The sequence below is a fragment of the Leuresthes tenuis genome, unplaced genomic scaffold (genome assembly GCF_036924035.1).
Source record: "Leuresthes tenuis unplaced genomic scaffold, fLeuTen1.0.hap1 SCAF_21, whole genome shotgun sequence".
NCBI classification, from domain to species: domain Eukaryota; kingdom Metazoa; phylum Chordata; class Actinopteri; order Atheriniformes; family Atherinopsidae; genus Leuresthes; species Leuresthes tenuis.
Genome location: NW_027325375.1, coordinates 12,445,634 through 12,517,722, shown reverse-complemented (window position 1 = coordinate 12,517,722; position 72,089 = coordinate 12,445,634). Strand labels below are relative to the sequence as shown.

General features: G+C 42.7%; 4 non-coding genes and 2 pseudogenes across 4 annotated transcripts; 3 read left to right on the top strand and 3 right to left on the bottom strand.

Moving 5' to 3' along the window:
- Positions 1-24,570: 24,570 nt before the first annotated feature.
- Positions 24,571-24,681, bottom strand: LOC140280780 (U5 spliceosomal RNA). The gene has a single exon (XR_011909705.1). It is a non-coding gene; the product is annotated as a U5 spliceosomal RNA (small nuclear RNA).
- A 2,268-nt stretch (positions 24,682-26,949) lies between these two features.
- LOC140280451 (U2 spliceosomal RNA) lies at positions 26,950-27,133 on the bottom strand. The gene has a single exon (XR_011909418.1). It is a non-coding gene; the product is annotated as a U2 spliceosomal RNA (small nuclear RNA).
- A 308-nt stretch (positions 27,134-27,441) lies between these two features.
- On the bottom strand, positions 27,442-27,555 carry LOC140280670 (U5 spliceosomal RNA). The gene has a single exon (XR_011909605.1). It is a non-coding gene; the product is annotated as a U5 spliceosomal RNA (small nuclear RNA).
- Positions 27,556-49,636: 22,081 nt separating this feature from the next.
- On the top strand, positions 49,637-49,750 carry LOC140280614 (U5 spliceosomal RNA). Its single transcript, XR_011909554.1, has one exon. It is a non-coding gene; the product is annotated as a U5 spliceosomal RNA (small nuclear RNA).
- Positions 49,751-50,058: 308 nt separating this feature from the next.
- Positions 50,059-50,238, top strand: LOC140280544 (U2 spliceosomal RNA; annotated as a pseudogene).
- A 21,505-nt stretch (positions 50,239-71,743) lies between these two features.
- On the top strand, positions 71,744-71,832 carry LOC140280784 (U5 spliceosomal RNA; annotated as a pseudogene).
- Positions 71,833-72,089: the final 257 nt, after the last annotated feature.

The window sequence follows — 72,089 nt, the reverse complement described above, 5'->3', positions numbered from 1 at the left end:
TCAATAGCGGGAGCGGAGTTGTTCGGCTACTAAAAGGTGTGAAAGTCCGACCCTGGTTTGTAAAAAGCGGGTAAGAAAAGGTTCGAATGCCCGAACATACACCATCAAAAGAGGGAGCGGAGGTGTTCCGCTGTAAGACGGTGTGAATGTCCGATCATAGTTGGTAAAAAGCGGGTAAGAAAAGCTTAAAATACCCGACTGTACACAATCAAAAGAGGGAGCGGAGTTGTTCAGCTAAGAGAAGGTGTGAAAGTCCGACCATGGTTTGTAAAAAGCGGGTAAGAAAAGGTTCGTATGCCCGAATATACACTATCAAAACCGGAAGTGTAGGTGTTCGGCTGCAAGAAGGTGTGAACGTTCGACCAAAGTTTGTAAAAAAGAAGTTAAGAAAAGGTTCGAATATCCAACCAAACATAATCAAAAGCAGGAGCAGAGCTGTTCGACTGGAAGTAGGTGTGAATGTCAGATCATAATTTGCAAAAAGCTGATGAGAAAGGGTGAGAATGCCCGACTATACACCATCAAATGCGGTAGGCTAGTTGTTCGGCTGTGAGTAGGTGTGAATCTCCAACCATAATTGCTGAAAAATGTGTTAGAAAAGGTAAAAATGCCGGTCCATACATCATCAAAATCGGGAGAGGTGTTGTTCAGCTGCAAGAAGGTCTAAATGTCCATCAATAATTGCTAGAAAACATGAAAGAAAATTTTCGAAAATCAAACCACACATGATCATAAGAGGGAGAGGAGGTGTTCAGCTGCAAGAAGGTGTGAATGTCCACCCATAATACCTGAAAAATGGGTAAAAAAAAGGTGCGAATTCCCAACCATACATCATCAAAAGCAGGAGTGCATGTGTTCGGCTACAAGAAGGTGTGAACGTCCAACCAAAGTTTGTAAAAAGCAGTTAAGAAAAGGTTCGAATATCCAACCAAACATAATCAAAAGCAGGAGCAGAGCTGTTCGACTGCAAGTAGGTGTGAATGTCAGATCATAATTTGCAAAAAGCTGATGAGAAAGGGTGAGAATGCCCGACTATACACCATCAAATGCGGGAGCGGAGTTGTTCGGCTGTGAGTAGGTGTGAATCTCCGACCATAATTGCTGAAAAATGTGTTAGAAAAGGTAAAAATGCCGGTCCATACATCATCAAAATCGGGAGAGGTGGTGTTCAGCTGCAAGAAGGTCTAAATGTCCATCAATAATTGCTAGAAAACATGAAAGAAAATTTTCGAAAATCAAACCACACATGATCATAAGTGGGAGAGGAGGTGTTCAGCTGCAAGAAGGTGTGAATGTCCACCCATAATACCTGAAAAATGGGTAAAAAAAAGGTGCGAATGCCCAACCATACATCATCAAAAGCAGGAGTGCATGTGTTCGGCTACAAGAAGGTGTGAACGTCCAACCAAAGTTTGTAAAAAGCAGTTAAGAAAAGGTTCGAATATCCAACCAAACATAATCAAAAGCAGGAGCAGAGCTGTTCGACTGCAAGTAGGTGTGAATGTCAGATCATAATTTGCAAAAAGCTGATGAGAAAGGGTGAGAATGCCCGACTATACACCATCAAATGCGGGAGCGGAGTTGTTCGGCTGTGAGTAGGTGTGAATCTCCGACCATAATTGCTGAAAAATGTGTTAGAAAAGGTAAGAATGCCGGTCCATACATCATCAAAAGCGAGAGAGGTTGTGTTCGGCTGCAAGTAGGTGTGACTGTTCGACTAAAGTTTGTAAAAAGTGGGTAAGACAAGGTGCGAATGCCTGACAATGTATGATCAAAAGCGGGAGCGGAGGTGTTCAGCTGCAAGAAGGTCTACATGTCCATCAATAATTGCTAGAAAACATGAAAGAAACTTTTCGAAAATCAAACCGCACATGATCATAAGTGGGATAGGAGGTGTTCAGCTGCAAGGTGTGAATGTCCACCCATAATTCCTGAAAAATGGGCAAAAAAAAGGTGTGAATGCCCAACCATACATCATCAAAAGCAGGAGTGGAAGTGTTCGGCTACAAGAAGGTGTGAACGTCCAACGAAAATATGTAAAAAGCAGTTAAGAAAAGGTTCGAATATCCAACCAAACATAATCAAAAGCGGGAGCAGAGCTTTTCGACTGCAAGTAGGTGTGAATGTCAGATCATAATTTGCAAAAAGCTGATGAGAAAGGGTGAGAATGCCCGACTATACATCATCAAATGCGGGAGCGGAGTTGTTCGGCTGTCAGTAGGTGTGAATCTCCGACCATAATTGCTGAAAAATGTGTTAGAAAAGGTAAAAATGCCGGTCCATACATCATCAAAAGCGAGAGGGGTTGTGTTCGGCTGCAAGTAGGTGTGAATGTCCAGCCATAATTACTCACAAACGGGTAAGAAAAGGTAGTATTGACAGACCATATATGATCAAAACAGGGAGCGGAGGTGGTTCAGCTGCAAGAAGGTTTGAATGTCCGACTAAAGTTCAAATATATTAAAGAAAGCGGGAGGAGAGGTCTTCGGATGAGAGTGGTTGAAAATTTCCGACCATAATGTATAAAATGCGGTGAAAAAAAGGTGTGATAGAACACTAAAAGGTGGAGCGGAAGTGTTCGGCTGCAAGAAGGTGTGAATGTCCGACTATATTTGGTGAAAAGCAGGTGAAGCAAGGTCTGAATGCCAAACCTTACATCATCAAATGCGAGATCAGAGGTGTTTGGCTGCAAGAAGGCCATAGTTTGCCAAAAGCGGGTAAGGTGTGAATGTCCGACTAAATATCAAAAAAATTTGGGGCAGTGGTCTTCGGATGCAAGTGGGTGTGAATATCCAACCATACAAGTATGGTGGAGAGGAAGCTGTGAATAGCCGACCATAGTTTGGAAAAAGCGGGTAAGAAAAGGTTTGAATACCCGAACATACACCATCAAAAGAGGGAGCGGAGGTGTTCCGCTGTACGAAGATGTGAATGTCCGACCATAGTTGGTAAAAAGCGGGTAAGAAAAGGTTAAAATACCCGACTGTACACAATCAATAGCGGGAGCGGATGTGTTCGGCTACAAGAAGGTGTGAAAGTCCAACCATGGTTTGTAAAAAGCGGGTAAGAAAAGGTGCGAATGTCCGACAATGTATGATCAAAAGAGAGAGCGGAGGTTTTCGGATACAAGAAGGTTTGAATGTCCCACCATAGTTTGTAAAAAGCGGGTAAGAAAAGGTTCGAATGCCCGACTATACACCATCAAAAGTGGGAGCAGAGGTGTTCCGCTGTAAGACGGTGTGAATGTCCGACCATAGTTGGTAAAAAGCAGGTAAGAAAAGGTTAAAATACCCGACTGTACACAATCAATAGCAGGAGCGGAGTTGTTCGGCTACAAGAAGGTGTGAAAGTCCGACCATGGTTTGTAAAAACCGGGAAGAAAAGGCTCGAAAGCCCGAATATACACCATCAAAAAGAAGGTTTGAATGTCCATCAATAATTGCTTTAAAACAAGAAAGTAAATTTTCGAATATCAAACCGTACATGATCATAAGCGGGAGAGGAGGTGTTCCGCTGTAAGACGGTGTGAATGTCCGACCATAGTTGGTAAAAAGCGGGTAAGAAAAGGTTAAAATACCCGACTGTACACAATCAATAGCGGGAGCGGAGTTGTTCGGCTACTAAAAGGTGTGAAAGTCCGACCCTGGTTTGTAAAAAGCGGGTAAGAAAATGTTCGAATGCCCGAACATACACCATCAAAAGAGGGAGCGGAGGTGTTCCGCTGTAAGACCGTGTGAATGTCCGATCATAGTTGGTAAAAAGCGGGTAAGAAAAGGTTAAAATACCCGACTGTACACAATCAAAAGAGGGAGCGGAGTTGTTCAGCTAAGAGAAGGTGTGAAAGTCCGACCATGGTTTGTAAAAAGCGGGTAAAAAAAGGTTCGTATGCCCGAATATACACTATCAAAACCGGAAGTGTAGGTGTTCGGCTGCAAGAAGGTGTGAACGTCCGACCAAAGTTTGTAAAAAAGCAGTTAAGAAAAGGTTCGAATATCTAACCAAACATAATCAAAAGCGGGAGCAGAGCTGTTCGACTGCAATTAGGTGTGAATGTCAGATCATAATTTGCAAAAAGCTGATGAGAAAGGGTGAGAAATCCCGACTATACACCATCAAATGCGGTAGCGGAGTTGTTCGGCTGTGAGTAGGTGTGATTCTCCAACCATAATTGCTGAAAAATGTGTTAGAAAAGGTAAGAATGCCGGTCCATACATCATCAAAAGCGGGAGAGGTGGTGTTCGGCTGCAAGTAGGTGTGAATGTCCATTAATAATTGCTTTAAAACATGAAAGAAAATTTTCGAATATCAAACCTTACATGATCATTAGCGGGAGAGGAGGTGTTCAGCTGCAAGAAGATGTGAATATCCACCTATAATTACTGAAAAATGGGTAGGAAAAGATTCGAATGTCCAACGATAAATCATCAAAAGCAGGAGTGGAGTTGTTCAGCTACAAGAAGGTATGAAAGTCCAACCATGGTTTGTAAAAAGCGGGTAAGAGAAGGTTCGAATACCCGAATATATACCATCAAAAGCGGGAGCAGAGCTGTTCGACTGCAAGTAGGTGTGAATGTCAGATCATAATTGCTGAAAAATGTGATAGAAAAGACTAGAATGCCGGACAATACATCATCAAAAGCGGGAGAGGTGGTTTTTCGGCTGCAAGTAGGTGTGAATGTCCAGCCATAATTACTCACAAACGGGGGAAGAAAAGGTAGTATTTCCAGACCACACATGATCAAAACAGGGAATGGAGGTGGTTCAGCTGCAAGGTGTGAATGTCTGACTAAAGTTTGTAAAAACCGTGTAAGACAAGGTGCGAATGCCAATGTATGATCAAAAGAGGGAGCGGAGGTTTTCGGCTGCAAGGTCTGAATGTCCAACCATAATTTGTAAAAATCGGGGAAGAAAAGGCTCGAAAGCCCGACTATACACCATCAAAAGCGGGAGCAGAGGTGTTCAGGTGCAAGAAGGTCTGAATGTCCGACCAATAATTACTGAAAAATGGGTAAGAAAAGGTGCGAATGCCAAATCATACATCATCAAAAGCAGGAGCGGATGTGTTCGGCTACAAGAAGGTTTGAATGTCCAACCATAGTAAGTAATAGGTGGGTAAGAAAAGGCTCGAATGCCCGACTATACACCATCAAAAGCGGAAGCGGAGGTGTTCGGCTGCAAGACGGTGTGAACGTCCGACCAAAGTTTGTAAAAAGCATTAAGAAAAGGTTCGAATATCCAACCAAACATAATCAAAAGCGGGAGCATCAATAATTGCTAGAAAACATGAAAGAAAATTTTCAAAAATCAAACCACACATGATCATAAGTGGGAGAGGAGGTGTTCAGCTGCAAGAAGGTGTGAATGTCCACCCATAATACCTGAAAAATGGGTAAAAAAAAGGTGCGAATGCCCAACCATACATCATCAAAAGCAGGAGTGCATGTGTTCGGCTACAAGAAGGTGTGAACGTCCAACCAAAGTTAGTAAAAAGCAGTTAAGAAAAGGTTCGAATATCCAACCAAACATAATCAAAAGCAGGAGCAGAGCTGTTCGACTGCAAGTAGGTGTGAATGTCAGATCATAATTTGCAAAAAGCTGATGAGAAAGGGTGAAAATGCCCGACTATACACCATCAAATGCGGGAGCGGAGTTGTTCGGCTGTGAGTAGGTGTGAATCTCCGACCATAATTGCTGAAAAATGTGTTAGAAAAGGTAAGAATGCCGGTCCATACATCATCAAAAGCGAGAGAGGTTGTGTTCGGCTGCAAGTAGGTGTGACTGTTCGACTAAAGTTTGTAAAAAGTGGGTAAGACAAGGTGCGAATGCCTGACAATTTATGATCAAAAGCGGGAGCGGAGGTGTTCAGCTGCAAGAAGGTCTACATGTCCATCAATAATTGCTAGAAAACATGAAAGAAACTTTTCGAAAATCAAACCGCACATGATCATAAGTGGGATAGGAGGTGTTCAGCTGCAAGGTGTGAATGTCCACCCATAATTCCTGAAAAATGGGCAAAAAAAAGGTGTGAATGCCCAACCATACATCATCAAAAGCAGGAGTGGAAGTGTTCGGCTACAAGAAGGTGTGAACGTCCAACCAAAATATGTAAAAAGCAGTTAAGAAAAGGTTCGAATATCCAACCAAACATAATCAAAAGCGGGAGCAGAGCTTTTCGACTGCAAGTAGGTGTGAATGTCAGATCATAATTTGCAAAAAGCTGATGAGAAAGGGTGAGAATGCCCGACTATACATCATCAAATGCGGGAGCGGAGTTGTTCGGCTGTCAGTAGGTGTGAATCTCCGACCATAATTGCTGAAAAATGTGTTAGAAAAGGTAAAAATGCCGGTCCATACATCATCGAAAGCGAGAGGGGTTGTGTTCGGCTGCAAGTAGGTGTGAATGTCCAGCCATAATTACTCACAAACGGGTAAGAAAAGGTAGTATTGACAGACCATTTATGATCAAAACAGGGAGCGGAGGTGGTTCAGCTGCAAGAAGGTTTGAATGTCCGACTAAAGTTCAAATATATTAAAGAAAGCGGGAGGAGAGGTCTTCGGATGAGAGTGGTTGAAAATTTCCGACCATAATGTATAAAATGCGGTGAAAAAAAGGTGTGATAGAACACTAAAAGGTGGAGCGGAAGTGTTCGGCTGCAAGAAGGTGTGAATGTCCGACTATATTTGGTGAAAAGCAGGTGAAGCAAGGTCTGAATGCCAAACCTTACATCATCAAATGCGAGATCAGAGGTGTTTGGCTGCAAGAAGGCCATAGTTTGCCAAAAGCGGGTAAGGTGCGAATGTCCGACTAAATATCAAAAAAATTTGGGGCAGTGGTCTTCGGATGCAAGTGGGTGTGAATATCCAACCATACAAGTATGGTGGAGAGGAAGCTGTGAATAGCCGACCATAGTTTGGAAAAAGCGGGTAAGAAAAGGTTTGAATACCCGAACATACACCATCAAAAGAGGGAGCGGAGGTGTTCCGCTGTACGAAGATGTGAATGTCCGACCATAGTTGGTAAAAAGCGGGTAAGAAAAGGTTAAAATACCCGACTGTACACAATCAATAGCGGGAGCGGATGTGTTCGGCTACAAGAAGGTGTGAAAGTCCAACCATGGTTTGTAAAAAGCGGGTAAGAAAAGGTGCGAATGTCCGACAATGTATGATCAAAAGAGAGAGCGGAGGTTTTCGGATACAAGAAGGTTTGAATGTCCCACCATAGTTTGTAAAAAGCGGGTAAGAAAAGGTTCGAATGCCCGACTATACACCATCAAAAGTGGGAGCAGAGGTGTTCCGCTGTAAGACGGTGTGAATGTCCGACCATAGTTGGTAAAAAGCAGGTAAGAAAAGGTTAAAATACCCGACTGTACACAATCAATAGCAGGAGCGGAGTTGTTCGGCTACAAGAAGGTGTGAAAGTCCGACCATGGTTTGTAAAAACCGGGAAGAAAAGGCTCGAAAGCCCGAATATACACCATCAAAAAGAAGGTTTGAATGTCCATCAATAATTGCTTTAAAACAAGAAAGTAAATTTTCGAATATCAAACCGTACATGATCATAAGCGGGAGAGGAGGTGTTCCGCTGTAAGACGGTGTGAATGTCCGACCATAGTTGGTAAAAAGCGGGTAAGAAAAGGTTAAAATACCCGACTGTACACAATCAATAGCGGGAGCGGAGTTGTTCGGCTACTAAAAGGTGTGAAAGTCCGACCCTGGTTTGTAAAAAGCGGGTAAGAAAAGGTTCGAATGCCCGAACATACACCATCAAAAGAGGGAGCGGAGGTGTTCCGCTGTAAGACGGTGTGAATGTCCGATCATAGTTGGTAAAAAGCGGGTAAGAAAAGGTTAAAATACCCGACTGTACACAATCAAAAGAGGGAGCGGAGTTGTTCAGCTAAGAGAAGGTGTGAAAGTCCGACCATGGTTTGTAAAAAGCGGGTAAAAAAAGGTTCGTATGCCCGAATATACACTATCAAAACCGGAAGTGTAGGTGTTCGGCTGCAAGAAGGTGTGAACGTCCGACCAAAGTTTGTAAAAAAGCAGTTAAGAAAAGGTTCGAATATCTAACCAAACATAATCAAAAGCGGGAGCAGAGCTGTTCGACTGCAATTAGGTGTGAATGTCAGAGAATAATTTGCAAAAAGCTGATGAGAAAGGGTGAGAAATCCCGACTATACACCATCAAATGCGGTAGCGGAGTTGTTCGGCTGTGAGTAGGTGTGATTCTCCAACCATAATTGCTGAAAAATGTGTTAGAAAAGGTAAGAATGCCGGTCCATACATCATCAAAAGCGGGAGAGGTGGTGTTCGGCTGCAAGTAGGTGTGAATGTCCATTAATAATTGCTTTAAAACATGAAAGAAAATTTTCGAATATCAAACCTTACATGATCATTAGCGGGAGAGGAGGTGTTCAGCTGCAAGAAGATGTGAATATCCACCTATAATTACTGAAAAATGGGTAGGAAAAGATTCGAATGTCCAACCATAAATCATCAAAAGCAGGAGTGGAGTTGTTCAGCTACAAGAAGGTATGAAAGTCCAACCATGGTTTGTAAAAAGCGGGTAAGAGAAGGTTCGAATACCCGAATATATACCATCAAAAGCGGGAGCAGAGCTGTTCGACTGCAAGTAGGTGTGAATGTCAGATCATAATTGCTGAAAAATGTGATAGAAAAGACTAGAATGCCGGACAATACATCATCAAAAGCGGGAGAGGTGGTTTTTCGGCTGCAAGTAGGTGTGAATGTCCAGCCATAATTACTCACAAACGGGGGAAGAAAAGGTAGTATTTCCAGACCACACATGATCAAAACAGGGAATGGAGGTGGTTCAGCTGCAAGGTGTAAATGTCTGACTAAAGTTTGTAAAAACCGTGTAAGACAAGGTGCGAATGCCAATGTATGATCAATAGAGGGAGCGGAGGTTTTCAGCTGCAAGGTCTGAATGTCCAACCATAATTTGTAAAAATCGGGGAAGAAAAGGCTCGAAAGCCCGACTATACACCATCAAAAGCGGGAGCAGAGGTGTTCAGGTGCAAGAAGGTCTGAATGTCCGACCAATAATTACTGAAAAATGGGTAAGAAAAGGTGCGAATGCCAAATCATACATCATCAAAAGCAGGAGCGGATGTGTTCGGCTACAAGAAGGTTTGAATGTCCAACCATAGTAAGTAATAGGTGGGTAAGAAAAGGCTCGAATGCCCGACTATACACCATCAAAAGCGGAAGCGGAGGTTTTCGGCTGCAAGACGGTGTGAACGTCCGACCAAAGTTTGTAAAAAGCATTAAGAAAATGTTCGAATATCCAACCAAACATAATCAAAAGCGGGAGCAGAGCTGTTCGACTTCAAGTAGGTGTGAATGTCAGATCATAATTTGCAAAAAGCTGATGAGAAAGGGTGAGAATGCCCGAATATACACCATCAAATGCGGGAGCGGAGTTGTTCGGCTGTCAGTAGGTGTGAATCTCCGACCATAATTGCTGAAAAATGTGTTAGAAAAGGTAAGAATGCCGGTCCATACATCATCAAAAGCGAGAGAGGTTGTGTTCGGCTGCAAGTAGGTGTGAATGTCCAGCCATAATTACTCACAAACGGGTAAGAAAAGGTAGTATTGCCAGACCATATATGATCAAAACAGGGAGCGGAGGTGGTTCAGCTGCAAGAAGGTTTGAATGTCCGACTAAAGTTTGTAAAAAGCGGGTAAGACAAGGTGTGAATGCCCGACAATGTATGATCAAAAGAGGAGCGGAGGTTTTCGGCTGCAAGAAGGTCTGAATGTCCACCCATAATAACTGAAAAATGGGTAAGAAAAGGTGCGAAAGCCCAACCGCACATGATCATAAGTGGATGAGAAGGTGTTCGACTGCAAGTAGGTGTGAATGTAATCAATGTCTAGATAGATTTCAACAAAAAACGTTGTACTTTGCAGTAAAAGAAAGTGCAAATCAAAAGTTTTAGGAATCCGAGAATAAGCTTATTTTCATGAGTTCTGCACGATTTCGGATTTTATGTATAAAATGAATTAATTCACTCAAACCAAGTTAAAACTGCTTTTTCCTTCATATTTATCAATGTCTAGATTGACTTCAACAAAGAACAACATTGTATTTTGCAGTAGAAGAAAGAGCAACACTGAAGGATCAGGAATCCGAGAATAAGCTTATTTTCTTATGGGCAAGTGGGAACTGCTTTGTCCTTCATATTTATCAATGTGTAGATGGATTTCAACTTCTTCTACTGCAAAGTCCAATGTTTTTCTTTGTTGAAGTCGATCTAGACATTGATGAATATGGAAGGACAAAGCAGTTTTAACTTGGTTTGAGCAAAGCAATTCATTTTATAGCAAAATCCGAAATCGTGCAGAACTCATGAAAGCAGGCTTATACTCGGATTCCTGAAACTTTAGATTTGCTCTTTCTTTTACTGCAAAGTACAACGTTGTTTTTTTGTTTAAATATTTCTAGACATGGTAAATATGAAGGACAAATCAGTTTTAACATAGTTTGAGTGAAGTAATGCATTTTTAAGCAAAATCCCAAATCATGCAGAACTCACGAAATGCTTTTTCTCGCTTTTCACTGCTTTTTACAAACTTTGGTCGGACGTTCACACCTTCTTGCATCCGAACACCTCCGCTTCCGCTTTTGATGATGTATATTCGGGCATTTGAACCTTTTTTTACCCGCTTTTTACAAACCATTGTCGGACTTTCTTTGCAGCCGAACACCACCTCTCCCGCTTTTGATGATGTATGGTCCAGTATTCTTACCTTTTCTAACACATTTTTCAGCAATTATGGTCGGACATTCACACCTACTCACAGCTGGACACCTCCGCTCCCGCTTTTGATCATACAATGTCGGGACATCGCTCCTTGTCTTACCAGCTTTTTACAAACTTTAATCGAACATTCACACCTTCTTGCAGCTGAACACCTCCGCTCCCACTTTTGATGATGTATAGTCGGGCTTTCGAGCCTTTTCTTACCCGGTTTTTACAAATTATGGATGGACATTCAGACCTTGCAGCCGAACACCTCCGCTCTCTCTTTTGATCATACATTGTTGGGCATTCGCACCTTGTCTTACCCGCTTTTTACAAACTATAGTCAGACATTAACACCTTGCAGCAAACCTCCGCTCCCTGTTTTGATCATGTATGGTCTGGCAATACTACCTTTTCTTCCCCCGTTTGTGAGTAATTATGGCTGGACATTCACACCTACTTGCAGTCGAACAGCTCTGCTCCCGCTTTTGATTATGTTTGGTTGGATATTCGAACCTTTTCTTAACTGCTTTTTACAAACCATGGTCGGACTTTCACACCGTCTTGTAGCCGAACAACTCCGCTCCCGCTATTGATTGTGTACAGTCGGGTATTTTAACCTTTTCTTACCCGCTTTTTACGAACTATGGTCGGACATTCACACCGTCTTACAGCGGAACACCTCCGCTCCCGCTTTTTATGGTGTATAGTCGGGCATTCGAATCTTTTCTTACCCGCTTTTTACAAACTATGGTAGGACATTCAAACCTTCGTGTATCCGAAAACCTCCGCTCTCTCTTTTGATCATACATTGTCGGACATTCGCACCTTTTCTTACCCGCTTTTTACAAACCATGGTCGGACTGTCACACCTTCTTGTAGCCTAACACATCCGCTCCCGCTATTGATTGTGTACAGTCGGGTATTTTAACCTTTTCTTACCCGCTTTTTACCAAGTATGGTCGGACATTCACACCTTCGTACAGCGGAACACCTCCGCTCCCTCTTTTGATGGTGTATGTTCGGGTATCCAAACCTTTTCTTACCCGCTTTTTCCAAACTATGGTCGGCTATTCACAGCTTCCTCTCCACCATACTTGTATGGTGGATATTCACACCCACTTGCATCCGAAAACCTCCGCCCCAAATTTTGTTGATATTTAGTCGGACATTCGCACCTTACCCGCTTTTGGCAAACTATGGCCTTCTTGCAGCCTAACAACTCTGATCTTGCTTTTGATGATGTAAGGTTGGGCATTCAGACCTTGCTTCACCTGCTTTTCACCAAATATAGTCGGACATTCACACCTTCTTGCAGCCGAACACTTCCGCTCCACCTTTTAGTGTTCTATCACACCTTTTCTTTCACCGCATTTTATACATTATTGTTGGAAATTTTCAACCACTTTCATCCGAAGACCTCTCCTCCCGCTTTTGTTAATATATTTGAACTTTAGTTTGACATTCAAACCTTCTTGCAGCTGAACCACCTCCGCTCCCTGTTTTGATCATATATGGTCTGGCAATACTACCTTTTCTTACCCGTTTGTGAGTAATTATGGCTGGACATTCACACCTACTTGCAGCCGAACACAACCTATCTCGCTTTTGATGATGTATGGACCGGCATTTTTACCTTTTCTAACACATTTTTCAGCAATTATGGTCGGAGATTCACACCTACTCACAGCCGAACAACTCCGCTCCCGCATTTGATGATGTATAGTTGGGCATTCTCACCCTTTCTCATCAGCTTTTTGCAAATTATGATCTGACATTCACACCTACTTGCAGTCGAACAGCTCTGCTCCCGCTTTTGATTATGTTTGGTTGGATATTCGAACCTTTTCTTAACTTCTTTTTACATATTTTGGTTGGACGTTCACACCTTCTTGTAGCCGAGCACTTCCACTCCTGCTTTTGATGATGTATGGTTGGGCATTCACACCTTTTTTTTGCCCATTTTTCAGGAATTATGGGTGGACATTCACACCTTGCAGCTGAACACCTCCTATCCCACTTATGATCATGTGCGGTTTGATTTTCGAAAAGTTTCTTTCATGTTTTCTAGCAATTATTGATGGACATGTAGACCTTCTTGCAGCTGAACACCTCCGCTCCCGCTTTTGATCATACATTGTCAGGCATTCGCACCTTGTCTTACCCACTTTTTACAAACTTTAGTCGAACAGTCACACCTTTTTGCAGCCGAACACCACCTCTCCCGCTTTTGATGATGTATGGTCCAGCATTCTTACCTTTTCTAACACATTCTTCAGCAATTATGGTCGGACATTCACACCTACTCAGAGCCGAACACCTCCGCTCCCGCATTTGATGGTGTATAGTCGGGCATTCTCACCCTTTCTCATCAGCTTTTTACAAATTATGATCTGACATTCACACCTGCTTTTGATAATGTATTGTTAGGCATTCGCACCTTTTTTTTTACCCATTCTTCATGAATTATGGGTGGACATTCACACCTTCTTGCAGCCGAACACCTCCTCTCCCGCTTATGATCATGTGCGGTTTGATATTCGAAAATTTACTTTCTTGTTTTAAAGCAATTATTGATGGACATTCAGACCGTCTTGCAGCTGAACACCTCCGCTCCCACTTTTGATGGTGTATACTCGGGCTTTCGAGCCTTTTCTTCCCGGTTTTTACAAACCATGGTCGGACTTTCACACCTTCTTGTAGCCGAACAACTCCGCTCCCGCTATTGATTGTGTACAGTCGGGTATTTTAACCTTTTCTTACCCGCTTTTTACCAACTATGGTCGGACATTCACACCGTCTTACAGCGGAACACCTCTGCTCCCGCTTTTGATGGTGTATAGTCGGGCATTCAAACCTTTTCTTACCCGCTTTTTACAAACTATGGTGGGACATTCAAACATTCTTGTATCCGAAAACCTCCGCTGTCTCTTTTGATCATACATTGTCGGACATTCGCACCTTTTCTTACCCGCTTTTTACAAACCATGGTCGGACTGTCACACCTTCTTGTAGCCTAACACATCCGCTCCCGCTATTGATTGTGTACAGTCGGGTATTTTAACCTTTTCTTACCCGCTTTTTACCAAGTATGGTCGGACATTCACACCTTCGTACAGCGGAACACCTCCGCTCCCTCTTTTGATGGTGTATGTTCGGGCATCCAAACCTTTTCTTACCCGCTTTTTCCAAACTATGGTCGGCTATTCACAGCTTCCTCTCCACCATACTTGTATGGTGGGATATTCACACCCACTTGCATCCGAAAACCTCCGCCCCAAATTTTGTTGATATTTAGTCGGACATTCGCACCTTACCCGCTTTTGGCAAACTATGGCCTTCTTGCAGCCTAACAACTCTGATCTTGCTTTTGATGATATAAGGTTGGGCATTCAGACCTTGCTTCACCTGCTTTTCACCAAATATAGTCGGACATTCACACCTTCTTGCAGCCGAACACTTCCGCTCCACCTTTTAGTGTTCTATCACACCTTTTCTTTCACCGCATTTTATACATTATGGTTGGAAATTTTCAACCACTTTCATCCGAAGACCTCTCCTCCCGCTTTTGTTAATATATTTGAACTTTAGTTTGACATTCAAACCTTCTTGCAGCTGAACCACCTCCGCTCCCTGTTTTGATCATATATGGTCTGGCAATACTACCTTTTCTTACCCGTTTGTGAGTAATTATGGCTGGACATTCACACCTACTTGCAGCCGAACACAACCTATCTCGCTTTTGATGATGTATGGACCGGCATTTTTACCTTTTCTAACACATTTTTCAGCAATTATGGTCGGAGATTCACACCTACTCACAGCCGAACAACTCCGCTCCCGCATTTGATGATGTATAGTTGGGCATTCTCACCCTTTCTCATCAGCTTTTTGCAAATTATGATCTGACATTCAAACCTACTTGCAGTCGAACAGCTCTGCTCCCGCTTTTGATTATGTTTGGTTGGATATTCGAACCTTTTCTTAACTTCTTTTTACATATTTTGGTTGGACGTTCACACCTTCTTGTAGCCGAACACTTCCACTCCTGCTTTTGATGATGTATGGTTGGGCATTCACACCTTTTTTTTGCCCATTTTTCAGGAATTATGGGTGGACATTCACACCTTGCAGCTGAACACCTCCTATCCCACTTATGATCATGTGCGGTTTGATTTTCGAAAAGTTTCTTTCATGTTTTCTAGCAATTATTGATGGACATGTAGACCTTCTTGCAGCTGAACACCTCCGCTCCCGCTTTTGATCATACATTGTCAGGCATTCGCACCTTGTCTTACCCACTTTTTACAAACTTTAGTCGAACAGTCACACCTTTTTGCAGCCGAACACCACCTCTCCCGCTTTTGATGATGTATGGTCCAGCATTCTTACCTTTTCTAACACATTCTTCAGCAATTATGGTCGGACATTCACACCTACTCAGAGCCGAACACCTCCGCTCCCGCATTTGATGGTGTATAGTCGGGCATTCTCACCCTTTCTCATCAGCTTTTTACAAATTATGATCTGACATTCACACCTGCTTTTGATAATGTATTGTTAGGCATTCGCACCTTTTTTTTTACCCATTCTTCATGAATTATGGGTGGACATTCACACCTTCTTGCAGCCGAACACCTCCTCTCCCGCTTATGATCATGTGCGGTTTGATATACGAAAATTTACTTTCTTGTTTTAAAGCAATTATTGATGGACATTCAGACCGTCTTGCAGCTGAACACCTCCGCTCCCACTTTTGATGGTGTATACTCGGGCTTTCGAGCCTTTTCTTCCCGGTTTTTACAAACCATGGTCGGACTTTCACACCTTCTTGTAGCCGAACAACTCCGCTCCCGCTATTGATTGTGTACAGTCGGGTATTTTAACCTTTTCTTACCCGCTTTTTACCAACTATGGTCGGACATTCACACCGTCTTACAGCGGAACACCTCTGCTCCCACTTTTGATGGTGTATAGTCGGGCATTCGAACCTTTTCTTACTCGCTTTTTACAAACTATGGTGGGACATTCAAACCTTCTTGTATCCGAAAACCTCCGCTCTCTCTTTTGATCATACATTGTCGGACATTCGCACCTTTTCTTACCCGCTTTTTACAAACCATGGTCGGACTTTCACACCTTCTTGTAGCCGAACACATCCGCTCCCGCTATTCATTGTGTACAGTCGGGTATTTTAACCTTTTCTTACCCGCTTTTTACCAACTATGGTCGGACATTCACACCTTCGTACAGCGGAACACCTCCGCTCCCTCTTTTGATGGTGTATGTTCGGGTATTCAAACCTTTTCTTACCCGCTTTTTCCAAACTATGGTCGGCTATTCACAGCTTCCTCTCCACCATACTTGTATGGTTGGATATTCACACCCACTTTCATCCGAAGACCTCTGCCCCAAATTTTTTTGATATTTAGTCGAACATTCGCACCTTACCCGCTTTTGGCAAACTATGGCCTTCTTGCAGCCAAACACCTCTGATCTCGCATTTGATGATGTAAGGTTTGGCATTCAGACCTTGCTTCACCTGCTTTTCACCAAATATAGTCGGACATTCACACCTTCTTGCAGCCGAACACTTCCGCTCCACCTTTTAGTGTTCTATCACACCTTTTTTTCACCGCATTTTATACATTATGGTCGGAAATTTTCAACCACTCTCATCCGAAGACCTCTCCTCCTGCTTTCTTTAATATATTTGAACTTTAGTCGGACATTCAAACCTTCTTGCAGCTGAACCACCTCCGCTCCCTGTTTTGATCATATATGGTCTGGCAATACTACCTTTTCTTACCCGTTTGTGAGTAATTATGGCTGGACATTCACACCTACTTGCAGCCGAACACAACCCCTCTCGCTTTTGATGATGTATGGACCGGCATTTTTACCTTTTCTAACACATTTTTCAGCAATTATTGTCGGAGATTCACACCTACTCACAGCCGAACAACTCCGCTCCCGCATTTGATGATGTATAGTCGGGCATTCTCACCCTTTCTCATCAGCTTTTTGCAAATTATGATCTGACATTCACACCTACTAGCAGTCGAACAGCTCTGCTCCCGCTTTTGATTATGTTTGGTTGGATATTCGAACCTTTTCTTAACTTCTTTTTACATATTTTGGTTGGACGTTCACACCTTCTTGTAGCCGAACACTTCCACTCCTGCTTTTGATGATGTATGGTTGGGCATTCACACCTTTTTTTTGCCCATTTTTCAGGAATTATGGGTGGACATTCACACCTTGCAGCTGAACACCTCCTATCCCACTTATGATCATGTGCGGTTTGATTTTCGAAAAGTTTCTTTCATGTTTTCTAGCAATTATTGATGGACATGTAGACCTTCTTGCAGCTGAACACCTCCGCACCCGCTTTTGATCATACATTGTCAGGTATTCGCACCTTGTCTTACCCACTTTTTACAAACTTTAGTCGAACAGTCACACCTTCTTGCAGCCGAACACAACCTCTCTCGCTTTTGATGATGTATGGACCGGCATTCTTACCTTTTCTAACACATTTTTCAGCAATTATGGTCGGAGATTCACACCTACTCACAGCCGAACAACTCCGCTCCCGCATTTGATGGTGTATAGTCGGTCATTCTCACCCTTTCTCATCAGCTTTTTGCAAATTATGATCTGACATTCACACCCACTTGCAGTCGAACAGCTCTGCTCCCGCTTTTGATTATGTATGATTGGATATTCGAACCTTTTCTTAACTGCTTTTTACAAACTTTGGTTGGACGTTCACACCTTCTTGTAGCCGAACACATGCACTCCTGCTTTTGATGATGTATGGTTGGGCATTCGCACCTTTTTTTTTACCCATTTTTCAGGTATTATGGGTGGACATTCACACCTTCTTGCAGCTGAACACCTCCTCTCCCGCTTATGATCATGTGCAGTTTGATATTCGAACATTTTCTTTCATGTTTTCTAGCAATTATTGATGGACATTCAGACCGTCTTGCAGCTGAACACCTCCGCTCCCACTTTTGATGGTGTATAGTCGGGCTTTCGAGCCTTTTCTTCCCCGGTTTTTACAAATTATGGTTGGACATTCAGACCTTCTTGCAGCCGAAAACCTCCACTCCCTCTTTTGATCATACATTGTCGGCATTCGCACCTTTTCTTACCCGCTTTTTACAAACCATGGTCGGACTTTCACACCTTTTAGTAGCCGAACAACTCCGCTCCCGCTATTGATTGTGTACAGTCGGGTATTTTATCTTTTCTTACCCGCTTTTTACCAACTATGGTTGGACATTCACACCTTCTTACATCAGAACACCTCCGCTCCCTTTTTTGATTATGTATGGTTTGACATTCGCACCTTCTCTCACCCGCCTTTTACTATGGTCGGCCATTCACAGCTTCCTCTCCACCATACTTGTATGGTGGGATATTCACACCCACCTGCATCCGAAGACCTCCGCCCCCACTTTTGTTGATATTTAGTCGGTCATTCGCACCTTACCCGCTTTTGGCAAACTATGGCCTTCTTGCAGCCAAACACCTCTGATCTCGCTTTTGATGATGTAAGGTTGGGCATTCAGACCTTGCTTCACCTGCTTTTCACCAAATATAGTCGGACATTCACACCCACTTGCATCCGAAGACCTCCGCCCCAAATTTTGTTGATATTTAGTCGGACATTCGCACCTTACCCGCTTTTGGCAAACTATGGCCTTCTTGCAGCCAAACACCTCTGATCTTGCTTTTGATGATGTAAGGTTGGGCATTCAGACCTTGCTTTACCTGCTTTTCACCAAATATAGTCGGACATTCACACCTTCTTGCAGCCGAACACTTCCGCTCCACCTTTTAGTGTTCTATCACACCTTTTTTTTCACCGCATTTTATACATCATTATGGTCGGAAATTTTCAACCACTTTCATCCGAAGACCTCTCCTCCCGCTTTTGTTAATATATTTGAACTTTAGTTTGACATTCAAACCTTCTTGCAGCTGAACCACCTCCGCTCCCTGTTTTGATCATATATGGTCTGGCAATACTACCTTTTCTTACCCGTTTGTAATTATGGCTGGACATTCACACCTACTTGCAGCCGAACACAACCTCTCTCGCTTTTGATGATGTATGGACCGGCATTTTTACCTTTTCTAACACATTTTTCAGCAATTATGGTCGGAGATTCACACCTACTCACAGCTGAACAACTCCGCTCCCGCATTTGATGATGTATAGTCGGGCATTCTCACCCTTTCTCATCAGCTTTTTGCAAATTATGATCTGACATTCACACCTACTTCCAGTCGAACAGCTCTAATCCCGCTTTTGATTATGTTTGGTTGGATATTTGAACCTTTTCTTAACTTCTTTTTACATATTTTTGTTGGACGTTCACACCTTCTTGTAGCCGAACACTTCCACTCCTGCTTTTGATGATGTATGGTTGGGCATTCACACCTTTTTTTTGCCCATTTTTAAGGAATTATGGGTGGACATTCACACCTTGCAGCTGAACACCTCCTATCCCACTTATGATCATATGCGGTTTGATTTTCGAAAATTTTCTTTCATGTTTTCTAGCAATTATTGATGGACATGTAGACCTTCTTGCAGCTGAACACCTCCGCTCCCGCTTTTGATCATACATTGTCAGGCATTCGCACCTTGTCTTACCCACTTTTTACAAACTTTAGTCGAACAGTCACACCTTTTTGCAGCCGAACACCACCTCTACCGCTTTTGATGATGTATGGTCCAGCATTCTTACCTTTTCTAACACATTCTTCAGCAATTATGGTCGGACATTCACACCTACTCAGAGCCGAACACCTCCGCTCCCGCATTTGATGGTCTATAGTCGGGCATTCTACAGCGGAAAAGACTCATTCTTATGTTTGGTTAGATATTCGAACCTTTTCTTAACTGCTTTTTACAAACTTTGGTCGGACGTTCACAATATCTTGCAGCCGAACACCTCCGCTTCCGCTTTTGATGGTGTATATTCGGGCATACGAACCTTTTCTTACCCGCTTTTTACAAACCAAGGTCGGACTTTCACACCTTCTCTTAGCTGAACAACTCCGCTCCCTCTTTTGATTGTGTACAGTCGGGTAATTTAACCTTTTCTTACCCGCTTTTTACCATCTATGGTCGGACATTCACACCGTCTTACAGCGGAACACCTCCGCTCCCTCTTTTGATGATGTATGGTTAGGCATTCGCACCTTTTCTTTCCCATTTTTCAGTAATTATGGGTAGACATTCACACCTTCTTGCAGCTGAACACCTCCTCTCCTGCTTATGATCATGTGCAGTTTGATATTCAAAAATTTTCTTTCATGTTTTCTAGCAATTATTGATGGACATTCAGACCGTCTTGAAGCTGAACACCTCCGCTCCCACTTTTGATGGTGTATAGTCGGGCTTTCGAGCCTTTTCTTCCCCGGTTTTTACAAATTATGGTTGGACATTCAGACCTTCTTGCAGCCGAAAACCTCCACTCCCTCTTTTGATGATACATTGTCGGGCATTCGCACCTTTTCTTACCCGCTTTTTACAAACCATGGTCGGACTTTCACACCTTCTTGTAGCCGAACAACTCCGCTCCCGCTATTGATTGTGTACAGTCGGGTATTTTAACCTTTTCTTACCCGCTTTTTACCAACTATTGTTGGACATTCACACCGTCTTACAGCGGAACACCTCCGCTCCCTCTTTTGATGGTGTATGTTCGGGCACTCGAACCTTTTCTTACCCGCTTTTTACAAACTATGGTCAGACATTCAAACCTTCTTGTAGCCGAACACATCCACTCCTGCTTTTGATGATGGGTATTCAAACCTACTTGTTGCCCGCTTTTCATGAATTATGGATGGACATACACACCTTGTCGCAGCCAAACACCTCCGCTCCCTGTTTTGATCATGTATGATTGGACATTCGCACCTTTTCTCACCCGCTTTTTACTATGGTCGGCCATTCACAGCTTTCTCTCCACCATACTTGTATGGTGGGATATTCACACCCACTTGCATCCGAAGACCTCCGCCCCCACTTTTGTTGATATTTAGTCGGTCATTCGCAGCTTACCCGCTTTTGGCAAACTATGGCCTTCTTGCAGCCAAACACCTCTGATCTCGTTTTTGATGATGTAAGGTTGGGCATTCAGACCTTGCTTCACCTGCTTTTCACCAAATATAGTCGAACAGTCACACCTTCTTGCAGCCGAACACTTCTGCTCCACCTTTTAGTGTTCTATGGGGTATTCACACCTTTTTTTTCACCGCATTTTATTGATTATGGTTGGAAATTCTCACCCACTCTTATCCGAAGACCTCTCCTCCTGCTTTTGTTAATATATAGTCGGGCATTCAAACCTTTTCTTACCCGCTTTTTACAAATTATGGTCGAACATTCACACCTACTTGCAGCCGAACACCTCCGCTCCCGCTTTTGATGGTGTATAGTCGGGCTTTCGAGCCTTTTCTTCCCCGGTTGTTACAAATTATGGTTGTACATTCAGACCTTGCAGCCGAAAACCTCCGCTCCCTCATTTGATCATACATTGTCAGGCATTCGCACCTTGTCTTACCCGCTTTTTATAAACTTTAGTCAGACATTCACACCTTGCAGCTGAACCACCTCCGCTCCCTGTTTTGATAATGTATGGTCTGGCAATACTACCTTTTCTTACCGGTTTGTGAGTAATTATGGCTGGACATTCACACCTACTTGCAGCCGAACACCACTTTTCCCGCTTTTGATGATGTATGGTCCGGCATTCTAGTCTTTTCTAACACATTTTTCAGCAATTATGGTTTGACATTCACACCTACTCACAGCCAAACACTTTCGCTCCCGCATTTGATGGTGTATAGTCGGGCATTCTCACCCTTTCTCATCAGCTTTTTGCAAATTATGATCTGACATTCAAACCTACTTGCAGTCGAACAGCTCTGCTCCCGCTTTTGATTATGTTTGGTTGGATATTCGAAACTTTTCTTCACTGCTTTTTACAAACTTTGGTCGGAAGTTCACACCTTCTTGCAGCCGAACACCTCCGCTTCCGCTTTTGATGGTATATATTCGCGCATTCGAACCTTTTCTTACCCGCTTTTTACAAACCATGGTCGGACTTTCACACCTTCTTGTAGCCAAACAACTCCGCTCCCGCTATTGATTGTGTACAGTCGGGTATTTTAACCTTTTCTTACCCGCTTTTTACCAACTATTGTTGGACATTCACACCGTCTTACAGCGGAACACCTCCGCTCCCTCTTTTGATGGTGTATGTTCGGGCATTCGAACCTTTTCTTACCCGCATTTTACGAACTATGGTCGGACATTCAAACCTTCTTTTAGTCGAACACATCCACTCCTGGTTTTGATGATGTATGGTTGAGCATTCGCACCTTTTCTTACCCATTTTTTACAAACTATGGTCGGACATTCACACCTTCTTGCAGCTGAACACCTCCTCTCCCGCTTATGATGATGTGTGGTTTGATATTCGAAAATTTTCTTTCATGTTTTCTAGCAATTATTGATGGACATTCAGACCTTCTTGCAGCTGAACACCTCCGCTCCCGCTTTTGATGATGTATAGTCGGGCTTTCGAGCCTTTTCTTCCCCGGTTTTTACAAAATTATTGTTGGACATTCAGACCTTCTTGCAGCAGAAAACCTCCGCTCCCTCTTTTGATCATACATTGTCGGGCATTCGCACCTTCTCTTACCCGCTTTTTACAAACCAGGGTCGGACTTTCACACCTTTTAGTAGCCGAACAACTCCGCTCCCGCTATTGATTGTGTACAGTCGGGTATTTTCACCTTTTCTTACCCGCTTTTTACCAACTATGGTCGGACATTCACACCTTCTTACAGTGGAACACCTCCGCTCCCTCTTTTGATGGTGTATGTTCGGGCATTCGAACCTTTTCTTACCCGCTTTTTACAAACTATGGTCGGACATTAAAACCTTCTTGTAGCCGAACACATCCACTCCTGCTTTTGATGATGTATGGTTGGGCAATCGTACCTTTTCTTACCCATTTTGCAGTAATAATTGGTGGACATTCACACCTTTTTGCATTTTAACACCTCCTCTCCCGCTTATGATCATGTGCGGTTTGATATTCGAAAATTCTCTTCCATGTTTTCTAGCAATTATTGATGGACATTCAGACCTTGCAGCTGAACACCTCCGCTCCAGCTGTTGATGGTGTATAGTCGGGCTTTCGAGCCTTTTCTTCCCCGATTTTTAGAAATTATGGATGGACATTCAGACCTTCTTTCAGCCGAAAACCTCCGCTCCCTCTTTTGATCATACATTGTTGGGCATTCGCACCTTTTCTTACCCGCTTTTTACAATTCATGGTCGGACTTTCACACCTTTTAGTAGCGGAACAACTCTGCTCCCGCTATTGATTGTGTACAATAGGGTATTTTAACCTTTTCTTACCTGCTTTTTGCCAATTATGGTTGGACATTCACACCTTCTTACAGCGGAACACCTCCGCTCCCTCCTTTGATGGTGTATGTTCGGGCATTCGAACCTTTTCTTACCCGCTTTTTACAAACTATGGTCAGACATTCAAACCTTCTTGTAGCCGAACACATCCACTCCTGCTTTTGATGATGGGTATTCAAACCTACTTGTTGCCCGCTTTTCATTAATTATGGGTGGACATACACACCTTGTCGCAGCCAAACTCCTCCGCTCCCTGTTAGGATCATGTATGGTTGGGCATTCGTACCTTTTCTTACCCATTTTGCAGTAATTATGGGTGGACATTCACACCTTCTTGCATTTGAACACCTCCTCTCCCGCTTATGATCATGTGCGGTTTGATATTCGAAAATTCTCTTCCATGTTTTCTAGCAATTATTGATGGACATTCAGACCTTCTTGCAGCTGAACACCTCCGCTCCAGCTGTTGATGGTGTATAGTCGGGCTTTCGAGCCTTTTCTTCCCAGATTTTTACAAAATATGGATGGACATTCAGACCTTGTTTCAGCCGAAAACCTCCGCTCCCTCTTTTGATCATACATTGTCGGGCATTCGCACCTTTTCTTACCCGCTTTTTACAAACCATGGTCGGACTTTCACACCTTTTAGTAGCGGAACAACTCTGCTCCCGCTATTGATTGTGTACAATCGGGTATTTTAACCTTTTCTTACCTGCTTTTTGCCAACTATGGTCGGACATTCACACCTTCTTACAGCGGAACACCTCCGCTCCCTCCTTTGATGGTGTATGTTCGGGCATTCGAACCTTTTCTTACCCGCTTTTTACAAACTATGGTCAGACATTCACACCTTCTTGCAGCCGAACACTTCCGCTCTACCTTTTAGTGTTCTATGGGGTATTCACACTTTTTTTTTCACCGCATTTTATAGATTATGGTTGTAAATTCTCACCCACTCTTATCCGAAGACCTCTCCTCCTGCTTTGGTTAATATATAGTCGGGCATTCGAACCTTTTCTTACCCGCTTTTTACAAATTATGGTCGAACATTCACACCTACTTGCAGCCGAACACCTCCGCTCCCGCTTTTGATGGTGTATAGTCGGGCTTTCGAGCCTTTTCTTCCCCGGTTTTTACAAATTATGGTTGGACATTCAGACCTTGCAGCCGAAAACCTCCGCTCCCTCTTTTGATCATACATTGTCAGGCATTCGCACCTACTTGCAGCCGAATACTTCCGCTCCACCTTTTAGTGATGTATGGTTGGCATTTGCACCTTTTCTTACCCTTTCTTACCCTACTGATTGCTTAAGATTAAGTTGTTTTTTCTCAAACTATAACATTTCCGATTTTAGTGTTCTATGAGGCATTCACATATTTTTTTTCACCGTAATGAAGTCTTTAGTAAAAGGCGAAAGACTTGTACGTTATGAAGAGAAACCAGAGTACGATTATCCGTCACTGCGGGAGCAGGGCATCAGGCTAGTTGGCATAGCCACCTTCCCCATGGTGAGCTTTGCTTGGTTGAGACGCTTGCCCCCCCCCTTGCTCCTCGGCTGACCAAGTAGGAACAATCGGGCCCTATTCGATGGCTGCCTTGTCTTTTACTCTGTGCAAAAGACAAGGCAGCAACAAAAACACCACGGGAAAACCGTATTGAGGCTTTGTTCTGACCGCTCATTCGGTGTCGCGTTTCTTTCAAGCAATTCTCCCGGTTAGCCCGCACTCGGCTCGCTCCCAGAGCCGTGTTAAAGTCTACTTCGCATTCACTCTCTTTTCTCAGCAGACTCTTGGGATTTTATCAATAAAATTAATTCCTTCACTCAAACTATGTTAAAACTGCTTTGTCCTTCATATTTACCATGTCTTGAAAGATTTAAACAAAAAAACCAACGTTGTACTTTGCAGTAAAAGAAATAGCAAATCTAAAGTTTCAGGAATCGGAGAATAAGCTTACTTTCATGAGTTCTTCACGATTTCGGATTTTGCTATAAAATGAATTCCTTCACTCAAACTAAATTAAAACTGCTAAACCGCTAATCTGTTACATGTAAGGCAGATGTCAAATTCACCGAATTAGGATTATTCGGTATTCGGCCAATCGAGCTGTAGCAGCTTCGGTAAAAGAGTATAAGTTGAAGAGTTTGTGAATAAAGGTGTGCGCACACATAGTGAGCTGTAGGAAAATAGGCAGGGAGCAATGCCGGCTGGGGTATATGTTCTTGTATGTTGTCTGACTGTTTGATTTGAATGTGTTGTGTAAGTGTCCTGTTGAATGTTACATGTTTGGTCTTTGACACGCTTCACTGTGGTTGTTAACTGTCTGGGGTGTCCTGAAATGTTATATGTTTGGGCTGTGTGACATGCTTAATGCTTGTCAGTAGCTACCCACTTATTCATATATAGCAACTGACAACGTAAGAAGTCCGGACATACTTTGATAGAGTAGTTGTAGAAGTATCCATATTGATAATAGATAAACTAATTCATAGTGATAGAACAGTAGATGAACAGGTGCCTGCACATGTCTCACGAAAATAAAATGGATGTATGATTGCTGACGGCAGAGCAATACTGCCAAACTTATGAGTTCTTGTGGCAAACTTGATTCAGTGTCTTGACGTGTATGCGCTGTTTCGCTGACTTGATTGTCACAAGAAACAAAGTGTGTTTGATAAGATCCGACCATTTTATTACGGGAGGATCAGTATGTATGGATTTTGATGTGACTGATAAACCCATTCGTATCTTAAGCACAATCTAATACGTGAGACAACGCCCTGGCACACGATAAAAAAAAAAAGAGAGAGCGGTTTTGTGTCCCCACAGTCCATAATGTAGAAAAGAGAGAAAAAAGCCTTTCTGATTTGGTGTGTGTGCTCATAGTGCAGAGTGTAGAGAAAAGAAAGCCGTTTTGGTGTCACGGGTGTTGTGACTTACACACACACATTTCTAAATTGAGAAAGGAAATTATTTTAGAGGAAGCACTAGAGTTTAGATCCCACATTTGTTGATAGGCATTCATTTATTTCTTCACTTCTGATAAAAATGATAAGACTGACCTAAAGAATTGGAGGCCCATCACACTTTTAAACTTTGACTGTAAACTTTTTAGCAAGGTTTTAACGACACGGATGTCCTCTGTTTTAGAGGAGGTAATTCACCCAGACCAGGCTTGTGCCATCTCAGAGAGACAACTCACCGACAGCCTCGTACTGATTCGACACATCATTGATTACGCTAGAGACAGAAACACCCGGCTTGTCATCTTAAATTTAGACTTTGAAAAAGCTTTTGATCGGGTCTCGCATCAATATCTCTTTCAGGTGTTGCAGCCATCGAATAGGGCCCGATTGTTCCTACTTGGTGAGATTTGCTTGGTTGAGACGCTTGCTCCCCCCCCTTGCTCCTCGGCTGACCAAGTAGGAACAATCGGGCCCTATTCGATGGCTGCCTTGTCTTTTACTCTGTGCAAAAGACAAGGCAGCCACAAACACCACGGGAACACCGTATTGAGGCTTTGTTCTGACCACTCATTCGGTGTCGCGTTTCTTTCAAGCAATTCTCCCGGTTAGCCCACACTCGGCTCGCTCCCAGAGCTGTGTTAAAGTCTACTTCGCATTCACTCTCTTTTCTCAGCAGATTAAAAGAAAGTTTCATCTTGGGCTCCCTGAAACTTCCATCCTGCACCGCTGTTTGCTTTTTCACAAGAGCAGAGAAGAGCGCACCGTTCCCAGCGGCACTGCAGTACTGGGTCGATGCTTGGAGTGAACGGAGCAAGCTTCTTTTTCAACTCCTATTCTTAAAAATCCATTTAATATGTAGTCCTCGTATAGAGGACATATTAAACTGATAAGAACAGATACTACACTTGATCTTAGCCAAAAGGCCGAGAAGCGATAACTGTCCACTGTTTCAGGTCCGAGGGCCCTTGCTGGCACAATGCGCACGTGTAGCAGTGTTCTTTTTATGGCCATAGGTGGCCAGAGTGTCACGTTGCACCTCCGCCCACCCGCTGCACTGAGCACACTTCAGCCCTTTTAAATGGTATAACTTTGCACTCCCGCGTGCTCCAGCAAGCACCATTCAAGCAACAACTTTGCACTCCAGCTTCGAATATCGGCACAATCGCAACAAGTAAGGCGACTCTACTCAGAGAAGTCACTCTGCACAGTAACAAGATTTCTTTTGCACAGACAGAAAGGGCTTCACCCGCAAAGGTAAAGCCTGCCAAAAATAGAAACAACTCATTAGTGCTGCTCTCCACGAAAGTCTTTAGTAAAAGGCGAAAGACTTGTATGTTATGAAGAGAAACCAGAGTACAATTATCCGTCACTGCGGGAGCAGGGCATCAGGCTAGTTGCCATAGCCACCTTCCCCATGGTGAGCGCTGTTTGGTTGAAACGCTTGCCCCTGTGCAATCGACAAGGCAGCAACAAAAACACCACGGGAAAACCGTATTGAGGCTTTGTTCTGACCGCTCATTCGGTGTCGCGTTTCTTTCAAGCAATTCTCCCGGTTAGCCCACACTCGGCTCGCTCCCAGAGCCGTGTTAAAGTCTACTTCGCATTCACTCTCTTTTCTCAGCAGACTCTTGGGATTTTATCTATAAAATGAATTCCTTTACTCAAACTATGTTAAAACTGCTTTGTCCTTCATATTTACCATGTCTAGAAAGATTTAAACAAAAAAACAACAACGTTGTACTTTGCAGTAAAAGAAAGAGCAAATCTAAAGTTTCAGGAATCCGAGAATAAGCTTACTTTCATGAGTTCTTCACGATTTCGGATTTTGCTATAAAATGAATTCCTTCACTCAAACTAAATTAAAACTGCTAAACCGCTAATCTGTTACATGTAAGGCAGATGTCAAATTCACCGAAATAGGATCTAAGGGTATTCGGCCAATCGAGCTGTAGCAGCTTTGGTAAAAGAGTATAAGTTGAAGAGTTTGTGAATAAAGGTGTGCGCACACATAGTGAGCTGTAGGAAAATAGGCAGGGAGCAATGCCGGCTGGGGTATATGTTCTTGTATGTTGTCTGACTGTTTGATTTGAATGTGTTGTGTAAGTGTCCTGTTGAATGTTACATGTTTGGGCTTTGACACTTCACTGTGGTTGTTAACTGTGTGGTGTGTCCTGAAATGTTATAGGTTTGGGCTGTGTGACATGCTTAATGCTTGTCAGTAGCTACCCACTTATTCATATATAGCAACTGACAACATAAGAAGTCTGGACATACTTTGATAGTAGTTGTAGAAGTATCCTTATTGATAATAGATAAACTAATTCATAGTGATAGAACAGTAGATGAACATGTGCCTGCACATGTCTCACGAAAATAAAATGGGTGTATGATTGCTGACGGCAGAGCAATACTGCCAAACTTATGAGTTCTTGTGGCAAACTTGATTCAGTGTCTTGACGTGCTGTCAGCGCTGTTTCGCTGACTTGATTGTCACAAGAAACAAAGTGTGTTTGATAAGATCCGACCATTTTATTACGGGAGGATCAGTATGTATGGATTCTGATGTGACTGATAAACCCATTCGTATCGTAAGCATAATCTAACACGTGAGACAACGCCCTGGCACACAATCAAAAAAAAAAGAGAGAGCGGTTTTGTGTCCCCACAGTCCATAATGTAGAAAAGAGAGAAAAAAGCCTTTCTGATTTGGTGTGTGTGCTCACAGTGCAGAGTGTAGAGAAAAGAGAGAAAAGAAAGCCGTTTTGGTGTCACGGGTGTTGTGACTTACACACACACATTTCTGAATTGAGAAAGGAAATTATTTTAGAGGAAGCACTAGAGTTTAGATCCCACATTTGTTGATAGGCATTCATTTATTTCTTCACTTCTGATGAAGTTTCAACAATAAACAACAAACTTTGTATTATGAGAAAGAACCAGACTCATTCTTCAGGAATCCGAAAATAAGCTCTATTTTACGAGTTATGCACGAATTCGGATTCTCCTATAAAACGAATTCCTTAACTCTAACCAAGTTAAGACTGCTTTGTCCTTCATATTTATTCATGTCTAATCAAGTTTCAACGATAAACAACGTTGTACTTGTAGAATGAGAAAGAACTTCTTCAGCAATAAGCATCTCTCGACATATGACGAAATACAGATTTTGCTATAAAATTAATTCCTTCTATCAGCCTGAATTAAAACTGTTTGTCCTCCTTATTTATCCACTTCAAATCAAGTTTCAACAATTAAAGAAATGTTGTAGTTTGAGAAAAAACAACTTAATCTTAAGCAATCAGTAGGGTAAGAAAGGGTAAGAAAAGGTGCAAATGCCAACCATACATCACTAAAAGGTGGAGCGGAAGTATTCGGCTGCAAGTAGGTGCGAATGCCTGACAATGTATGATCAAAAGAGGGAGCGGAGGTTTTCGGCTGCAAGGTCTGAATGTCCAACCATAATTTGTAAAAACCGGGGAAGAAAAGGCTCGAAAGCCCGACTATACACCATCAAAAGCGGGAGCGGAGGTGTTCGGCTGCAAGTAGGTGTGAATCTTCGACCATAATTTGTAAAAAGCGGGTAAGAAAAGGTTCGAATGCCCGACTATATATTAACCAAAGTAGGAGGAGAGGTCTTCGGATAAGAGTGGGTGAGAATTTACAACCATAATCTATAAAATGCGGTGAAAAAAAAGGTGTGAATACCCCATAGAACACTAAAAGGTAGAGCGGAAGTGTTCGGCTGCAAGAAGGTGTGAATGTCTGACCATAGTTTGTAAAAAGCGGGTAAGAAAAGGTTCGAATGCCCGAACATACACCATCAAAGGAGGGAGCGGAGGTGTTCCGCTGTAAGAAGGTGTGAATGTCCAACCATAATTGGCAAAAAGCAGGTAAGAAAAGGTTAAAATACCCGATTGTACACAATCAATAGCGGGAGCAGATTTGTTCCGCTACTAAAAGGTGTGAAAGTCCGACCATGAATTGTAAAAAGCGGGTAAGAAAAGGTGCGAATGCCCGACAATGTATGATCAAAAGAGGGAGCGGAGGTTTTCGGCTGCAAGAAGGTCTGAATGTCCAACAATAAATTTGTAAAACCGGGGAAGAAAAGGCTCGAAAGCCCGACTATACATCATCAAAAGCGGGAGCGGAGGTGTTCAGCTGCAAGAAGGTCTGAAAGTCCATCAATAATTGCTAGAAAACATGAAAGAAAATTTTCGAATATCAAACCACACATCATCATAAGCGGGAGAGGAGGTGTTCAGCTGCAAGAAGTTGTGAATGTCCGACCATAGTTTGTAAAAAATGGGTAAGAAAAGGTGCGAATGCTCAACCATACATCATCAAAAGCAGGAGTGGATGTGTTCGGCTAAAAGAAGGTTTGAATGTCCGACCATAGTTCGTAAAATGCGGGTAAGAAAAGGTTCGAATGCCCGAACATACACCATCAAAAGAGGGAGCGGAGGTGTTCCGCTGTAAGACGGTGTGAATGTCCAACAATAGTTGGTAAAAAGCGGGTAAGAAAAGGTTAAAATACCCGACTGTACACAATCAATAGCGGGAGCGGAGTTGTTCGGCTACAAGAAGGTGTGAAAGTCCGACCATGGTTTGTAAAAAGCGGGTAAGAAAAGGTTCGAATGCCCGAATATATACCATCAAAAGCGGAAGCGGAGGTGTTCAGCTGCAAGAAGGTCTGAATGTCCAACAATAATTTTGTAAAAAACGGGGAAGAAAAGGTTCGAATGCCCGAACATACACCATCAAAAGAGGGAGCGGAGGTGTTCTGCTGTAAGACGGTGTGAATGTCCAACAATAGTTGGTAAAAAGCGGGTAAGAAAAGGTTAAAATACCCGACTGTACACAATCAATAGCGGGAGCGGAGTTGTTCGGCTACAAGAAGGTGTGAAAGTCCGACCATGGTTTGTAAAAAGCGGGTAAGAAAAGGTTTGAATGCCCGAATATATACCATCAAAAGCGGAAGCGGAGGTGTTCGGCTGCAAGAAGGTGTGAACGTCCAACCAAAGTTTGTAAAAAGCAGTGAAGAAAAGTTTCGAATATCCAACCAAACATAATCAAAAGCAGGAGCAGAGCTGTTCGACTGCAAGTAGGTGTGAATGTCAGATCATAATTTGCAAAAAGCTGATGAGAAAGGGTGAGAATGCCCGACTATACACCATCAAATGCGGGAGCGGAAGTGTTCGGCTGTGAGTAGGTGTGAATGTCAAACCATAATTGCTGAAAAATGTGTTAGAAAAGACTAGAATGCCGGACCATACATCATCAAAAGCGGGAAAAGTGGTGTTCGGCTGCAAGTAGGTGTGAATGTCCAGCCATAATTACTCACAAACCGGTAAGAAAAGGTAGTATTGCCAGACCATACATTATCAAAACAGGGAGCGGAGGTGGTTCAGCTGCAAGGTGTGAATGTCTGACTAAAGTTTATAAAAAGCGGGTAAGACAAGGTGCGAATGCCTGACAATGTATGATCAAATGAGGGAGCGGAGGTTTTCGGCTGCAAGGTCTGAATGTACAACCATAATTTGTAAAAACCGGGGAAGAAAAGGCTCGAAAGCCCGACTATACACCATCAAAAGCGGGAGCGGAGGTGTTCGGCTGCAAGTAGGTGTGAATGTTCGACCATAATTTGTAAAAAGCGGGTAAGAAAAGGTTTGAATGCCCGACTATATATTAACAAAAGCAGGAGGAGAGGTCTTCGGATAAGAGTGGGTGAGAATTTCCAACCATAATCAATAAAATGCGGTGAAAAAAAAGGTGTGAATACCCCATAGAACACTAAAAGGTGGAGCAGAAGTGTTCGGCTGCAAGAAGGTGTGACTGTTCGACTATATTTGGTGAAAAGCAGGTGAAGCAAGGTCTGAATGCCCAACCTTACATCATCAAAAACGAGATCAGAGGTGTTTGGCTGCAAGAAGGCCATAGTTTGCCAAAAGCGGGTAAGCTGCGAATGACCGACTAAATATCAACAAAAGTTGGGGCGGAGGTCTTCGGATGCAAGTGGGTGTGAATATCCCACCATACAAGTATGGTGGAGAGAAAGCTGTGAATGGCCGACCATAGTAAAAAGCGGGTGAGAAAAGGTGCGAATGTCCAATCATACATGATCAAAACAGGGAGCGGAGGTGTTTGGCTGCGACAAGGTGTGTATGTCCACCCATAATTAATGAAAAGCGGGCAACAAGTAGGTTTGAATACCCATCATCAAAAGCAGGAGTGGATGTGTTCGGCTACAAGAAGGTTTGAATGTCTGACCATAGTTTGTAAAAAGCGGGTAAGAAAAGGTTCGAGTGCCCGAACATACACCATCAAAAGAGGGAGCGGAGGTGTTCCGCTGTAAGACGGTGTGAATGTCCAACAATAGTTGGTAAAAAGCGGGTAAGAAAAGGTTAAAATACCCGACTGTACACAATCAATAGCGGGAGCGGAGTTGTTCGGCTACAAGAAGGTGTGAAAGTCCGACCATGGTTTGTAAAAAGCGGGTAAGAAAAGGTTCGAATGCCCGAATATATACCATCAAAAGCGGAAGCGGAGGTGTTCGGCTGCAAGAAGGTGTGAACGTCCAACCAAAGTTTGTAAAAAGCAGTGAAGAAAAGTTTCGAATATCCAACCAAACATAATCAAAAGCGGGAGCAGAGCTGTTCGACTGCAAGTAGGTGTGAATGTCAGATCATAATTTGCAAAAAGCTGATGAGAAAGGGTGAGAATGCCCGACTATACACCATCAAATGCGGGAGCGGAAGTGTTCGGCTGTGAGTAGGTGTGAATGTCAAACCATAATTGCTGAAAAATGTGTTAGAAAAGACTAGAATGCCGGACCATACATCATCAAAAGCGGGAAAAGTGGTGTTCGGCTGCAAGTAGGTGTGAATGTCCAGCCATAATTACTCACAAACCGGTAAGAAAAGGTAGTATTGCCAGACCATACATTATCAAAACAGGGAGCGGAGGTGGTTCAGCTGCAAGGTGTGAATGTCTGACTAAAGTTTATAAAAAGCGGGTAAGACAAGGTGCGAATGCCTGACAATGTATGATCAAATGAGGGAGCGGAGGTTTTCGGCTGCAAGGTCTGAATGTACAACCATAATTTGTAAAAACCGGGGAAGAAAAGGCTCGAAAGCCCGACTATACACCATCAAAAGCGGGAGCGGAGGTGTTCGGCTGCAAGTAGGTGTGAATGTTCGACCATAATTTGTAAAAAGCGGGTAAGAAAAGGTTTGAATGCCCGACTATATATTAACAAAAGCAGGAGGAGAGGTCTTCGGATAAGAGTGGGTGAGAATTTCCAACCATAATCAATAAAATGCGGTGAAAAAAAAGGTGTGAATACCCCATAGAACACTAAAAGGTGGAGCAGAAGTGTTCGGCTGCAAGAAGGTGTGACTGTTCGACTATATTTGGTGAAAAGCAGGTGAAGCAAGGTCTGAATGCCCAACCTTACATCATCAAAAACGAGATCAGAGGTGTTTGGCTGCAAGAAGGCCATAGTTTGCCAAAAGCGGGTAAGCTGCGAATGACCGACTAAATATCAACAAAAGTTGGGGCGGAGGTCTTCGGATGCAAGTGGGTGTGAATATCCCACCATACAAGTATGGTGGAGAGAAAGCTGTGAATGGCCGACCATAGTAAAAAGCGGGTGAGAAAAGGTGCGAATGTCCAATCATACATGATCAAAACAGGGAGCGGAGGTGTTTGGCTGCGACAAGGTGTGTATGTCCACCCATAATTAATGAAAAGCGGGCAACAAGTAGGTTTGAATACCCATCATCAAAAGCAGGAGTGGATGTGTTCGGCTACAAGAAGGTTTGAATGTCTGACCATAGTTTGTAAAAAGCGGGTAAGAAAAGGTTCGAGTGCCCGAACATACACCATCAAAAGAGGGAGCGGAGGTGTTCCGCTGTAAGACGGTGTGAATGTCCAACAATAGTTGGTAAAAAGCGGGTAAGAAAAGGTTAAAATACCCGACTGTACACAATCAATAGCGGGAGCGGAGTTGTTCGGCTACAAGAAGGTGTGAAAGTCCGACCATGGTTTGTAAAAAGCGGGTAAGAAAAGGTTCGAATGCCCGAATATATACCATCAAAAGCGGAAGCGGAGGTGTTCGGCTGCAAGAAGGTGTGAACGTCCAACCAAAGTTTGTAAAAAGCAGTGAAGAAAAGTTTCGAATATCCAACCAAACATAATCAAAAGCGGGAGCAGAGCTGTTCGACTGCAAGTAGGTGTGAATGTCAGATCATAATTTGCAAAAAGCTGATGAGAAAGGGTGAGAATGCCCGACTATACACCATCAAATGCGGGAGCGGAAGTGTTCGGCTGTGAGTAGGTGTGAATGTCAAACCATAATTGCTGAAAAATGTGTTAGAAAAGACTAGAATGCCGGACCATACATCATCAAAAGCGGGAAAAGTGGTGTTCGGCTGCAAGTAGGTGTGAATGTCCAGCCATAATTACTCACAAACCGGTAAGAAAAGGTAGTATTGCCAGACCATACATTATCAAAACAGGGAGCGGAGGTGGTTCAGCTGCAAGGTGTGAATGTCTGACTAAAGTTTATAAAAAGCGGGTAAGACAAGGTGCGAATGCCTGACAATGTATGATCAAATGAGGGAGCGGAGGTTTTCGGCTGCAAGGTCTGAATGTACAACCATAATTTGTAAAAACCGGGGAAGAAAAGGCTCGAAAGCCCGACTATACACCATCAAAAGCGGGAGCGGAGGTGTTCGGCTGCAAGTAGGTGTGAATGTTCGACCATAATTTGTAAAAAGCGGGTAAGAAAAGGTTTGAATGCCCGACTATATATTAACAAAAGCAGGAGGAGAGGTCTTCGGATAAGAGTGGGTGAGAATTTCCAACCATAATCAATAAAATGCGGTGAAAAAAAAGGTGTGAATACCCCATAGAACACTAAAAGGTGGAGCAGAAGTGTTCGGCTGCAAGAAGGTGTGACTGTTCGACTATATTTGGTGAAAAGCAGGTGAAGCAAGGTCTGAATGCCCAACCTTACATCATCAAAAACGAGATCAGAGGTGTTTGGCTGCAAGAAGGCCATAGTTTGCCAAAAGCGGGTAAGCTGCGAATGACCGACTAAATATCAACAAAAGTTGGGGCGGAGGTCTTCGGATGCAAGTGGGTGTGAATATCCCACCATACAAGTATGGTGGAGAGAAAGCTGTGAATGGCCGACCATAGTAAAAAGCGGGTGAGAAAAGGTGCGAATGTCCAATCATACATGATCAAAACAGGGAGCGGAGGTGTTTGGCTGCGACAAGGTATGTATGTCCACCCATAATTAATGAAAAGCGGGCAACAAGTAGGTTTGAATACCCATCATCAAAAGCAGGAGTGGATGTGTTCGGCTACAAGAAGGTTTGAATGTCTGACCATAGTTTGTAAAAAGCGGGTAAGAAAAGGTTCGAGTGCCCGAACATACACCATCAAAAGAGGGAGCGGAGGTGTTCCGCTGTAAGACGGTGTGAATGTCCAACAATAGTTGGTAAAAAGCGGGTAAGAAAAGGTTAAAATACCCGACTGTACACAATCAATAGCGGGAGCGGAGTTGTTCGGCTACAAGAAGGTGTGAAAGTCCGACCATGGTTTGTAAAAAGCGGGTAAGAAAAGGTTCGAATGCCCGAATATATACCATCAAAAGCGGAAGCGGAGGTGTTCGGCTGCAAGAAGGTGTGAACGTCCAACCAAAGTTTGTAAAAAGCAGTGAAGAAAAGTTTCGAATATCCAACCAAACATAATCAAAAGCGGGAGCAGAGCTGTTCGACTGCAAGTAGGTGTGAATGTCAGATCATAATTTGCAAAAAGCTGATGAGAAAGGGTGAGAATGCCCGACTATACACCATCAAATGCGGGAGCGGAAGTGTTCGGCTGTGAGTAGGTGTGAATGTCAAACCATAATTGCTGAAAAATGTGTTAGAAAAGACTAGAATGCCGGACCATACATCATCAAAAGCGGGAAAAGTGGTGTTCGGCTGCAAGTAGGTGTGAATGTCCAGCCATAATTACTCACAAACCGGTAAGAAAAGGTAGTATTGCCAGACCATACATTATCAAAACAGGGAGCGGAGGTGGTTCAGCTGCAAGGTGTGAATGTCTGACTAAAGTTTATAAAAAGCGGGTAAGACAAGGTGCGAATGCCTGACAATGTATGATCAAATGAGGGAGCGGAGGTTTTCGGCTGCAAGGTCTGAATGTACAACCATAATTTGTAAAAACCGGGGAAGAAAAGGCTCGAAAGCCCGACTATACACCATCAAAAGCGGGAGCGGAGGTGTTCGGCTGCAAGTAGGTGTGAATGTTCGACCATAATTTGTAAAAAGCGGGTAAGAAAAGGTTTGAATGCCCGACTATATATTAAAAAAAGCAGGAGGAGAGGTCTTCGGATAAGAGTGGGTGAGAATTTCCAACCATAATCAATAAAATGCGGTGAAAAAAAAGGTGTGAATACCCCATAGAACACTAAAAGTTGGAGCAGAAGTGTTCGGCTGCAAGAAGGTGTGACTGTTCGACTATATTTGGTGAAAAGCAGGTGAAGCAAGGTCTGAATGCCCAACCTTACATTATCAAAAACGAGATCAGAGGTGTTTGGCTGCAAGAAGGCCATAGTTTGCCAAAAGCGGGTAAGCTGCGAATGACCGACTAAATATCAACAAAAGTGGGGGCGGAGGTCTTCGGATGCAAGTGGGTGTGAATATCCCACCATACAAGTATGGTGGAGAGGAAGCTGTGAATGGCCGACCATAGTAAAAAGCGGGTGAGAAAAGGTGCGAATGTCCAATCATACATGATCAAAACAGGGAGCGGAGGTGTTTGGCTGCGACAAGGTGTGTATGTCCACCCATAATTAATGAAAAGCGGGCAACAAGTAGGTTTGAATACCCATCATCAAAAGCAGGAGTGGATGTGTTCGGCTACAAGAAGGTTTGAATGTCTGACCATAGTTTGTAAAAAGCGGGTAAGAAAAGGTTCGAGTGCCCGAACATACACCATCAAAAGAGGGAGCAGAGGTGTTCCGCTGTAAGACGGTGTGAATGTCCAACAATAGCTGGTAAAAAGCGGGTAAGAAAAGGTTAAAATACCCGACTGTACACAATCAATAGCGGGAGCGGAGTTGTTCGGCTACAAGAAGGTGTGAAAGTCCGACCATGGTTTGTAAAAAGCGGGTAAGAAAAGGTGCGAATGCCCGACAATGTATGATCAAAAGAGGGAGTGGAGGTTTTCGGCTGCAAGAAGGTCTGAATGTCCAACCATAATTTGTAAAAACCGGGGAAGAAAAGGCTCGAAAGCCCGACTATACACCATCAAAAGTTGGAGCGGAGGTGTTCAGCTTCAAGACGGTCTGAATGTCCATCAATAATTGCTAGAAAACATGTAAGAAAATTTTCGAATATCAAACTGCACATGATCATAAGCAGGAGAGATGTTCAGCTGCAAGAAGGTGTGAATGTCTACCCATAATTACTGAAAAATGGGTAAGAAAAGGTGCGAATGCCTAACTATACATCATCAAAAGAGGGAGCGGAGGTGTTCCGCTGTAAGACGGTGTGAATGTCCGACCATAGATGGTAAAAAGCGGGTAAGAAAAGGTTAAATTACCCGACTGTACACAATCAAAAGAGGGAGCGGAGTTGTTCAGCTAAGAGAAGGTGTGAAAGTCCGACCTTGGTTTGTAAAAAGCGGGTAAGAAAAGGTTCGTATGCCCGAATATACACCATCAAAAGCGGAAGCGGAGGTGTTCGGCTGCAAGATATTGTGAACGTCCGACCAAAGTTTGTAAATAGCAGTTAAGAAAAGGTTCGAATATCTAACCAAACATAAGAATGAGTCTTTTCCGCTGTAGAATGCCCGACTATAGACCATCAAATGCGGGAGCGGAGGTGTTCGGCTCTGAGTAGGTGTGAATGTCCGACCATAATTGCTGAAGAATGTGTTAGAAAAGGTAAGAATGCTGGACCATACATCATCAAAAGCGGTAGAGGTGGTGTTCGGCTGCAAAAAGGTGTGACTGTTCGACTAAAGTTTGTAAAAAGTGGGTAAGACAAGGTGCGAATACCTGACAATGTATGATCAAAAGCGGGAGCGGAGGTGTTCAGCTGCAAGAAGGTCTACATGTCCATCAATAATTGCTAGAAAACATGAAAGAAACTTTTCGAAAATCAAACCGCACATGATCATAAGTGGGATAGGAGGTGTTCAGCTGCAAGGTGTGAATGTCCACCCATAATTCCTGAAAAATGGGGAAAAAAAAGGTGTGAATGCCCAACCATACATCATCAAAAGCAGGAGTGGAAGTGTTCGGCTACAAGAAGGTGTGAACGTCCAACCAAAATATGTAAAAAGAAGTTAAGAAAAGGTTCGAATATCCAACCAAACATAATCAAAAGTGGGAGCAGAGCTGTTCGACTGCAAGTAGGTGTGAATGTCAGATCATAATTTGCAAAAAGCTGATGAGAAAGGGTGAGAATGCCCGACTATACACCATCAAATGCGGGAGCGGAAGTGTTCGGCTGTGAGTAGGTGTGAATCTCCGACCATAATTGCTGAAAAATGTGTTAGAAAAGGTAAAAATGCCGGTCCATACATCATCAAAAGCGAGAGGGGTTGTGTTCGGCTGCAAGTAGGTGTGAATGTCCAGCCATAATTACTCACAAACGGGTAAGAAAAGGTAGTATTGCCAGACCATATATGATCAAAACAGGGAGCGGAGGTGGTTCAGCTGCAAGAAGGTTTGAATGTCCGACTAAAGTTCAAATATATTAAAGAAAGCGGGAGGAGAGGTCTTCGGATGAGAGTGGTTGAAAATTTCCGACCATAATGTATAAAATGCGGTGAAAAAAAGGTGTGATAGAACACTAAAAGGTGGAGCGGAAGTATTCGGCTGCAAGAAGGTGTGAATGTCCGACTATATTTGGTGAAAAGCAGGTGAAGCAAGGTCTGAATGCCAAACCTTACATCATCAAATGCGAGATCAGAGGTGTTTGGCTGCAAGAAGGCCATAGTTTGCCAAAAGCGGGTAAGGTGCGAATGTCTGACTAAATATCAAAAAAATTTGGGGCAGAGGTCTTCGGATGCAAGTGGGTGTGAATATCCAACCATACAAGTATGGTGGAGAGGAAGCTGTGAATAGCCGACCATAGTTTGGAAAAAGCGGGTAAGAAAAGGTTTGAATACCCGAACATACACCATCAAAAGAGGGAGCGGAGGTGTTCCGCTGTACGAAGGTGTGAATGTCCGACCATAGTTGGTAAAAAGCGGGTAAGAAAAGGTTAAAATAACCGACTGTACACAATCAATAGCGGGAACGGATGTGTTCGGCTACAAGAAGGTGTGAAAGTCCGACCATGGTTTGTAAAATGCGGGTAAGAAAAGGTGCGAATGTCCGACAATGTATGATCAAAAGAGAGAGCGGAGGTTTTCGGATACAAGAAGGTTTGAATGTCCCACCATAGTTTGTAAAAAGCGGGTAGAAAAGGTTCGAATGCCCGGCTATACACCATCAAAAGCGGGAGAGGAGGTGTTCCGCTGTAAGACGGTGTGAATGTCCGACCATAGTTGGTAAAAAGCGGGTAAGAAAAGGTTAAAATACCCGACTGTACACAATCAATAGCGGGAGCGGAGTTGTTCGGCTACTAAAAGGTGTGAAAGTCCGACCCTGGTTTGTAAAAAGCGGGTAAGAAAAGATTCGAATGCCCGAACATACACCATCAAAAGAGGGAGCGGAAGTGTTCCGCTGTAAGACGGTGTGAATGTCCGATCATAGTTGGTAAAAAGCGGGTAAGAAAAGCTTAAAATACCCGACTGTACACAATCAAAAGAGGGAGCGGAGTTGTTCGGCTACAAGAAGGTGTGAAAGTCCGACCATGGTTTGTAAAAACCGGGAAGAAAAGGCTCGAAAGCCCGACTATACACCATCAAAAAGAAGGTTTGAATGTCCATCAATAATTGCTTTAAAACAAGAAAGTAAATTTTCGAATATCAAACCGTACATGATCATAAGCGGGAGAGGAGGTGTTCCGCTGTAAGACGGTGTGAATGTCCGACCATAGTTGGTAAAAAGCGGGTAAGAAAAGGTTAAAATACCCGACTGTACACAATCAATAGCGGGAGCGGAGTTGTTCGGCTACTAAATGGTGTGAAAGTCCGACCATGGTTTGTAAAAAGCGGGTAAGAAAAGGTTCGTATGCCCGAATATACACTATCAAAACCGGAAGTGTAGGTGTTCGGCTGCAAGAAGGTGTGAACGTCCGACCAAAGTTTGTAAAAAAGCAGCTAAGAAAAGGTTCGAATATCTAACCAAACATAATCAAAAGCGGGAGCAGAGCTGTTCGACTGCAAGTAGGTGTGAATGTCAGAGAATAATTTGCAAAAAGCTGATGAGAAAGGGTGAGAAATCCCGACTATACACCATCAAATGCGGAGTTGTTCGGCTTTGAGTAGGTGTGATTCTCCAACCATAATTGCTGAAAAATGTGTTAGAAAAGGTAAGAATGCCGGTCCATACATCATCAAAAGCGGGAGAGGAGGTGTTCAGCTGCAAGAAGATGTGAATATCCACCTATAATTACTGAAAAATGGGTAGGAAAAGATGCGAATGTCCAACCATAAATCATCAAAAGCAGGAGTGGAGTTGTTCAGCTACAAGAAGGTATGAAAGTCCAACCATGGTTTGTAAAAAGCGGGTAAGAGAAGGTTCGAATACCCGAATATATACCATCAAAAGCGGAAGCGGGGGTGTTCGGCTGCAAGAAGGTGTGAACGTCCGACCAAAGTTTTTAAAAAGCAGTTAAGAAAAGGTTTGAATATCCAACTGAACATAATCAAAAGCGGGAGCAGAGCTGTTCGACTGCAAGTAGGTGTGAATGTCAGATCATAATTGCTGAAAAATGTGATAGAAAAGACTAGAATGCCGGACAATACATCATCAAAAGCGGGAGAGGTGGTTTTTCGGCTGCAAGTAGGTGTGAATGTCCAGCCATAATTACTCACAAACGGGGGAAGAAAAGGTAGTATTTCCAGACCACACATGATCAAAACAGGGAATGGAGGTGGTTCAGCTGCAAGGTGTGAATGTCTGACTAAAGTTTGTAAAAACCGTGTAAGACAAGGGGCGAATGCCCGACAATGTATGATCAAAAGAGGGAGCGGAGGTTTTCGGCTGCAAGGTCTGAATGTCCAACCATAATTTGTAAAAATCGGGGAAGAAAAGGCTCGAAAGCCCGACTATACACCATCAAAAGCGGGAGCAGAGTTGTTCAGGTGCAAGAAGGTCTGAATGTCCGACCAATAATTACTGAAAAATGGGTAAGAAAAGGTGCGAATGCCAAATCATACATCATCAAAAGCAGGAGCAGATGTGTTCGGCTACAAGAAGGTTTGAATGTCCAACCATAGTAAGTAATAGGTGGGTAAGAAAAGGTTCGAATGCCCGACTATACACCATCAAAAGCGGAAGCGGAGGTGTTCGGCTGCAAGACGGTGTGAACGTCCGACCAAAGTTTGTAAAAAGCATTAAGAAAATGTTCGAATATCCAACCAAACATAATCAAAAGCGGGAGCAGAGCTGTTCGACTTCAAGTAGGTGTGAATATCAGATCATAATTTGCAAAAAGCTGATGAGAAAGGGTGAGAATGCCCGACTATTCACTATCAAATGTGGGAGCGGAGGTGTTCGTCTGTGAGTAGGTGTCAATGTCCGACCATAATTGCTGAAAAATGTGTTAGAAAAGGTAAGAAGGCCGGACCATATATCATCAAAAGCAGGAGAGGTTGTGTTCGGCTGCAAGTAGGTGTGAATGTCCAGCCATAATTACTCACAAACGGGTAAGAAAAGGTACTATTGCCAGACCATATATGATCAAAACAGGGAGCGGAGGTGGTTCAGCTGCAAGAAGGTTTGAATGTCCGACTAAAGTTTGTAAAAAGCGGGTAAGACAAGGTGTGAATGCCCGACAATGTATGATCAAAAGAGGAGCGGAGGTTTTCGGCTGCAAGAAGGTCTGAATGTCCACCCATAATAACTGAAAAATGGGTAAGAAAAGGTGCGAAAGCCCAACCGCACATGATCATAAGTGGATGAGAAGGTGTTCGACTGCAAGTAGGTGTGAATGTAATCAATGTCTAGATAGATTTCAACAAAAAAACAACGTTGTACTTTGCAGTAAAAGAAAGTGCAAATCAAAAGTTTTAGGAATCCGAGAATAAGCTTATTTTCATGAGTTCTGCACGATTTCGGATTTTATGTATAAAATGAATTCATTCACTCAAACCAAGTTAAAACTGCTTTTTCCTTCATATTTATCAATGTCTAGATCAACTTCAACAAAGAACAACATTGTATTTTGCAGTAGAAGAAAGAGCAAAACTGAAGGATCAGGAATCCGAGAATAAGCTTCTTTTCATACGTTCTGCATGATTTGGGATTTTATGTATAAAATGAATTCCTTCACTCAAACTAAGTTAACACTGCTTTGTCCTTCATATTTACCCATTTCTACATATATTTCAAGCATAAACGTCCTCATACTACCCTGAATGAGAAAGAACCACACTTGTGATTAAGCCATACGCCCCTTTTGAGGAGTTCTGCATGATTTGGGATTTTATCTATAAAATCAATTCCTTCACTCAAACTATGTTAAAACGGCTTTTACCTTCATATTTATCACTGTCTCGATAGATTTAAACAAAAAAAAAACAACGTTGTACTTTGCAGTAAAAGAAAGAGCCAATCAAAAGTTTTAGGAATCCGAGAATAAGCTTATTTTCATGAGTTCTGCACGATTTCGGATTTTATGTATAAAATTAATTAATTCACTCAAACCAAGTTAAAACTGCTTTTTCCTTCATATTTATCAATGTCTAGATCGACTTCAACAAAGAACAACATTGTATTTTGCAGTAGAAGAAAGAGCAACACTGAAGGATCAGGAATCCGAGAATAAGCTTATTTTCTTATGGGCAAGTGGGAACTGCTTTGTCCTTCATATTTATCAATGTGTAGATGGATTTCAACTTCTTCTACTGCAAAGTCCAATGTTTTTCTTTGTTGAAGTCGATCTAGACATTGATGAATATGGAAGGACAAAGCAGTTTTAACTTGGTTTGAGCAAAGCAATTCATTTTATAGCAAAATCCGAAATCGTGCAGAACTCATGAAAGCAGGCTTATACTCGGATTCCTGAAACTTTAGATTTGCTCTTTCTTTTACTGCAAAGTACAACGATGTTTTTTTGTTTAAATATTTCTAGACATGGTAAATATGAAGGACAAATCAGTTTTAACATAGTTTGAGTGAAGTAATCCATTTTATAAGCAAAATCCCAAATCATGCAGAACTCAGGAAATGCTTTTTCTCGCTTTTCACTGCTTTTTACAAACTTTGGTCGGACGTTCACACCTTCTTGCATCCGAACACCTCCGCTTCCGCTTTTGATGATGTATATTCGGGCATTTGAACCTTTTTTTTACCTGCTTTTTACAAACCATTGTCGGACTTTCACATCTTCTTGCAGCCGAACACCACCTCTCCCGCTTTTGATGATGTATGGTCCAGTATTCTTACCTTTTCTAACACATTTTTCAGCAATTATGGTCGGGCATTCACACCTACTCACATCTGGACAACTCCGCTCCCGCTATTGATCATACAATGTCGGGACATCGCTCCTTGTCTTACCAGATTTTTACAAACTTTAGTCGAACATTCACACCTTCTTGCAGCTGAACACCTCCGCTCCCGCTTTTGATGATGTATAGTCGGGCTTTCGAGCCTTTTCTTACCCGGTTTTTACAAATTATGGTTGGACATTCAGACCTTGCAGCCGAACACCTCCGCTCTCTCTTTTGATCATACATTGTTGGGCATTCGCACCTTGTCTTACCCACTTTTTACAAACTATAGTCAGACATTCACACCTTGCAGCAAACCTCCGCTCCCTGTTTTGATCATGTATGGTCTGGCAATACTACCTTTTCTTCCCCCGTTTGTGAGTAATTATGGCTGGACATTCACACCTACTTGCAGTCGAACAGCTCTGCTCCCGCTTTTGATTATGTTTGGTTGGATATTCGAACCTTTTCTTAACTGCTTTTTACAAACCATGGTCGGACTTTCACACCTTCTTGTAGCCGAACAACTCCGCTCCCGCTATTGATTGTGTACAGTCGGGTATTTTAACCTTTTCTTACCCGCTTTTTTACGAACTATGGTCGGACATTCACACCGTCTTACAGCGGAACACCTCCGCTCCCGCTTTTTATGGTGTATAGTCGGGCATTCGAACCTTTTCTTACCCGCTTTTTACAAACTATGGTAGGACGTTCAAACCTTCGTGTATCCGAAAACCTCCGCTCTCTCTTTTGATCATACATTGTCGGACATTCGCACCTTTTCTTACCCGCTTTTTACAAACCATGGTCGGACTGTCACACCTTCTTGTAGCCGAACACATCCGCTCCCGCTATTGATTGTGTACAGTCGGGTATTTTAACCTTTTCTTACCCGCTTTTTACCAAGTATGGTCGGACATTCACACCTTCGTACAGCGGAACACCTCCGCTCCCTCTTTTGATGGTGTATGTTCGGGCATCCAAACCTTTTCTTACCCCATTTTTCCAAACTATGGTCGGCTATTCACAGCTTCCTCTCCACCATACTTGTATGGTGGGATATTCACACCCACTTGCATCCGAAAACCTCCGCCCCAAATTTTGTTGATATTTAGTCGGACATTCGCACCTTACCCGCTTTTGGCAAACTATGGCCTTCTGGTAGCCTAACAACTCTGATCTTGCTTTTGATGATGTAAGGTTGGGCATTCAGACCTTGCTTCACCTGCTTTTCACCAAATATAGTCGGACATTCACACCTTCTTGCAGCCGAACACTTCCGCTCCACCTTTTAGTGTTCTATCACACCTTTTTTTTCACCGCATTTTATACATTATGGTCGGAAATTTTACACCACTCTCATCCGAAGACCTCTCCTCCCGCTTTTGTTAATATATTTGAACTTTAGTCGGACATTCAAACCTTCTTGCAGCTGAACCACCTCCGCTCCCTGTTTTGATCATATATGGTCTGGCAATACTACCTTTTCTTACCCGTTTGTGAGTAATTATGGCTGGACATTCACACCTACTTGCAGCCGAACACAACCTCTCTCGCTTTTGATGATGTATGGACCGGCATTCTTACCTTTTCTAACACATTTTTCAGCAATTATGGTCGGAGATTCACACCTACTCACAGCAGAACAACTCCGCTACCGCATTTGATGGTGTATAGTCGGGATTTCTCACCCTTTCTCATCAGCTTTTTGCAAATTATTCTCTGACATTCACACCTACTTGCAGTCGAACAGCTCTGCTCCCGCTTTTGATTATGTTTGGTTAGATATTCGAACCTTTTCTTAACTGCTTTTTCACAAACTTTGGTCGGACGTTCACACCTTCTTGCAGCCGAACACCTACGCTTCCGGTTTTGATAGTGTATATTCGGGCATACGAACCTTTTCTTATCCGCTTTTTACAAACCATGGTCGGACTTTCACACCTTCTCTTAGCTGAACAACTCCGCTCCCTCTTTTGATTGTGTACAGTCGGGTATTTTAACCTTTTCTTACCCGCTTTTTACCAACTATGATCGGACATTCACACCGTCTTACAGCGGAACACCTCCGCTACCTCTTTTGATGGTGTATGTTCGGGCATTCGAACCTTTTTTTACCCGCTTTTTAAAACCAGGGTCGGACTTTCACACCTTTTAGTAGCCGAACAACTCCGCTCCCGCTATTGATTGTGTACAGTCGGGTATTTTAACCTTATCTTACTCGCTTTTTACCAACTATGGTCGGACATTCACACCTTCTTACAGCGGAACACCTCCGCTCCCTCTTTTGATGGTGTATGTTTGGGCATTCGAACCTTTTCTTACCCGCTTTTTACAAACTATGGTCGGACATTCAAACCTTCTTGTAGCCGAACACATCCACTCGTGCATTTGATGATGTATGGTTGGGAATTCGCACCTTTTCTTACCCATTTTTCAGTAGTTATGGGTGGACATTCACACCTTGCAGCTGAACACCTCCTCTCCCGCTTATTATCATGTGCGGTTTGATATTCGAAAATTCTCTTTCATGTTTTCTAGCAATTATTGATGGACATTTAGACCTTCTTGCAGCTGAACACCTCCGCTCCAGCTTTTGATGGTGTATAGTCGGGCTTTCAAGCCTTTTCTTCCCCGGTTTTTACAAATTATGGTTGGACATTCAGACCTTCTTTCAGCCAAAAACCTCCGCTCCCTCTTTTGATCATACATTGTCGGGCATTCGCACCTTTTCTTACCCGCTTTTTACAAACTTTAGTCGGACATTAACACCTTCTTGCAGCTTAACCACCTCCGCTCCCTGTTTTGATCATGTATGGTCTGGCAATACTACCTTTTCTTACCCATTTGTGAGTAATTATGGCTTGACATTCACACCTACTTGCAGCCGAACACCACCTCTCCCGCTTTTGATGATGTATGGACCGGCATTCTTACCTTTTCTAACACATTTTTCAGCAATTATGGTTGGAGATTCACACCTACTCACAGCCGAACACATCCGCTCCCGCATTTGATGGTGTATATTCGGGCATACGAACCTGTTCTTACCCGCTTTTTACAAATTATGGTCGGACTTTCACACCTTCTTGTAGCTGAACAACTCCGCTCCCTCTTTTGATTGTGTACAGTCGGGCATACAAACCTGTTCTTACCCGCTTTTTACAAACTATGGTCGGACATTCAAACCTTCTTGTAGCCGAACACATCCACTCCTGCTTTTGATGATGTATGGTTGGGCATTCGCACCTTTTCTTACCCATTTTTCAGTAATTATGGGTGGATATTCACACCTTCTTGCAGCGGAACACCTCCTCTCCCGTTTATGATTATGTGCGGTTTGATATTCGAACATTTTCTTTCATGTTTTATAGCAATTATTGATGGACATTCATACCTTCTTGAAGCCGAACACATCCACTCCTGCTTTTGATGATGTATGGTTGGGCATTCGAACCTACTTGTTGCCCGTTTTTCATTAATTATGGGTGGACATTCACACCTTGTCGCAGCCAAACACCTCCGCTCCCTGTTTTGATCATGTATGTTTTGACATTCTTACCTTTTCTCACCTGCTTTTTACTATTGTCGGCCAATCACAGCTTCCTCTCCACCATACTTGTATGGTAGGAAATTCTCACCCACTCTCATCCGAAGACCTCTCCTCCCGCTTTTGTTCATATTTAGTCGGGCATTCGAACCTTTTCTTACCCACTTTTTACAAATTATGGTCGAACATTCACACCTACTTGCAGCTGAATACTTCCGCTCCACCTTTTAGGTATGTATGGTTGGCATTTGCACCTTTTGTTACCCTCTTTTTATACTGATTGCTGAAGATTAAGTTGTTCTTTCTCAAACTACAATTTTTTTTTAATTGTTGAAACTTGATTTGAAGTGGATAAATAAGGAGGACAAACAGTTTTAAGTCACGCTGATAGAAGAAATTAATTTTATAGCAAAATCTGTATTTCGTCATATGTAGAGAGATGCTTATTGCTGAAGAAGTTCTTTCTCATTCTACAAAGTACAACGTTGTTTATCGTTGAAACTTGATTAGACATGAATAAATATGAAGGACAAAGCAGTCTTAACTTGGTTTGAGTTAATTAATTCGTTTTATAGGAGAATCCGAATTCGTGCTTATTTTCGGATTCCTGAAGAATGAGTCTGGTTCTTTCTCATAATACAAAGTTTGTTGTTTATTGTTGAAACTTCATCAGAAGTGAAGAAATAAATGAATGCCTATCAACAAATGTGGGATCTAAACTCTACTGCTTCCTATAAAATAATTTCTTTTCTCAATTCAGAAATGTGTGTGTGTAAGTCACAACACCCGTGACACCAAAACGGCTTTCTTTTCTCTCTTTTCTCTACACTCTGCACTATGAGCACACACACCAAATCAGAAAGGCTTTTTTCTCTCTTTTCTACATTATGGACTGTGGGGACACAAAACCGCTCTCTCTTTTTTTTTTTGATTGTGTGCCAGGGCGTTGTCTCACGTATTAGATTATGCTTAAGATACGAATGGGTTTATCAGTCACATCAGAATCCATACATACTGATCCTCCCGTAATAAAATGGTCGGATCTTATCAAACACACTTTGTTTCTTGTGACAATCAAGTCAGCGAAACAGCGTATACACGTCAAGACACTGAATCAAGTTTGCCACAAGAACTCATAAGTTTGGCAGTATTGCTCTGCCGTCAGCAATCATACACCCATTTTATTTTCGTGAGACGTGCAGGCACCTGTTCATCTACTGTTCTATCACTATGAATTAGTTTATCTATTATCAATAAGGATACTTCTACAACTACTATCAAAGTATGTCCAGACTTCTTATGTTGTCAGTTGCTATATATGAATAAGTGGGTAGCTACTGACAAGCATTAAGCATGTCACACAGCCCAAACATATAACATTTCAGGACACACCACACAGTTAACAACCACAGTGAAGTGTCAAAGCCCAAACATTCAACAGGACACTTACACAACACATTCAAATCAAACAGTCAGACAACATACAAGAACATATACCCCAGCCGGCATTGCTCCCTGCCTATTTTCCTACAGCTCACTATGTGTGCGCACACCTTTATTCACAAACTCTTCAACTTATACTCTTTTACCGAAGCTGCTACAGCTCAATTGGCCGAATACCCTTAGATCCTATTTCGGTGAATTTGACATCTGCCTTACATGTAACAGATTAGCGGTTTAGCAGTTTTAATTTAGTTTGAGTGAAGGAATTCATTTTATAGCAAAATCCGAAATCGTGAAGCACTCATGAAAGTAAGCTTATTCTCGGATTCCTGAAACTTTAGATTTGCTCTTTCTTTTACTGCAAAGTACAAGGTTGTTTTTTTTGTTTAAATCTTTCTAGACATGGTAAATATGAACGACAAAGCAGTTAACATAGTTTGAGTGAAGGAATTCATTTTATAGATAAAATCCCAAGAGTCTGCAGAGAAAAGAGAGTGAATGCGAAGTAGACTTTAACACGGCTATGGGAGCGAGCCGAGTGTGGGCTAACCGGGAGAATTGCTTGAAAGAAACGCGACACCGAATGAGCGATCAGAACAAAGCCTCAATACGGGATTCTCGTGGTGTTTTTGTTGCTGCCTTGTCTTTTGCATAGAGTAAAAGACAAGGCAGCCATCGAATAGGGCCCGATTTTTCCTACTTGGTCAGCCGAGGAGCAAGGGGGGGGGGGCAAACGTCTCAACCAAGCAAAGCTCACCATGGGGAAGGTGGCTATACCAACTAGCCTGATGCCCTGCTCCCGCAGTGACGGATAATCGTACTCTGGTTTCTCTTCATAACATACAAGTCTTTCGCCTTTTACTAAAGACTTCCGTGGAGAGCAGCACTAATGAGTTGTTTCTATTATTGGCAGGCTTTACCTTTGCGGGTGAAGCCCTTTCTGTCTGTGCAAAAGAAATCTTGCTACTTTGCAGAGTGACTTCTCTGAGTAGAGTCGCCTTACTTGTTGCGACTGTGCCGATGTTCGAAGCTGGAGTGCAAAGTTGTTGCTTGAATGGTGCTTGCTGGAGCATGCGGGAGTGCAAAGTTATACCATTTAAAAGGGCTGAAGAGTGCTCAGTGCAGCGGGTGGGCGGAGGTGCAACGTGACACTCTGGCCACCTATGGCCATAAAAAGAACACTGCTACAAGTGCGCATTGTGCCAGCAAGGGCCCTCGGACCTGAAACAGTGGACAGTTATCGCTTCTCGGCCTTTTGGCTAAGATCAAGTGTAGTATCTGTTCTTATCAGTTTAATATGTCCTCTATACGAGGACAACATATTAAATGGATTTTTAAGAATAGGAGTTGAAAAAGAAGCTTGCTCCGTTCACAGCCTCGACCCGGTACTGCAGTGCCGCTGGGAACGGTGCGCTCTCCTCTGCTCTTGTGAAAAAGCAAACAGCGGTGCAGGATGGAAGTTTCAGGGAGCCCAAGATGAAACTTTCTTTTAATCTGCTGAGAAAAGAGAGTGAATGCGAAGTGGACTTTAACACGGCTCTGGGAGCGAGCCGAGTGCGGGCTAACCGGGAGAATTGCTTGAAAGAAACGCGACACCGAATGAGTGGTCAGAACAAAGCCTCAATACGGTGTTCCCGTGGTGTTTGTGGCTGCCTTGTCTTTTGCACAGAGTAAAAGACAAGGCAGCCATCGAATAGATTGTTTCTACTTGGTCAGCCGAGGAGCGGGGGGGGGGGGGGGCAAGCGTCTCAACCAAGCAAAGCTCACCAAGTAGGAACAATCGGGCCCTTTTCGATGGCTGCAACACCTGAAAGAGATATTGATGCGAGACCCGATCAAATGCTTTTTCAAAGTCTAAATTTAAGATGACAAGCCGGGTGTTTCTGTCTCTAGCGTAATCAATGATGTCTCGAATCAGTACGAGGCTGTCGGTGAGTTGTCTCCCTGAGATGGCACAAGCTTGGTCTGGGTGAATTACCTCCTCTAAAACAGAGGACATCCGTGTCGCTAAAACCTTGCTAAAAAGTTTACAGTCAAAGTTTAAAAGTGTGATGGGCCTCCAATTCTTTAGGTCAGTCTTATCGTTTTTTTTATAAAGTAGAGTCACTATTCCCACTCTAAAACTGTCAGGCAGTCGGTCGAGTTTTTCAAAATCTTTAAAAACATCTAAAATGTCTGATGATAAAAGGTCCCAATAGGTCAGATAGAATTCTGCAGGAAGCCCGTCTAAACCCGGAGCTCGACTTCTCTTAAAACCTGTTAGGCATTTTTTTAACTCTAAAGCAGTAAAATTCTGTGTCAAGTGTGCATTCTCTTTTACGGTTTTGTCAACGAATTTTAAGATTTCTGCCGATGTTTCCAAGTGCACTGGTTTCTCTTTGTACATGTTACTATAAAAGGTATGTACAGTTTCAATCATCTCTTGTGTGGATTTTGTTAAAAACCCATCTTCTCTTTTTAGATTTTGAATACACTCCTTTTTATTTATAACTTTCTTTCTTTTTCACCTTCCTCAATTTCCTGCTCCCTGCTTCTTACAAAAATTCCTTTACTCTTTATTTCTGCTAAAACTGACATTTCCTTTTTGACATCTTTGATTTCTTCTTTAAAGTCTATGCCACACTGATTTAGTTTAAAGTAGCGCTGTAAGCGTTTATGTAGTCCCATCATACATCTATTCTCTTTCCTTTTTTTACGTTTACCTTGCTGTTTAAAAAAAGTCTGGGTCGTTTCCTTCACCATTTCCCACCATTGTGCATGTGTTTCGTAGAGGTCTTGAAGGGTCTGCCACTCTTTATAACATTCCCTGTACTGACTGACTATGATTTCATCCTCCAACAGGGAACAGTTGAGTTTCCACAGACCACTTCCTACCGTCACACCAGAAGGGGGTGAAAGGGTGCAGGAGAGCATAAGGTGGTCTGAAAAGAAAACAGGGGTTAATCTAACATCAGTGGGTGGGCAACCTCTAGTAAAGAAATAATCAATGCGAGAGGCTCTGGTGCCATCATGACTAAACCAGGTGAAGCCCTCCTCTCTGGGATGCATGGTTTTAAAACAGTCAGTAAGCTTAAAATCCCTGCATATGCCCTGAAGTAAAATCGAAGTCTTATCCACTTTAAAATCTACCCCTGCTCTTTTTCTATCTTTCCTGCTCAAGATACAGTTAAAATCCCCTCCTACAACTAAAGGTACTTGCCCTAGCATGTAAAGCTGTATATCTTCTAAAAGGTCATACCTTTCATTTTTTCCATTGAAACCATAAATATTTAAGAGGTTAAAGTCTTGCCCCATAAAATTCAAGTGTGCTAAAAGTGCCCGTCCGTCTCTCACCACTGTGCTACCTTTCACCAGAACATGCAGATTTTTAATTAGAATGGCCACACCATCATTTTTATTTTGGTTTGAGCCACTCCATATCGATAAATGGGGCCACATTTCCTCCCATTGTCTATGGTTTTTTAAAAAAGGTAGTCCACATTCTTGTATTAAAAACACATCTGATTTTATGGAGTCTAAGAAGGATAAAATACTCTGGGCTCTTGTCTTTGATTTCACACTTCTCACATTTAGTGTTGAGAAGGTGAGAACCATTAAAAGCATAAAGGAAAGTAGGTATGTCATTTTCGTTTTTCTAAGTTATCAAAACAAATTACACACAGGTTATTTCTTGGGAAACTAGCTCTTCCTTCATTTCTTTAGGTGAAAAGTGAGTAGGGTGATCTATATTTCCTTTTCGGACTCTCGGTGTTGGCCTCTGACGCAATGTTGCATTTAACTTTGAGTCCCTGGGGGTTGATTGCAGAGCTGAAGTTAAAAAGGAGACCTCATTTGGTGAGTCGGAGGGGAAGACTCTAGGTTCTTCCACTGAAGAACTGTCTGAAAGGGACCTAACCCTTCCCCTCTTCTCTGATACCACTGGGGAATCAGAGGCTCAGATGCCGTCCTCTTCGGCTGTTGACCTTCGGGGAGGTGAGTATCTTCACTAGACTCACCTGTCTGCTCTTCCTCCTCATTTAGCGTAGCTCCACCCTCTGCCTGTGAATTCTCACAGACTTCAACACTGAGTGGTGAGGCCTCTACAGGCCCCTCCCCTTTTTGCTCCTCACTTCCAATCCAAGCTTTTGGCGGGAAGTTTGAATTTATTGGGTCAACCTCTTCACTTTGTTCACCAACTGCCACCTTTGGTCCTTCTCTTTGTTGGCTGTGGCTTTACCATCTTTAATTTGTTGGCAAAAGATTTAGGGCAATCTCTGAAGAGGTGATTTAATTCTCCACAGAGATTACATTTCCTGCCATTTGGACACTCTCCAAAAGTTTGCCCAATTTCTCTGCTCTTCCCACATAACACCTTGGTACAAGCCTCAACCAGGTGCCCATGCTCACCACACTTGCGGCAGAACTTGGGCTGCCCCTGGTAGTGGATGTAACCTCGGTTTTCAAGGTGGCCAGAGTGTCGCCCACCCGCTGCACTGAGCACTCTTCAGCCCTTTTAAATGGTATAACTTTGCACTCCCGCATGCTCCAGCAAGCACCATTCAAGCAACAACTTTGCACTCCAGCTTCGAACATCGGCACAGTCGCAACAAGTAAGGCGACTCTACTCAGAGAAGTCACTCTGCACAGTAAGAAGATTTCTTTTGCACAGACAGAAAGGGCTTCACCCGCAAAGGTAAAGCCTGCCAAAAATAGAAACAACTCATTAGTGCTGCTCTCCACAGAAATCTTCATCAGGCTAGTTGGCATAGCCACCTTCCCCATGGTGAGCTTTGCTTGGTTGAGACGCTTGCTCCCCCCCCCCCCCTTGCTCCTCGGCTGACCAACTAGGAACAATCGGGCCCTATTCGATAGCTGCCTTGTCTTTTACTCTGTGCAAAAGACAAGGCAGCAACAAAAACACCACGAGAATCCCGTATTGAGGCTTTGTTCTGATCGCTCATTCGGTGTCGCGTTTCTTTCAAGCAATTCTCCCGGTTAGCCCACACTCGGCTCGCTCCCATAGCCGTGTTAAAGTCTACTTCGCATTCACTCTCTTTTCTCAGCAGACTCTTGGGATTTTATCTATAAAATGAATTCCTTCACTCAAACTATGTTAAAACTGCTTCGTCCTTAATATTTACCATGTCTAGAAAGATTTAAACAAAAAAAACAACGTTGTACTTTGCAGTAAAAGAAAGAGCAAATCTAAAGTTTCAGGAATCCGAGAATAAGCTTACTTTCATGAGTTCTTCACGATTTCGGATTTTGCTATAAAATGAATTCCTTCACTCATACTAAATTAAAACTGCTAAACCGCTAATCTGTTATATGTAAGGCAGATGTCAAATTCACCGAAATAGGATCAAAGGGTATTCGGCCAATCGAGCTGTAGCAGCTTCGGTAAAAGAGTATAAGTTGAAGAGTTTGTGAATAAAGGTGTGCGCACACATAGTGTGCTGTACGAAAATAGGCAGGGAGCAATGCCGGCTGGGGTATATGTTCTTGTATGTTGTCTGACTGTTTGATTTGAATGTGTTGTGTAAGTGTCCTGTTGAATGTTACATGTTTCTGCTTTGACACGCTTCACTGTGGTTGTTAACTGTGTGGTGTGTCCTGAAATGTTATATGTTTGGGCTGTGTGACATGCTTAATGCTTGTCAGTAGCTACCCACTTATTCATATATAGCAACTGACAACATAAGAAGTCCGGACATACTTTGATAGTAGTTGTAGAAGTATCCTTATTGATAATAGATCACTAATTCATAGTGATAGAACAGTAGATGAACAGGTGCTTGCACATGTCTCACGAAAATAAAATGGGTGTATGATTGCTGACGGCAGAGCAATACTGCCAAACTTATGAGTTCTTGTGGCAAACTTGATTCAGTGTCTTGACGTGTATACGCTGTTTCGCTGACTTGATTGTCACAAGAAACAAAGTGTGTTTGATAAGATCCGACCATTTTATTACGGGAGGATCAGTATGTATGGATTCTGATGTGACTGATAAACCCATTCGTATCTTAAGCATAATCTAATACGTGAGACAACGCCCTGGCACACGATAAAAAAAAAAAAGAGAGAGAGCGGTTTTGTGTCCCCACAGTCCATAATGTAGAAAAGAGAGAAAAAGCCTTTCTGATTTGGTGTGTGTGCTCATAGTGCAGAGTGTAGAGAAAAGAAAGCCGTTTTGGTGCCATGGGTGTTGTGACTTACACACACACATTTCTAAATTGAGAAAGGAAATTATTTTAGAGGAAGCACTAGAGTTTAGATCCCACATTTGTTGATAGGCATTCATTTATTTCTTCACTTCTGATGAAGTTTCAACAATAAACAACAAACTTTGTATTATGAGAAAGAACTTCTTCAGCAATAAGCATCTCTCGACATATGACGAAATACAGATTTTCCTATAAAATTAATTCCTTCTATCAGCCTGACTTAAAACTGTTTGTCCTCCTTATTTATCCACTTCAAATCAAGTTTCAACAATTAAAAAAAATTTGTAGTTTGAGAAAGAACAACTTAATCTTCAGCAATCAGTATAAAAAGAGGTGCAAATGCCAACCATACATACCTAAAAGGTGGAGCGGAAGTATTCAGCTGCAAGTAGGTGTGAATGTTCGACCATAATTTGTAAAAAGCGGGTAAGAAAAGGTTCGAATGCCCGACTATATATTAACAAAAGCGGGAGGAGAGGTCTTCGGATGAGAGTGGGTGAGAATTTCCAACCATAATCTATAAAATACGGTGAAAAAAAATATGTGAATGCCTCATAGAACACTAAAAGCGGAAGTGTTCGGCTGCAAGAAGGTGTGAATGTCCGACTATATTTGGTGAAAAGCAGGTGAAGCAAGGTCTGAATGCCCAACCTTACATCATCAAAAGCGAGATCAGAGGTGTTTGGCTGCAAGAAGGCCATAGTTTGCCAAAAGCGGGTAAGGTGCGAATGACCGACTAAATATCAACAAAAGTGGGGGCGGAGGTCTTCGGATGCAAGTGGGTGTGAATATCCCACCATACAAGTATGGTGGAGAGGAAGCTGTGAATGGCCGACCATAGTAAAAGGCGGGTGAGAGAAGGTGCGAATGTCAAACCATACATAATCAAAACAGGGAGCGGAGGTGTTCTGCTGTAAGAAGGTGTGAATGTCCAACCATAGTTGGTAAAAAGCGGGTAAGAAAAGGTTAAAATACCCGACTGTACACAATCAATAGCGGGAGCGGAGTTGTTCGGCTACTAAAAGGTGTGAAAGTCCGACCATGGTTTGTAAAAAGCGGGTAAGAAAAGGTGCAAATGCCCGACAATGTATGATCAAAAGAGGGAGTGGAGGTTTTCGGCTGCAAGAAGGTCTGAATGTCCAACCATAATTTGTAAAAACCGGGGAAGAAAAGGCTCGAAAGCCCGACTATACACCATCAAAAGTGGGAGCGGAGGTGTTCAGCTGCAAGACGGTCTGAATGTCCATCAATAATTGCTAGAAAACATGAAAGAAAATTTTCGAATATCAAACTGCACATGATCATAAGCGGGAGAGGAGGTGTTCAGCTGCAAGAAGGTGTGAATGTCTACCCATAATTACTGAAAAATGGGTAAGAAAATGTGCGAATGCCTAACCATACATCATCAAAAGAGGGAGCGGAGGTGTTCCGCTGTAAGACGGTGTGAATGTCCGACCATAGATGGTAAAAAGCGGGTAAGAAAAGGTTAAATTACCCGACTGTACACAATCAAAAGAGGGAGCGGAGTTGTTCAGCTAAGAGAAGGTGTGAAAGTCCGACCTTGGTTTGTAAAAAGCGGGTAGGAAAGGTTCGTATGCCCGAATATACACCATCAAAAGCGGAAGCTGAGGTGTTCGGCTGCAAGATATTGTGAACGTCCGACCAAAGTTTGTAAAAAGCAGTTAAGAAAAGGTTCGAATATCTAACCAAACATAATCAAAAGCGGGAGCAGAGCTGTTCGACTGGAAGTAGGTGTGAATGTCAGATCATAATTTGCAAAAAGCTGATGAGAAAGGGTGAGAATGCCCGACTATACACCATCAAATGCGGTAGCGGAGTTATTCGGCTGTGAGTAGGTGTGAATCTCCAACCATAATTGCTGAAAAATGTGTTAGAAAAGGTAAAAATGCCGGTCCATACATAATCAAAATCGGGAGAGGTGGTGTTCAGCTACAAGAAGGTCTAAATGTCCATCAATAATTGCTAGAAAACATGAAAGAAAATTTTCGAAAATCAAACCACACATGATCATAAGTGGGAGAGGAGGTGTTCATCTGCAAGATATTGTGAACGTCCGACCAAAGTTTGTAAAAAGCAGTTAAGAAAAGGTTCGAATATCTAACCAAACATAATCAAAAGCGGGAGCAGAGCTGTTCGACTGCAAGTAGGTGTGAATGTCAGATCATAATTTGCAAAAAGCTGATGAGAAAGGGTGAGAATGCCCGACTATACACCATCAAATGCGGTAGCGGAGTTGTTCGGCTGTGAGTAGGTGTGAATCTCCAACCATAATTGCTGAAAAATGTGTTAGAAAAGGTAAAAATGCCGGTCCATACATAATCAAAATCGGGAGAGGTGGTGTTCAGCTGCAAGAAGGTCTAAATGTCCGTCAATAATTGCTAAAAAACATGAAAGAAAATTTTCGAAAATCAAACCACACATGATCATAAGTGGGAGAGGAGGTGTTCAGCTGCAAGAAGGTGTGAATGTCCACCCATAATACCTGAAAAATGGGTAAAAAAAAGGTGCCAATGCCCAACCATACATCATCAAAAGCAGGAGTGCATGTGTTCGGCTACAAGAAGGTGTGAACGTCCAACCAAAGTTTGTAAAAAGCAGTTAAGAAAAGGTTCGAATATCCAACCATACATAATCAAAAGCGGGAGCAGAGCTGTTCGACTGCAAGTAGGTGTGAATGTCAGATCATAATTTGCAAAAAGCTGATGAGAAAGGGTGAGAATGCCCGACTATACACCATCAAATGCGGTAGCGGAGTTGTTCGGCTGTGAGTAGGTGTGAATCTCCAACCATAATTGCTGAAAAATGTGTTAGAAAAGGTAAGAATGCCGGTCCATACATCATCAAAAGCGAGAGAGGTTGTGTTCAGCTGCAAGTAGGTGTGAATGTCCAGCCATAATTACTCACAAACGGGTAAGAAAAGGTAGTATTGCCAGACCATATATGATCAAAACAGGGAGCAGAGGTGGTTCAGCTGCAAGAAGGTTTGAATGTCCGACTAAAGTTCAAATATATTAACAAAAGCGGGAGGAGAGGTCTTCGGATGAGAGTGGTTGAAAATTTCCAACCATAATGTATAAAATGCGGTGAAAAAAAGGTGTGATAGAACACTAAAAGGTGGAGCGGAAGTGTTCGGCTGCAAGAAGGTGTGAATGTCCGACTATATTTGGTGAAAAGCAGGTGAAGCAAGGTCTGAATGCCCAACCTTACATCATCAAAAGCGAGATCAGAGGTGTTTGGCTGCAAGAAGGCCATAGTTTGCCAAAAGCGGGTAAGGTGAGAATGTCCGACTAAATATCAACAAAATTTGGGGCGGAGGTCTTCGGATGCAAGTGGGTGTGAATGTCCGACTATATTTGGTGAAAAGCAGGTGAAGCAAGGTCTGAATGCCCAACCTTACATCATCAAAAGCGAGAACAGAGGTGTTTGGCTGCAAGAAGGCCATAGTTTGCCAAAAGCGGGTAAGGTGCGAATGACCGACTAAATATCAACAAAAGTGGGGGCGGAGGTCTTCGGATGCAAGTGGGTGTGAATATCCCACCATACAAGTATGGTGGAGAGGAAGCTGTGAATGGCCGACCATAGTAAAAGGCAGGTGAGAGAAGGTGCGAATGTCAAACCATACATAATCAAAACAGGGAGCGGAGGTGTTCTGCTGTAAGAAGGTGTGAATGTCCAACCATAGTTGGTAAAAAGCTGGTAAGAAAAGGTTAAAATACCCGACTGTACACAATCAATAGCGGGAGCGGAGTTGTTCAGCTACTAAAAGGTGTGAAAGTCCGACCATGGTTTGTAAAAAGCGGGTAAGAAAAGGTGCGAATGCCCGACAATGTATGATCAAAAGAGGGAGTGGAGGTTTTCGGCTGCAAGAAGGTCTGAATGTCCAACCATAATTTGTAAAAACCGGGGAAGAAAAGGCTCGAAAGCCCGACTATACACCATCAAAAGTGGGAGCGGAGGTGTTCAGCTGCAAGACGGTCTGAATGTCCATCAATAATTGCTAGAAAACATTAAAGAAAATGTTCGAATATCAAACTGCACATGATCATAAGCGGGAGAGGAGGTGTTCAGCTGCAAGAAGGTGTGAATGTCTACCCATAATTACTGAAAAATGGGTAAGAAAAGGTGCGAATGCCTAACAATACATCATCAAAAGAGGGAGCGGAGGTGTTCCGCTGTAAGACGGTGTGAATGTCCGACCATAGATGGTAAAAAGCGGGTAAGAAAAGGTTAAATTACCCGACTGTACACAATCAAAAGAGGGAGCGGAGTTGTTCAGCTAAGAGAAGGTGTGAAAGTCCGACCTTGGTTTGTAAAAAGCGGGTAAGAAAAGGTTCGTATGCCCGAATATACACCATCAAAAGCGGAAGCGGAGGTGTTCGGCTGCAAGATATTGTGAACGTCCGACCAAAGTTTGTAAAAAGCAGTTAAGAAAAGGTTCGAATATCCAACCAAACATAATCAAAAGCGGGAGCAGAGCTGTTCGACTGCAAGTAGGTGTGAATATCAGATCATAATTTGCAAAAAGCTGATGAGAAAGGGTGAGAATGCCCGACTATACACCATCAAATGCGGGAGCGGAGTTGTTCGGCTGTGAGTAGGTGTGAATCTCCGACCATAATTGCTGAAAAATGTGTTAGAAAAGGTAAGAATGCCGGTCCATACATCATCAAAAGCGAGAGAGGTGGTGTTCGGCTGCAAGTAGGTGTGAATGTCCAGCCATAATTACTCACAAACGGGTAAGAAAAGGTAGTATTGCCAGACCATATATGATCAAAACAGGGAGCGGAGGTGGTTCAGCTGCAAGAAGGTTTGAATGTCCGACTAAAGTTCAAATATATTAAAGAAAGTGGGAGGAGAGGTCTTCGGATGAGAGTGGTTGAAAATTTCCGACCATAATGTATAAAATTCGGTGAAAAAAAGGTGTGATAGAACACTAAAAGGTGGAGCGGAAGTGTTCGGCTGCAAGAAGGTGTGAATGTCCGACTATATTGGTGAAAAGCAGGTGAAGCAAGGTCTGAATGCCAAACCTTACATCATCAAAAGCGAGATCAGAGGTGTTTGGCTGCAAGAAGGCCATAGTTTGCCAAAAGCGGGTAAGGTGCGAATGTCCGACTAAATATCAACAAAATTTGGGGCAGAGGTCTTCGGATGCAAGTGGGTGTGAATATCCAACCATACAAGTATGTTGGAGAGGAAGCTGTGAATAGCCGACCATAGTTTGGAAAAAGCGGGTAAGAAAAGGTTTGAATACCCGAACATACACCATCAAAAGAGGGAGCGGAGTTGTTCCGCTGTACGAAGGTGTGAATGTCCGACCATAGTTGGTAAAAAGCGAGTAAGAAAAGGTTAAAATACCCGACTGTACACAATCAATAGCGGGAGCGGATGTGTTCGGCTACAAGAAGGTGTGAAAGTCCGACCATGGTTTGTAAAAAGCGGGTAAGAAAAGGTGCGAATGTCCGACAATGTGTGATCAAAAGAGAGAGCGGAGGTTTTCGGATACAAGAAGGTTTGAATGTCCCACCATAGTTTGTAAAAAGCGGGTAAGAAAAGGTTCGAATGCCCAACTATACACCATCAAAAGCGGGAGCAGAGGTGTTCCGCTGTAAGACGGTGTGAATGTCCGACCATAGTTGGTAAAAAGCGGGTAAGAAAAGGTTAAAATACCCGACTGTACACAATCAATAGCGGGAGCGGAGTTGTTCGGCTACTAAAAGGTGTGAAAGTCCGACCCTGGTTTGTAAAAAGCGGGTAAGAAAAGGTTCGAATGCCCGAACATACACCATCAAAAGAGGGAGCGGAGGTGTTCCGCTGTAAGACGGTGTGAATGTCCGATCATAGTTGGTAAAAAGCGGGTAAGAAAAGGTTAAAATACCCGACTGTACACAATCAAAAGAGGGAGCGGAGTTGTTCAGCTAAGAGAAGGTGTGAAAGTCCGACCATGGTTTGTAAAAAGCGGGTAAGAAAAGGTTCGTATGCCCGAATATACACTATCAAAACCGGAAGTGTAGGTGTTCGGCTGCAAGAAGGTGTGAACGTCCGACCAAAGTTTGTAAAAAAGCAGTTAAGAAAAGGTTCGAATATCTAACCAAACATAATCAAAAGCGGGAGCAGAGCTGTTCGACTGCAAGTAGTTGTGAATGTCAGATCATAATTTGCAAAATGCTGATGAGAAAGGGTGAGAAATCCCGACTATACACCATCAAATGCGGTAGCGGAGTTGTTCGGCTGTGAGTAGGTGTGATTCTCCAACCATAATTGCTGAAAAATGTGTTAGAAAAGGTAAGAATGCCGGTCCATACATCATCAAAAGCGGGAGAGGTGGTGTTCGGCTGCAAGTAGGTGTGAATGTCCATTAATAATTGGTTTAAAACATGAAAGAAAATTTTCGAATATCAAACCTTACATGATCATTAGCGGGAGAGGAGGTGTTCAGCTGCAAGAAGATGTGAATATCCACCCATAATTACTGAAAAATGGGTAGGAAAAGATGCGAATGTCCAACCATAAATCATCAAAAGCAGGAGTGGAGTTGTTCAGCTACAAGAAGGTATGAAAGTCCAACCATGGTTTGTAAAAAGCGGGTAAGAGAAGGTTCGAATACCCGAATATATACCATCAAAAGCGGAAGCGGGGGTGTTCGGCTGCAAGAAGGTGTGAACGTCCGACCAAAGTTTGTAAAAAGCAGTTAAGAAAAGGTTTGAATATCCAACCGAACATAATCAAAAGCGGGAGCAGAGCTGTTCGACTGCAAGTAGGTGTGAATGTCAGATCATAATTGCTGAAAAATGTGATAGAAAAGACTAGAATGCCGGACAATACATCATCAAAAGCGGGAGCAGAGGTGTTCAGGTGCAAGAAGGTCTGAATGTCCGACCAATAATTACTGAAAAATGGGTAAGAAAAGGTGCGAATCCCAAATCATACATCATCAAAAGCAGGAGCGGATGTGTTCGGCTACAAGAAGGTTTGAATGTTCAACCATAGTAAGTAATAGGTGGGTAAGAAAAGGCTCGAATGCCTGACTATACACCATCAAAAGCGGAAGCGGAGGTGTTCGGCTGCAAGACGGTGTGAACGTCCAACCAAAGTTTGTAAAAAGCATTAAGAAAATGTTCGAATATCCAACCAAACATAATCAAAAGCGGGAGCAGAGCTGTTCGACTTCGAGTAGGTGTGAATATCAGATCATAATTTGCAAAAAGCTGATGAGAAAGGGTGAGAATGCCCGACTATACACTATCAAATGTGGGAGCGGAGGTGTTCGTCTGTGAGTAGGTGTGAATGTCCGACCATAATTGCTGAAAAATGTGTTAGAAAAGGTAAAAATGCCGGACCATATATCATCAAAAGCGGGAGAGGTTGTGTTCGGCTGCAAGAAGGTGTGAATGTCCAGCCATAATTACTCACAAACGGGTAAGAAAAGGTACTATTGCCCGACAATGTATGATCAAAAGAGGAGCGGAGGTTTTCGGCTGCAAGAAGGTCTGAATGTCCACCCATAATTACTGAAAAATGGGTAAGACAAGGTGCGAAAGCCCAACCGCACATGATCATAAGTGGATGAGAAGGTGTTCGACTGCAAGTAGGTGTGAATGTAAGATCATAATTTGTAAAAAGCGGGTAAGAAAAGGTAAGAATGCCCAACCATAAATTATCAAAAGCGGCAGCAGAGTTTTGGCTGGTATTTATCAATGTCTAGATAGATTTCAACAAAAAACAACGTTGTACTTTGCAGTAAAAGAAAGTGCAAATCAAAAGTTTTAGGAATCCGAGAATAAGCTTATTTTCATGAGTTCTGCACGATTTCGGATTTTATGTATAAAATGAATTTCTTCACGCAAACTAAGTTAACACTGCTTTGTCCTTCATATTTATCAATGTCTAGATCGACTTCAACAAAGAACAACATTGTATTTTGCAGTAGAAGAAAGAGCAAAACTGAAGGATCAGGAATCCGAGAATAAGCTTCTTTTCATACGTTCTGCATGATTTGGGATTTTATCTATAAAATCAATTCCTTCACTCAAACTATGTTAAAACGGCTTTTACCTTCATATTTATCAATGTCTCGATAGATTTAAACAAAAAAACAACGTTGTACTTTGCAGTAAAAGAAAGAGCCAATCAAAAGTTTTAGGAATCCGAGAATAAGCTTATTTTCATGAGTTCTGCACGATTTCAGATTTTATGTATAAAATGAATTCATTCACTCAAACCAAGTTAAAACTGCTTTTTCATTCATATTTATCAATGTCTAGATCGACTTCAACAAAGAACAACATTGTATTTTGCAGTAGAAGAAAGAGCAAAACTGAAGGATCAGGAATCCGAGAATAAGCTTATTTTCTTATGGGCAAGTGGGAACTGCTTTGTCCTTCATATTTATCAATGTGTAGATGGATTTCAACTTCTTCTACTGCAAAGTCCAATGTTTTTCTTTGTTGAAGTCGATCTAGACATTGATGAATATGGAAGGACAAAGCAGTTTTAACTTGGTTTGAGCAAAGCAATTCATTTTATAGCAAAATCCTAAATCGTGCAGAACTCATGAAAGCAGGCTTATACTCGGATTCCTGAAACTTTAGATTTGCTCTTTCTTTTACTGCAAAGTACAACGTTGTTTTTTTGTTTAAATCTTTCTAGACATGGTAAATATGAAGGACAAATCAGTTTTAACATAGTTTGAGTGAAGTAATGCATTTTATAAGCAAAATCCCAAATCATGCAGAACTCACGAAAAGCTTTTTCTCGCTTTTCACTGCTTTTTACAAACTTTGGTCGGACGTTCACACCTTCTTGCATCCGAACACCTCCGCTTCCGCTTTTGATGATGTATATTCGGGCATTCGAACCTTTTATTACCCGCTTTTTACAAACCATTGTCGGACTTTCACACCTTCTTGCAGCCGAACACCACCTCTCCCGCTTTTGATGATGTATGGTCCAGTATTCTTACCTTTTCTAACACATTTTTCAGCAATTATGGTCGGACATTCACACCTACTCACAGCTGGACACCTCCGCTCCCGCTTTTGATCATACAATGTCGGGACATCGCTCCTTGTCTTACCAGCTTTTTACAAACTTTAGTCGAACATTCAAACCTTCTTGCAGCTGAACCACCTCCGCTCCCTGTTTTGATCATATATGGTCTGGCAATATTACCTTTTCTTACCCGTTTGTGAGTAATTATGGCTGGACATTCACACCTACTTGCAGCCGAACACAACCTCTCTCGCTTTTGATGATGTATGGACCGGCATTTTTACCTTTTCTAACACATTTTTCAGCAATTATGGTCGGAGATTCACACCTACTCACAGCCGAACAACTCCGCTCCCGCATTTGATGATGTATAGTCGGGCATTCTCACCCTTTCTCATCAGCTTTTTGCAAATTATGATCTGACATTCACACCTACTTGCAGTCGAACAGCTCTGCTCCCGCTTTTGATTATGTTTGGTTGGATATTCGAACCTTTTCTTAACTTCTTTTTACATATTTTGGTTGGACGTTCACACCTTCTTGTAGCCGAACACTTCCACTCCTGCTTTTGATGATGTATGGTTGGGCATTCACACCTTTTTTTTGCCCATTTTTCAGGAATTATGGGTGGACATTCACACCTTGCAGCTGAACAGCTCCTATCCCACTTATGATCATGTGCGGTTTGATTTTCGAAAAGTTTCTTTCATGTTTTCTAGCAATTATTGATGGACATGTAGACCTTCTTGCAGCTGAACACCTCCGCTCCCGCTTTTGATCATACATTGTCAGGCATTCGCACCTTGTCTTACCCACTTTTTACAAACTTTAGTCGAACAGTCACACCTTTTTGCAGCCGAACACCACCTCTACCGCTTTTGATGATGTATGGTCCAGCATTCTTACCTTTTCTAACACATTCTTCAGCAATTATGGTCGGACATTAACACCTACTCAGAGCCGAACACCTCCGCTCCCGCATTTGATTGTCTATAGTCGGGCATTCTACAGCGGAAAAGACTCATTCTTATGTTTGGTTAGATATTCGAACCTTTTCTTAACTGCTTTTTACAAACTTTGGTCGGACGTTCACAATATCTTGCAGCCGAACACCTCCGCTTCCGCTTTTGATGGTGTATATTCGGGCATACGAACCTTTTCTTACCCGCTTTTTACAAACCAAGGTCGGACTTTCACACCTTCTCTTAGCTGAGCAACTCCGCTCCCTCTTTTGATTGTGTACAGTCGGGTAATTTAACCTTTTCTTACCCGCTTTTTACCATCTATGGTCGGACATTCACACCGTCTTACAGCGGAACACCTCCGCTCCCTCTTTTGATGATGTATGGTTAGGCATTCGCACCTTTTCTTACCCATTTTTCAGTAATTATGGGTAGACATTCACACCTTCTTGCAGCTGAACACCTCTCCTGCTTATGATCATGTGCAGTTTGATATTCGAAAATTTTCTTACATGTTTTCTAGCAATTATTGATGGACATTCAGACTGTCTTGAAGCTGAACACCTCCGCTCCCACTTTTGATGGTGTATAGTCGGGCTTTCGAGCCTTTTCTTCCACGGTTTTTACAAATTATGGTTGGACATTCAGACCTTCTTGCAGCCGAAAACCTCCACTCCCTCTTTTGATCATACATTGTCGGGCATTCGCACCTTTTCTTACCCGCTTTTTACAAACCATGGTCGGACTTTCACACCTTCTTGTAGCCGAACAACTCCGCTCCCGCTATTGATTGTGTACAGTCGGGTATTTTAACCTTTTCTTACACGCTTTTTACCAACTATTGTTGGACATTCACACCGTCTTACAGCGGAACACCTCCGCTCCCTCTTTTGATGGTGTATGTTCGGGCACTCGAACCTTTTCTTACCCGCTTTTTACAAACTATGGTCAGACATTCAAACCTTCTTGTAGCCGAACACATCCACTCCTGCTTTTGATGATGGGTATTCAAACCTACTTGTTGCCCGCTTTTCATTAATTATGGGTGGACATACACACCTTGTCGCAGCCAAACACCTCCGCTCCCTGTTTTGATCATGTATGATTGGACATTCGCACCTTTTCTCACCCGCTTTTTACTATGGTCGGCCATTCACAGCTTTCTCTCCACCATACTTGTATGGTGGGATATTCACACCCACTTGCATCCGAAGACCTCCGCCCCCACTTTTGTTGATATTTAGTCGGTCATTCGCAGCTTACCCGCTTTTGGCAAACTATGGCCTTCTTGCAGCCAAACACCTCTGATCTCGTTTTTGATGATGTAAGGTTGGGCATTCAGACCTTGCTTCACCTGCTTTTCACCAAATATAGTCGAACAGTCACACCCTCTTGCAGCCGAACACTTCTGCTCCACCTTTTAGTGTTCTATGGGGTATTCACACCTTTTTTTTCACCGCATTTTATTGATTATGGTTGGAAATTCTCACCCACTCTTATCCGAAGACCTCTCCTCCTGCTTTTGTTAATATATAGTCGGGCATTCAAACCTTTTCTTACCCGCTTTTTACAAATTATGGTCGAACATTCACACCTACTTGCAGCCGAACACCTCCGCTCCCGCTTTTGATGGTGTATAGTCGGGCTTTCGAGCCTTTTCTTCCCCGGTTTTTACAAATTATGGTTGTACATTCAGACCTTGCAGCCGAAAACCTCCGCTCCCTCATTTGATCATACATTGTCAGGCATTCGCACCTTGTCTTACCCGCTTTTTATAAACTTTAGTCAGACATTCACACCTTGCAGCTGAACCACCTCCTCTCCCTGTTTTGATAATGTATGGTCTGGCAATACTACCTTTTCTTACCGGTTTGTGAGTAATTATGGCTGGACATTCACACCTACTTGCAGCCGAACACCACTTTTCCCGCTTTTGATGATGTATGGTCCGGCATTCTAGTCTTTTCTAACACATTTTTCAGCAATTATGGTTTGACATTCACACCTACTCACAGCCGAACACTTCCGCTCCCGCATTTGATGGTGTATAGTCGGGCATTCTCACCCTTTCTCATCAGCTTTTTGCAAATTATGATCTGACATTCACACCTACTTGCAGTCGAACAGCTCTGCTTCCGCTTTTGATTATGTTTGGTTGGATATTCGAAACTTTTCTTGACTGCTTTTTACAAACTTTGGTTGGACGTTCACACCTTCTTGCAGCCGAACACCTCCGCTTCCGCTTTTGATGGTATATATTCGGGCATTCGAACCTTTTCTTACCCGCTTTTTACAAACCATGGTCGGACTTTCACACCTTCTTGTAGCCGAACAACTCCGCTCCCGCTATTGATTGTGTACAGTCGGGTATTTTAACCTTTTCTTACCCGCTTTTTACCAACTATTGTTGGACATTCACACCGTCTTACAGCGGAACACCTCCGCTCCCTCTTTTGATGGTGTATGTTCGGGCACTCGAACCTTTTCTTACCCGCTTTTTACAAACTATGGTCAGACATTCAAACCTTCTTGTAGCCGAACACCTCCGCTCCCGCTTTTGATGGTGTATAGTCGGGCTTTCGAGCCTTTTCTTCCCCGGTTTTTACAAATTATGGTTGTACATTCAGACCTTGCAGCCGAAAACCTCCGCTCCCTCATTTGATCATACATTGTCAGGCATTCGCACCTTGTCTTACCCGCTTTTTATAAACTTTAGTCAGACATTCACACCTTGCAGCTGAACCACCTCCTCTCCCTGTTTTGATAATGTATGGTCTGGCAATACTACCTTTTCTTACCGGTTTGTGAGTAATTATGGCTGGACATTCACACCTACTTGCAGCCGAACACCACTTTTCCCGCTTTTGATGATGTATGGTCCGGCATTCTAGTCTTTTCTAACACATTTTTCAGCAATTATGGTTTGACATTCACACCTACTCACAGCCGAACACTTCCGCTCCCGCATTTGATGGTGTATAGTCGGGCATTCTCACCCTTTCTCATCAGCTTTTTGCAAATTATGATCTGACATTCACACCTACTTGCAGTCGAACAGCTCTGCTCCCGCTTTTGATTATGTTTGGTTGGATATTCGAAACTTTTCTTCACTGCTTTTTACAAACTCTGGTTGGACGTTCACACCTTCTTGCAGCCGAACACCTCCGCTTCCGCTTTTGATGGTATATATTCGGGCATTCGAACCTTTTCTTACCCGCTTTTTACAAACCATGGTCGGACTTTCACACCTTCTTGTAGCCGAACAACTCCGCTCCCGCTATTGATTGTGTACAGTCGGGTATTTTAACCTTTTCTTACCCGCTTTTTACCAACTATTGTTGGACATTCACACCGTCTTACAGCGGAACACCTCCGCTCCCTCTTTTGATGGTGTATGTTCGGGCATTCGAACCTTTTCTTCCCCGGTTTTTACAAAATTATTGTTGGACATTCAGACCTTCTTGCAGCTGAACACCTCCACTCCCGCTTTTGATGATGTATAGTCGGGCTTTCGAGCCTTTTCTTCCCCGGTTTTTACAAAATTATTGTTGGACATTCAGACCTTCTTGCAGCCGAAAACCTCCGCTCCCTCTTTTGATGGTGTATGTTCGGGCATTCGAACCTTTTCTTACTCGCATTTTACGAACTATGGTCGGACATTCAAACCTTCTTTTAGCCGAACACATCCACTCCTGCTTTTGATGATGTATGGTTGAGCATTCGCACCTTTTCTTACCAATTTTTTACAAACTATGGTCGGACATTCACACCTTCTTGCAGCTGAACACCTCCTCTCCCGCTTATGATGATGTGTGGTTTGATATTCGAAAATTTTCGTTCATGTTTTCTAGCAATTATTGATGGACATTCAGACCTTCTTGCAGCTGAACACCTCCGCTCCCGCTTTTGATGATGTATAGTCGGGCTTTCTAGCCTTTTCTTCCCAGATTTTTACAAAATATGGATGGACATTCAGACCTTGTTTCAGCCGAAAACCTCCGCTCCCTCTTTTGATCATACATTGTCGGGCATTCGCACCTTTTCTTACCCGCTTTTTACAAACCATGGTCGGACTTTCACACCTTTTAGTAGCGGAACAACTCTGCTCCCGCTATTGATTGTGTACAATCGGGTATTTTAACCTTTTCTTACCCGCTTTTTGCCAACTATGGTCGGACATTCACACCTTCTTACAGCGGAACACCTCCGCTCCCTCCTTTAATGGTGTATGTTCGGGCATTCGAACCTTTTCTTACCCGCTTTTTACAAACTATGGTCAGACATTCACACCTTCTTGCAGCCGAACACTTCAGCTCTACCTTTTAGTGTTCTATGGGGTATTCACACCTTTTTTTTCACCGCATTTTATAGATTATGGTTGTAAATTCTCACCCACTCTTATCCGAAGACCTCTCCTCCTACTTTGGTTAATATATAGTCGGGCATTCGAACCTTTTCTTACCCGCTTTTTACAAATTATGGTCGAACATTCACACCTACTTGCAGCCGAACACCTCCGCTCCCGCTTTTGATGGTGTATAGTCGGGCTTTCGAGCCTTTTCTTCCCCGGTTTTTACAAATTATGGTTGGACATTCAGACCTTGCAGCCGAAAACCTCCGCTCCCTCTTTTGATCATACATTGTCAGGCATTCGCACCTACTTGCAGCCGAATACTTCCGCTCCACCTTTTAGTGATGTATGGTTGGCATTTGCACCTTTTCTTACCCTTTCTTACCCTACTGATTGCTTAAGATTAAGTTGTTTTTTCTCAAACTACAACATTTTTTTAATTGTTGAAACTTGATTTGAAGTGGATAAATAAGGAGGACAAACAGTTTTAAGTCAGGCTGATAGAAGGAATTAATTTTATAGCAAAATCTGTATTTCGTCATATGTCGAGAGATGCTTATTGCTGAAGAAGTTCTTTCTCATTCTACAAAGTACAACGTTGTTTATCGTTGAAACTTGATTAGACATGAATAAATATGAAGGACAAAGCAGTCTTAACTTGGTTAGAGTTAAGGAATTCGTTTTATAGGAGAATCCGAATTCGTGCACAACTCGTAAAATAGAGCTTATTTTCGGATTCCTGAAGAATGAGTCTGGTTCTTTCTCATAATACAAAGTTTGTTGTTTATTGTTGAAACTTCATCAGAAGTGAAGAAATAAATGAATGCCTATCAACAAATGTGGGATCTAAACTCTAGTGCTTCCTCTAAAATAATTTCCTTTCTCAATTCAGAAATGTGTGTGTGTAAGTCACAACACCCGTGACACCAAAACGGATTTCTTTTCTCTCTTTTCTCTACACTCTGCACTGTGATCACACACACCAAATCAGAAAGGCTTTTTTCTCTCTTTTCTACATTATGGACTGTGGGGACACAAAACCGCTCTCTCTTTTTTTTTTTTGATTGTGTGCCAGGGCGTATTAGATTATGCTTACGATACGAATGGGTTTATCAGTCACATCAGAATCCATACATACTGATCCTCCCGTAATAAAATGGTCGGATCTTATCAAACACACTTTGTTTCTTGTGACAATCAAGTCAGCGAAACAGCGCTGACAGCACGTCAAGACACTGAATCAAGTTTGCCACAAGAACTCATAAGTTTGGCAGTATTGCTCTGCCGTCAGCAATCATACACCCATTTTATTTTCGTGAGACATGTGCAGGCACCTGTTCATCTACTGTTCTATCACTATGAAGTAGTTTATCTATTATCAATAAGGATACTTCTACAACTACTATCAAAGTATGTCCAGACTTCTTATGTTGTCAGTTGCTATATATGAATAAGTGGGTAGCTACTGACAAGCATTAAGCATGTCACACAGCCCAAACCTATAACATTTCAGGACACACCACACAGTTAACAACCACAGTGAAGTGTCAAAGCCCAAACATGTAACATTCAACAGGACACTTACACAACACATTCAAATCAAACAGTCAGACAACATACAAGAACATATACCCCAGCCGGCATTGCTCCCTGCCTATTTTCCTACAGCTCACTATGTGTGCGCACACCTTTATTCACAAACTCTTCAACTTATACTCTTTTACCGAAGCTGCTACAGCTCGATTGGCCGAATACCGAATAATCCTAATTCGGTGAATTTGACATCTGCCTTACATGTAACAGATTAGCGGTTTAGCAGTTTTAATTTAGTTTGAGTGAAGGAATTCATTTTATAGCAAAATCCGAAATCGTGAAGAACTCATGAAAGTAAGCTTATTCTCGGATTCCTGAAACTTTAGATTTGCTATTTCTTTTACTGCAAAGTACAACGTTGGTTTTTTTGTTTAAATCTTTCAAGACATGGTAAATATGAAGGACAAAGCAGTTTTAACATAGTTTGAGTGAAGGAATTCATTTTATTGATAAAATCCCAAGAGTCTGCTGAGAAAAGAGAGTGAATGCGAAGTAGACTTTAACACGGCTCTGGGAGCGAGCCGAGTGCGGGCTAACCGGGAGAATTGCTTGAAAGAAACGCGACACCGAATGAGCGGTCAGAACAAAGCCTCAATACGGTTTTCCCGTGGTGTTTTTGTTGCTGCCTTGTCTTTTGCACAGAGTAAAAGACAAGGCAGCCATCGAATAGGGCCCGATTGTTCCTACTTGGTCAGCCGAGGAGCAAGGGGGGGGGGCAAGCGTCTCAACCAAGCAAAGCTCACCATGGGGAAGGTGGCTATGCCAACTAGCCTGATGCCCTGCTCCCGCAGTGACGGATAATCGTACTCTGGTTTCTCTTCATAACGTACAAGTCTTTCGCCTTTTACTAAAGACTTCATTACGGTGAAAAAAAATATGTGAATGCCTCATAGAACACTAAAAGCGGAAATGTTATAGTTTGAGAAAAAACAACTTAATCTTAAGCAATCAGTAGGGTAAGAAAGGGTAAGAAAAGGTGCAAATGCCAACCATACATCACTAAAAGGTGGAGCGGAAGTATTCGGCTGCAAGTAGGTGCGAATGCCTGACAATGTATGATCAAAAGAGGGAGCGGAGGTTTTCGGCTGCAAAGTCTGAATGTCCAACCATAATTTGTAAAAACCGGGGAAGAAAAGGCTCGAAAGCCCG